Consider the following 72089-nt stretch of genomic DNA (forward strand, 5'->3'; position numbering starts at 1 on the left):
CTCCAATTTTTAATCAACTGTTATCCTGACTTTTCCCTAATGTACTGCTCTAGCCTCTATACCAGGGCTCCCTATTACGTCGATGGCGAGCTACCGGTCGATCGTGGAGGATGTCAGTCGATCGCAAACCAAGCATTAATAAAATAAACCTAAAAATGTGTGATCATCAATCTTTACTATAACGTCACTTTCATCACTTGATTGACGTTCACGGCACTTGAGGGTCTTCTGAGATGTCGCGAGAAACAGTTTTTATTTCAACACTCTCGCGCCGTAACTGCTGTTAAATCTCTAAAGCATGGGTGTCAAACTCTGGCCCGCGGGCCAAATCTGGCCCGCCGTGTAATTTAATTTGGCCCTTGAGGTAATATCAAATTAAGATTAGAGCTGGCCCGCCGGTATTATTCAGTGGCGGTGCCTCTGTAACACCGCATTCACCGCTGATATCATACTTGCCAACCCTCACAATTTTTCCGGGAGACTCCCGAAGTTCAGTGCCGCTCCCGAAAATGGTTAAACAGCTCGCTCCCAATCAAAAGGGACTGGGTTCAAATCCCAGTCAGATCAATCGGTAACTAGGAAAGCTTTTATATCATAGTTTACTGAGACAGGTTCTCAATTAACAATTTCATTGGGGCCCGAAATCTCCCTTTAAGAAGACCAAGGATGGCTGAGTGGTCAAAACAGGTATCTCCCAATCAAAGAGAACTGGGTTTAAATCCTAGTCAGGTTGATCGGTAACTAGGAAAGATCCAGTGGGAGGAGTTAAAAGTCACCCGGGGGGTGTCTTGAAGGCACTGCCTTTAGCGTCCTCTACAGCCTGCCGTCACGTCCGCCTTTCCGCTATAAAAACAACGTGCCAGCACAGTCACATAATACATGCGGCTTTAATACACACAAGTGAATGCAAGGCATAGTTGGTCAACAGCCATACAGGTCACACTGAGGGTGGCCGTATAAACAACTTTAACACCGTTACAAATATGCGCCACACTGTGAACCCACACCAAACAAGAATGACAAACACATTTTGGGAGAACATCCGCACCGTAACAGAACATAAACACAACAGAAGAAATACCCAAAACCCCTTGCAGCACTAACTCTTCCGGGACGCTATAATATACACCCCCGCTACCACCAAACCCCGACCACCCCCAATTTTTATTTAAATTGTATTTGATATGCGGTTAATATTTTTTTTATTATTATTATTATAATTTGAAACTCGATTTTGCATGTCACTAAAGTTATACAAGCCTTGCTTGTTCAATATTCAATGCAAAACTTTTTTGGGTCCCTATTAAAAGGTTAATTTGTTCAACCTTGGCCCGCGGCTTTGTTCGGTTTAAAATGTTGGCCCACTCTGTATTTGAGTTTGACACCCCTGCTCTAAAGACAGACTGCACAGTTGCTGTCTTCAAAATAAAAGCCCTGCTTCATCCTGCCTGCGCTAACAAAATAAGAGTCTCAGAAAGCTAGCGTGCACAAGATAGCAAGCTACGGAGTTTGCCGCCAATGTATTTCTTGCAACATGTATAAAAACGAGTATGGAAGCTGGACAAATAAGATGCCAAAAACTAACCACTTTCATGTGGTTTTGGACAGAAAGGAGGACTTTTTTTCTCCTCCATTCGAAAATGTGGACGTTATCAGCACTACTGTCTGATTCCAGTCAATGCAAGTCATCAGAATCAGGTAATACACCAACTTATATTCTTGTCTTCATGAAAGAAAGGAATTTATATGTGTTAAACATGCTTGTGTTTTCATTAAACACCTTAAACGTGTTAAGAAAAACATCTCTTTCATAAATAATTAAATATAAATGATATATAGGAATGAAGTGATTCCTTTGACTTTGTCCCTTGAAAAGTAGCTCGACTTCAGAAAAAGTGTGGGCACCCCTGCTCTATACTTTCAAATTAAAGGCACTAAAGTACCAACAGGAAGAAAAGCATCACATGATTTCAATAATGAATTGCATTTTGTGTTGTTTCATTTACATATTTGTTGTTTAGATGAAGAAAATTATTTTTGTTTTTTTTTAATGTGTATATTAGGCCTAAAGAGAGTGAGTGAAAAACAATTAAGGAGATGATGGCTCGATGGTAATTATGAATATATATTTTTAATGGACACTTATTTGTTCCAAAAATAGACATGCATCAACATTTTATCAAACATCCCAATTCTCACTTTTAGAAAATATTATCAATTGGGTTCTTATGACCAAAATCTACATGGTTAAAAAAAAAAAAAAAAGTTTTTCTATTTTCTTAACACCATCCCAAAAATTTCCCCTCATTCTTTGAAAATATTCCATATCGTGTTTTTCCGATCAATCCATTTTCTACCACTTGTCCCTCTCAGGGTGGCTGCAGCCTACCCCACCTCAATCTAATAAAAATGAATACTTTTTAATGATGAAAGAAGTCAGTTTTTCTGAATGCATAACAACTTGAATGATTAACAAAGTCCAGGTTGTTAATATTAACCTCATCCAAAATATATTTAAAATATTGCATATTTTGTAGTTTTTCCATCTAAAGAGCATGAACATATATATTGTTGGGTCTGAAGTTGTTGAAAATAATTGAGACAATGAAATACTATTTCAGGTAGGGTAGGGGTGTCCCATCTGCTATTGATATTGGTACAATATTAGCAGAAAAAAAGCAAGTATTGATGATATCGACTTGTCTCTGATATAATGTCCGATACAAGCAGTCCTGCAGTGTGTTTACTTGTGCAAAGCTGAACAACCAGTTAACATCTAAATGTCCAACAAGCACGCAAGGTTGGCCTTTTCTTCTATTTTAGTCAAGCCATTCACAAAAGGCAAACACAGTAGGCGCGAGCAGCTACACAACAAGTAAGCGAACCATAGCACACAAGCTGGACATACTGTGTGTACCAAGTGTCCTTAAAAGCCTATTGAAATGAGATTTTCTTATCTAAACGGGGATAGCAGGTCCATTCTATGTGTCATACTTGATCATTTTGCGATATTTGCTAAAAGGATTTAGTAGGGAACATCGACAACAAAGTTTGCAACTTTTGGTCACTAATAAAAAAGCCTTGCCTGTACCGGAAGTAGCAGACGATGTGCGTGTGATGTCACGGGTTGTGGAGCTCCTCACATCCTCACATTGTTTATAATCATGGCCACCAGCAGCTAATCGGACCGAGAAAGCGACAATTTCCCCATTCATTTGAGCGAGGGTGAAAGATTCTTGGATGAGGATAGTGAGAGTGAAGGACTATAAGAAAAAAATAATAAAAAAGACGAGGGCAGTGGAAGCGATTCAGATGTTATTAGACACATTTACTAGGATAATTATGGAAAATCCCTTATCTGCTTATTGTGTCAATAGTGTTTTAGTGAGATTATGAAGTCATACCTGAAAGTCGGAGGGCCGCGGTGACCACCAGTGTCTCTGAGAGAAGCCAATGGAGGAGCCAAGATCACAGCTGCCTTTTTTGACAGCTGCTGCAGGATGACGCTAACTCTGCACAAGAGCCGATTTAATATCACAATTTTTCTCATCCAAAAACTTGCTGGTTGACATGTGGTATAGAAACATGTTCGCTAAAGCTTCACAACAAACAAAGAAACACCGGCTGTGTTTCGGTTGCTAAAGGCAGCTGCAATCCACCGCTTTCCACCAACAACATTTTGGTTTATAGTCTCCTTATTAATTGAACAAATTGCTAAAGATTCAGCAACACAGATGTCTAAAATAACTGTGTAATTATGCGATGAAAAAAGTCGACTTTTAGCCGTAAGTGGTGCTGGGCTAAAATTTCTGCTACAACCAATAACTTCACAAACACGCGTCATCATTCTGCGACGTTTTTAACAAAAAACTCCACGGGAAATTAAAAATTGTAGTTTAGTAAACTAAAAAGGCCGTATTGGCATGTGTTGCAATGTTAATATTTCATCATTGATATATAAACTATCAGACTGCGTGCTGGGTAGTAGTGGGTTTCAGTAGGCCTTTAGGTCAAGCCATTCCCAAAAGGCAAACACAGTAGGCGCGAGCAGCTACACAACAAGTAAGCGCACCATAGCACATAAGCTAGACATACTGTATGTACCAAGTGTCCTTAATTGAAAAATAAAGCGGTGTAAAACCGCACATTTGTCAACATAAACAAGTATCACATAATAATCGCTTATTACTTACTTAGTCTGCGAGGCATAATCAGATTACCGTATTTTCCAGACCATAGGGCGCACCGGATTATAAGGCGCAGTGCCGATGAATGGTCTATTTTTGATCTTTTTTCATATATAGGGCGCATTAAAGGAGTCATATTATTATTATTTTGTACATGTAAAACACTTCCTTGTGGTCTAAATAACATGTAATGGTGGTTCTTTGGGCAAAATGTTACATAGATTGTGTTTTATAGATCATCTTCAACCAGCTTTCTGACAGTCGCTTCAGGATGCGCCGTTTTGTGGCCGGTCTTATTTACGTGGCTCACCTTCGGCAGCGTCTTCTCCCCGTCTTCTTTGTTGTAGCGGTGTAGCGTGCAAGGACGGCAGCGTCTTCTCCCCGTCATCTTTGTTGTAGCGGTGTAGCGTGCAAGGACGGGAGTGGAAGAAGTGTCAAAAGATGGTGCAAACTGTTTTAATGACATTCAGACTTTACTCAAATAAATACCAGAGCAGTATCTCCTCATCCGGAAACAACACCAAAAATGTGTCCCGTGAAAAACCGTCCGACTGATAACCAAAGTTCCTTGAATGAATAATGCAAACTCACTACACCGGTATGTTTTAGCGCTTTCATGGCGAGTTTACTGACAGATATAAGTAAGAACTTTACAATATATTAGAAATGGCAACAGCAGAGGATGAATGTTCCATAACAAGAAGATAGAGAAAAAGAAGAAGCTTATCGACTACGGTGTGGCCATGGACTACAAACCGGGTGCGCACAATTTTTCAGAATTTATGCAGATCCCAAATACAGATCAGCAGGTACCAAAAGGTAAGAAAAGTTACTTTTGCATAGTAGTGCGAAACAAAACGCCATAGTAATCCTTGTATGTTGAAGCACATCAAACGGTGCAGCCGACACTTATCTCTTATGTATGACTGCCATCTACTGGTCACATTTATTACACCATGTACCAAAAAAAAAATTGCTTCGAGGTGGGTGAGCTCAACCAAACGTATTTCTTACATTAGGTGCGCCGGGTTATACTGTCGAGTTTTGAGGGGGGGAAAGGATTTTTAGTGCGCCTACAGTAGAAAGTACCCAGTAACAAACGTGTCCGCATCATGCGCTTGAATTAGAGAAATAATATGACCACGAGGTGTTCACAAAAAATTACCACCCCACTTCAATTTGAAGACAGCATGGGTCCATTGCAGACTGTAAATGGTAAATAATTGTTCTTTGAGTAATTTTACTTGATCAAACTTTTCCAGCAGTGTTTCTTAAAGGCCTACTGAAACCCACTACTACCGACCACGCAGTCTGATAGTTTATATATCAATGATGAAATATTAACTTTGCAACACATGCCAATACGGCCTTTTTTGTTTACTAAATTACAATTTTTAATTTCCCTCAGAGTTTCTTGTTGAAAACGTCGCGGAATGATGACGCATAGGCGTGACGTCACGTGTTGGAGGGGACATATTAGCGTAGCACCAAACACGGATAAAAGGCGTCTCTGTTCATGGCGTAATTACACAGTATTTTGGACATCTGTGTTGCTGAATCTTTTGCAATTTGTTCATTTAATAATGGAGACTATAAAGAACAATGCTGTTGGTGGAAAGCGGTTAATTGCAGCTGTCTTTAGCACCGACACACATCCGGTGTTTCTTTGTTTGTTGTGAAGCAGAGCGGTCAAGCGAACATGTTTTCTCTACGTCAACCAGCATGTTTTTGGATGGGGAAATTGTGATATATATCTTACCGGAGACCTCAGTGGATTATCCGTCGTCCTGCAGCAGCTGTGAGCTTGGCTCCTCGGCTTCTCTCTGAGACACTGTGTTCACCGCAGCCGTCCGACCTCGAGGTATGTCTTTACAATCTTTAATCTCACTAAAACACTATTGAAACAATAAGCAGATAAAGCAGGGGTAGGGAACCTATGGCTCTAGAGCCAGATGTGGCTCTTTTGATGACTGCACCTGGTTCTCAGATAAATCTTAGCTGACATTGCTTAACACGGTAAGTAATGAATAATTCCGCTGGTAATCACAGTGTCAAAAAAAACGTTCAAAATATAAAATATTCTCATGCATTTTAATCCATTCATCCGGTTTCTACCTCACCTGCTCAAGTAGTCGCATTAATGGTAAGAAGTATTGTATTTATTGTTGGATAGCTTCAGAATAACAATGTTATTAAAACGAATAAGAGACTTATTATACTCTAAAAATGTTAATCTTACTTAAAAATGCACGCATTTAGTTGTAATCAGTCTTAAAAAAATATTATATGGCTCTCACGGAAATACTTTAAAAAATATTTGGCTTGTATGGCTGTCTCAGCCAAAAAGGTTCCCGACCCCTGAGATAAAGGATCTTCCAGAATTATACTAGTAAATGTGTCTAATTACATCTGAAACGCTCACACTGCCGTCGCCCGGAGACGTTGCTTTTTTTTTTTTTTTCTTCTAGTGCTTCACTATCAATATCCTAATCCACAAATCTTTCATCCTCGCTCAAATTAATGGGGAAATTGTCGCTTTCTCGGTCCGAATTGCTCTTACTGCTGGTGGCTCCCATTAAAAACAATGTGAATATGTGAGGAGCCCTGCAACTCGTGACGTCACGCGCACATACTTCTGGTAAAGGCAGGGCTTTTCTATTAGCAACTAAAAGTTGCAATCTTTATCGTCGATGTTCTTTACTAAATCCTTCCAGCAAAAATATGGCAATATTGCGAAATGATCAAGTATGACACATAGAATGGACCTGCTATCCCCGTTTGAATGAGAAAATCTCATTTCAGTAGGCCTTTAACTATAGGCCGCCACACTACAAAATAATAAAAGCGTGTATGAGTCCTGCTGGTCAATATGGGTATCAGCCAGTATGAGTATTCGGAGTGAAACCGTTGTAAAGGGACAAGCACAAAAGTGTTTTGTAAGAAAAACACTTCATATAGCGACACTGTTCGGTATTTTGTCAGGGCACAGGAGGTCGTAGGGCAAGATCTCCTTCTCGTTCCTCGTCCTGATGGCGCTGCTTAGGTCTGCCAGTTTCTTCCTGAACTCCTCCATGGCCGCCCTCACCGGCTTCTCCGTAAAGTGCTGGTCCGGGTAAGATCCCAAGTAGATCTACATTAGGGGTCAACAACAAATTGATGTTTTTTTTTTTTTTGTTTTTTTTTTTGGAGGAGTCCAATGATTATGACCACGGCCCTCCTCACCTCCTTCTCCTGGTACTGTGTGAGCGCCCAGACGGCCCCCAGGTGCCAACTGGAGCGTCCTCTGTCAGGGAGGCTGGCCATGATCAGGGTCATGTTGGACAAACCCTTCCGGTTGGGCGGCGGCTGTCGCATGGTGGACGGCGCGTTGGGGACCCAGGAGTACCAGTTGTACTTCCCCGTGCAGACAGAGTTCATGTTAACACGCTCGCCCTCGGAGAACACGTTTTGTACTCCACATTTAATCACAGTCCTTGAAATAATGCGAGAAAATGCTATATTGCCAAAAGTCTTTGGCCACCTGCCTTGACTCACATATGAACCTTTTGCAGCTATTACAGCTTTATCTCTTCTGGGAAGGCTGTCCACAAGGTTGCGGAGTGTTTTTATTGGTATCCTGGAGCATTCAAAAGTCTGCGGGCTATAGAGCTTTTTCATTTCGGGCTCCAGTACTCTGGAATGCCCTCCCGGTAACAGTTCGAGATGCCACCTCAGTAGAAGCATTTAAGTCTCACCTAAAAACTCATTTGTATACGCTAGCCTTTAAATAGACTCCCTTTTTAGACCAGTTGATCTGCCGTTTCTTTTCTTTTTCTCCTATGTCCCACTCTCCCTTGTGGAGGGGGTCCGGTCCGATCCGGTGGCCATGTACTGCTTGCCTGTGTATCGGCTGGGGACATCTCTGCGCTGCTGATTCGCCTCCGCTTGGGATGGTTTCCTGCTGGCTCCGCTGTGAACGGGACTCTCGCTGCTGTGTTGGATCCGCTTTGGACTGGACTCTCGCGACTGTGTTGGATCCATTATGGATTGAACTTTCACAGTATCATGTTAGACCCGCTCGACATCCATTGCTTTCCTCCTCTCCAAGGTTCTCATAGTCATCATTGTCACCGACGTCCCACTGGGTCATTATTGTCACCGACGTCCCACTGGGTGTGAGTTTTCCTTGCCCTAATGTGGGCCTACCGAGGATGTCGTAGTGGTTTGTGCAGCCCTTTGAGACACTAGAGATTTAGGGCTATATAAGTAAACATTGATTGATTGATTGATTTCACTAGAACTAAGGGGCATACTTGCCAACCCTCCCGGATTTTCCGGGAGACTCCCGAAATTCAGCGCCTCTCCCGAAAAACCAACCACGACAAATTTTCTTCCGAAAATCTCCCGAAATTCAGGCGGAGCTGGAGGCCACGCCCCCTCCACCTCCATGCGGACCTGAGTGACATGTTGACAGCCTGTTTTCACGTCCGCTTTCCCACAATATAATGACGTTATAACAGTTCGAGATGCTACCTCCCTAACTCATTTGTATACTCTAGCCTTTAAATAGACCTCCTTTTTAGACCGGTTGATCTGCCGCTTCTTTTGTTTTTCTCCTCTGTCCCCCCCTCCCCTGTGGAGGGGGTCCGGTCCGATGGCCATGGATGAAGTACGGGCTGTCCAGAGTCGGGACCCAGGATGGACCGCTCGCCTGTGTATCGGTTGGGGACATCTCTACGCTGCTGATCTGACTCCGCTTGGGATCGTTTCCTTGGGACGGGACTCTCGCTGCTGTCTTGGATCCGCTTGAACTGATTTCTCGCGGTTGTGTTGGATCTACTATGCATTGGACTTTCACAGTATCATGTTAGACCCCCTCGACATCCATTGCTTTCGGTCCCCTAGAGAGGGGGTGTTGCCCACATATGTGGTCCTCTCCAAGGTTCTCAAAGTCATCATTGTCACCGACGTCCCACTGGGTGTGAGTTCTCCTTGCCCACTGGGTGTGAGTTTTCCTTGCCCTTATGTGGGTTCTTCCGAGTATGTCGTAGTGGTTTGTGCAGCCCTTTGAGACACTTGTGATTTAGGGCTATATAAATAAACATTGATTGATTGATGATCAAGGGCGAGTTCTTGGTTTCTTACGTGGGTTTATTGTTAGGCAGTTTCATTAACGTCCTCCCAGTGCGGTAACAACACACAACAACAGCAGTCACGTTTTCGTCTACTGTAAAACAGTTCATCTGCCGTAAACAGCAATGTTGTGACACTCTTAAACAGGGCAATACTGGCATCTACTGTACATGCACCACAACACCTCCAGGCAACTTCAACCCTTTACTAATACCGTCCTCCATTCACATCCCATCTCCCCGGATTGTAAATAACCTAATGTAAATAATCTAATGTATTTCTAATGTATATACTTGTTCTTATGCTATCTGAACTCACTATGTTGTTCTCTGCTGGCTGTACATATCCTACTAAGTAAGACCTACACTGTTTCAATGTCCATTTCTCTGTTGATGTAATTGTTGATGACTGAAGTACTGATATCAACCAAAGCTCCTCATCCCACCCCAGGATTTGTAAATAATTCAATGTATATACTATGATGATTAACTTGTGTGATGACTGTGTTATGCTGCATGAAACGATTAACGTGGAACCCGACTTAAACAAGTTGAAAAACTTATTCGGGTGTTACCATTTAGTGGTCGATTGTACGGAATATGTACTGTACTGTGCAATCTACTAATACAAGTTCCAATCAATCAATCAATCAATCATGCACATGTGACAATAACATCTACAACTTTTAGAGAGTGCAGTGCACAACTGCGCACACAACAGTTGAAGTATTATTCAATAAATATATTTATAAAGGATTTTTGAATTGTTGCTATTTTTAGAATATTTAAAAAAAAATCTCATGTACCCCTCGGCATACCTTCAAGTACCCCCAGGGGTACACATACCCCCATTTGAGAACCACTGCTCTAGAGTCCATTGGCAATGTACTTTGCATTGGACTTGGGGATGTATGGCTTAGATGCAGCTGCTCGGCCATGGAAACCCATTCCATGTAGCTCTCTGCGTACTGTACGTGGGCTAATTGGAAGGTCACATGAAGTTTGGAGCTCTGTAGCAACTGACTGTGCAGAAAGTCTTTGCACTATGAGCTTCAGCATCACCTGACCCCTCTCTGTCAGTCTACGTGGCCTAGCACTTGGTGGCTGAGTTGCTGTTGTTCCCAAACTCTTCCATTTTCTTATATTAAAGCTGACAGTTGACTTTGGAATACTAGGAGCGAGGAAATTTCACCACTAGATTTGTTGCACGTATGACAGTTCCACGCTGGAAATCACCGAGCTCCTGAGAGCAGCCCATTCTTTCACAAATGTTTGTAGACACAGTCTCCATGCCTAAGTGCTTGAGTTTATACACCTGTGGCCGGGTCAAGTGATTAGGACACCTGATTCTGATCATTTGGATGGGTGGCCAAATACTTTTGGCAATATAGTGTATGACGCGTTGGTTTCTATGGACGTTTGCAGGATTGACACAACGTCGGTAATAAATTACATACTTGTCCAAAGTTGACCGCTGAATGTTGAGCTGAAGCAGTGAACACGATGACGGTCAAGTACTCAATCAGCTCCGTGCAGGACTTTAGGGACCGGGGGAATTCTGCACAGAATGAAAGTGTGGTCAACAGATGAACCAGAACACTTTACACACGTTACAGTATTTCGAAGGAAGTACGGTTTTGTTGCAGCTGGAACAGAGTACTTTGTATACATTACAGCAGTGTTTCTTTACCATAAAATATACATTTCTCAGCTGTGATTGTATGGGCTCGGTTGTAATACTCTTTTCCACCACTTGTGGCAGTAATGACAATAACAAACAAACAGAAGAAGTCTTAAGCTAAAGTCATAGAGAAGTTTCTTAACGTATGAATAAAGGTGTAAAGCTGTATTTTTATTTTCACTTGAATGAACATTTATAAAAAAATATTGTTTTACCCTTAACATTTCTTAAGAAACATATATTATTTATTATTCAATTAGAATGTATTTATTTTAGCACTGTGTATTTTTTTTTTAATTAGTCCCTTCATTTTTAGTATATTTAATTGGTTTTTATTTTTGTAATTAGCCTTACCTAAGCCTTGATTATAACATTTGTGATTAACACACGCTTTCATATCAGTTGACAAGGTTAAACCTGTTAAATTGTAAGTAGGTTAGATATAATTAAATATTAAGAACACCTGCATTACAGTATTTCAAAGCAAGGAGAGTTGTTTTAAAATGATCAAATGTGCTCAGTCAATAAATGGTGAAATTATCCTGGATATACCTGTCTGTCTATCTGTGTTGGCCCTGTGATGAGGTGGCGACTTGTCCAGGGTGTACCCCGCCTTCCGCCCGATTGTAGCTGAGATAGGCGCCAGCACCCCCCGCGACCCCAAAAGGGAATAAGCGGTAGAAAATGGATGGATGGATGGATGCCGGAATTATTTTTTATTGTGTTGGGGATTTGTTGACACAATGGAAAACTGGACGTTTTCCAACATCCATCCATCCATCTTCTACCGCTTATTCCCTTTTAGGGTGGCGGGGGGCGCTGGCACCTATCTCAGCTACAATCGGGCATAAGGCGGGGTACACCCTGGACAAGTCGCCACCTCATCGCAGGGCCGTTTTCCAACATGACGAGTGGATCATGTCGGAATTTGTCTGTTTCTCGATGAACCGCAGCTCACCTGTGTGTGTGTGTGTGTGTGTGTGTGTGTGTGTGTGTGTGTGTGTGTGTGTGTGTGTGTGTGTGTGTGTGTGTGTGTGTTTGTGTGTCACTATCACCACCAAGAATGTAGGTCAGGGATTTGCAAAGTGGGTAAAATTGTGCCCGCTAAATAGTAAAGGGAAGTGTATTATGTATTCATAATGACCTCTTTCAAGCTGCACAATTATTGATAGCATGTTAGCAAGGCTACACTGAAAAAAAGTATGATTTAACTCTAAAAAAAAACAACAAAAAACAGCAGCTCAGTTGCCAAGAATGTATTGTAAAATCATCAGTGGTATTATTTTTGCATTGACAATAATGCACTGCAAAACAGGGAATGTAGATTTTACGGTTAAAAAAAGTAACCGCTTAGTCGCCAGAATTTGCGGTAAAAATACTGGGTTCAGTTTTTCAGTGTATTAGTAATGCACCGTAAAAAAAATGGCCATTGATTTTCCAGTTAAAAACTAGCAGCTCGGTCACCAGAACGGTGATACAGTTTGAATTTACAGTACCGTATTTCCTTGAATTGCCGCCAGGGCGCTAATTAATTTAAAACCTCTTCTCACTCCTGCGCTTACCAAAGGCATGCGGTAAAAATAAGCATGCGCTAATTATTTTAAAACCCCTTCTCACTCCGGCACTTACCAAAGGTATGCAGTAAAAAAATTTACTGTGATGTAAGCTTGAAGCTTAAATCCTACTGAATAGCTCCTAATGCGATTTCAAATTACCGGTATTGAAATCAGCCTCCTCCATTTTGAAAATGATGACAGGGGAAGTGTCACTCGTGACGTCACGAGTTTGACCAGGCGGTAATACTAAGCATGCGCTAATTATTTTGGGAAGAGAGTTTGACAAGGCAGTAATTCAAGGCAGGCGCATACTATATGCCCTGCGGCAATTCAAGGAAATACGGTAATTTTCTTTTAAAAGAAAACGTAAATGTTACCGTAATCATAAAAACTATTGATTTTTTTTAAATGTTATACAGGCTAACTAGTTGGGTTTGAATTTGAGACCCCTGCTCTACAGTCCTGTGGAAAAAGGTCACCTTGGTCGCCACGTCCTATAATAAAAACCTAAACGCTTCAAAATTTAGCATCCTCCTTATGTCAAATCTGTCTGGGTAAAGTTTGAAAGCAATCAGACAAAATATCTGGGAGGAACTGGTTACAGAACAAAATTAAAGTTAAAGTACCAATGATTGTCACACACACACTAGGTGTGGTGAAATTTGTCCTCTGCATTTGACCCATCCCCTTGATCACCCTCTGGGAGGTGAGGTGAGCAGTGAGCAGCTGCGGTGCCACGCCTGGGAATCATTTTTGGTGATTTAACGCCCAATTCCAACATTTGATGCTGAGTGCCAAAAAAGGAATGTAATGGATCCCATTTTTATAGTCTTTGGTATGACTGGGCCGGGATTTGAACTCACAACTTACGGATCTCAGGGCGGACACTCTAACCCAGGGGTCACCAACGCGGTGCCCGCGGGCACCAAGTCGCCCGTAAGGACCAGATGAGTCGCTCGCTGGCCTGTTCTAAAAAGAGCTCAAATAGCAGCACTTACCAGTGAGCTGCCTCTATTTTTTAAATTGTATTTATTTACTAGCAAGCTAGTCTTGCTTTGCGCGGCATTTTTAATTCTAAGAGAGACAAAACTCAAATAGAATTTGAAAATCCTTGAAAATATTTTAAAGACTTGGTCTTTACTTGTTTAAATAAATTCATTTATTTTTTTTACTTTGCTTCTTATAACTTTCAGAAAGACAATTTTAAAGAAAAAATACAACCTTAAAAATGATTTTTTAAGGATTTTTAAACACATATACCTTTTTTCCTTTTAAATTCCTTCCTCTTCTTTCTAGACAATTCAATCAATGTTCAAGTAAATTTATTTTTTTTATTGTAAAGAATAATACAAATTTTAAATTAAATTTTTAATTTTAGCTTCTGTTTTTCGACTAATAATATTTGTGAAATATTTCTTCAAACTTATTATGATTAAAATTTGAAAAAAATTATTCTGGCAAATCTAGAAAAATATTTAGAATCAAATTTAAATCTTATTTCAAATTCTCTTGAATTTCTTTTAAATTTTTGTTCTGGAAAATCTAGAAGAAATAATGATTTGTCTTTGTTAGAAATATAGCTTGGCGTTATTTGTTGTATATTCTAACAAAATGCAGATTGGATTTTAACCTATTCAAAACATGTCATCAAAATTCTGAAATTAATCTTAATCAGGAAAAATTACTAATGATGTTCCATAAATTCTTTTTTCAAAAAGATTTGAATTAGCTAGTTTTTCTCTTCTTTTTTTTTGGTTGAATTTTGAATTTTAAAGAGTCGAAATTGAAGATAAACTATGTTTCAAAATTTAATTTTTCATTTTTTTCCTGTTTTCTCCTCTTTTAAACCGTTGAATTAAGTATTTTTTTCATCATTTATTCTCTACAAAAAACCTTACGTAAAAGGAAAAAAAATGTACGACGGAATGACAGACAGAAATACCCATTTTTTTTTTATATATATATAGATTTATTTATCAAAGGTAAATTGAGCAAATTGGCTATTTCTGGCAATTTATTTAAGTGTGTATCAAACTGGTAGCCCTTCGCATTAATCCGTACCCAAGAAGTAGCTCTTGGTTTCAAAAAGGTTGGTGAATTAGTGAATTATATTTATATAGCGCTTTTCTCTAGTGACTCAAAGCGCTTTACATAGTGAAACCCAATATCTAAGTTACATTTAAACCAGTGTGGGTGGCACTGGGAGCAGGTGGGTAAAGTGTCTTGCCCAAGGACACAACGGCAGTGACCAGGATGACGAAAGCGGGAATCGAACCTGCAACCCTCAAGTTGCTGGCACGGCCGCTCTACCAACCGAGCTATACCACTAACCACTAAGCCACTGCTTAGGTAGCTAAGACATGATTTGTCTTTGTGTGTGTACCCTACCTAAAAGTGAAGGATCTTGAACTTTACTATCAATATTCAAATGTTGTTTCTATGTTATTGCGGTAATATTAGTAGCAATAGCAAAAATCTGACTCTACTTGAAGGAAACCCACCACAGTGACTGAAGTCCTTCATTCCAAAGTCGCAAACATCCTGAACAAAGGCTTGGATTTCCTGGTCCGTCCGAACGTTCTCATCACTGGTGTAGTAAATATTAACCACATCGGAGACAAAACTAGCGTAACAAAAAGGAGGAGACCAATCAGTTCTTGTTGAGCAGTACGGATCAATACTGTCACCTCACCCCTTAATGGCCTCCCACACCTGGTAGCCGTCATCCCTGTAGAAGTAGGATGGCAAATTCTTGTCATCCATTCCACGAGCTTTGATCATGTCAGGGAAGCAGAGTGACCGGAAGGTCAGCGTCTTTATCACCTTCTGAATCAGCTGCACATGACCTCCTCCCCCGATGGAGTTTGCCTTGATTAAACAAAAAGTGGTTTAGACTTTGCATGAACATGTCGACTTTTGAGAAACGTACTGCAGACTTCTCACAGTTGAGGATGTCCACCAGTTGTTCTTTTGTCTGACCCCTCAGTCCGTCTACCCTCAATTTGCTAAAACATGAGTCAGCATCATTCTTTGTCCGAGGCACTTTTTTGACTCCTCCGGAATCTTAAATGCTTCTTAGTCTTAGAAGTCTTCCAAGACTCACAGGCTGAGTGTGAACCCTGATTCTCAGTCTGCCCTCACATTTTCAGAACTTGAGCCTGCCTGAGTCTTCAATCCTTGAGCTCCATGAGTGCACTATATGCGATCACCTCCTTTCTGATGTGTGAATGTATAGATGTGTATCCTGGGATTCGAATTAGGATTTAGCATTCAGGTTGCTACCCAGACCTCAGAGCCCCTGCTTTTGATTATCAAAAGTCTCAGAGGTCTGACAGTCAAAGCCTGCAGGGAAACCTCCATAGCTTGAGCCTACTCTTGAATGGAGTAAGCTTGACACCCAACCTTACATGCCCCTAAAGCTGACCAACACGCCGGATTGTAGTTAGCTGGAGGCGTGTCTTAATGAAATTAAACAATGGATGTCCGCTAACTTTTTGCAACTCAACGCCAAAAAAACGGAAATGCTGATTATCGGTCCTGCTAGACACCGAACTCTATTTAATAATACAACTTTAACATTTGACAACCAAACAATTAAACTAGGCGACTCGGTAAAGAATCTGGGTATTATCTTCAACCCAACTCTCTCCTTTGAGTCACACATTAAGAATGTTACTAAAACGGCCTTCTTTTATCGCTGTGATATCGCTAAAATTCGCTCCATTTTGTCCACTAGTGACGCCGAGATCATTATCCATGCGTTTGTTACGTCTCGTCTCGATTACTGTAACGTATTATTTTCGGGTCTCCCCATGTCTAGCATTAAAAGATTACAGTTGGTACAAAATGCGGCTGCTAGACTTTTGACAAGAACAAGAAAGTTTGATCACATTACGCCTGTACTGGCTCACCTGCACTGGCTTCCTGTGCACTTAAGATGTGACTTTAAGGTTTTACTACTTACGTATAAAATACTAAACGGTCTAGCTCCATCCTATCTTGCCGATTGTATTGTACCATATGTCCTGGCAAGAAATCTGTGTTCAAAGGACTATTAGCCCCAAAAAAGTCGGCGGGCTATAGAGCGTTTTCCGTTTGGGCTGCAGTACTCTGGAATGCCCTCCCGGCAACAGTTCGAGATGCTACCTCAGTAGAAGCATTTAAGTCTCAACCTTAAAACTGATTTGTATACTCTAGCCTTTAAATAGACCTCCTTTTAAGAACAGTTGATCTGCCGTTTCTTTTCTTTTTCTCCTCTGTCCCCCTCTCCCTTGTGGAGGGGGTCTGGTACGGTGGCCATGGATGAAGTACTGGCTGTCCAGAGTCGGGACCCAGAAGGGACCGCTCGTCCAGAGTCGGGACCCAGGATGGACCGCTTGCCTGTGTATCGGTTTGGGACGCCTCCGCGCTGCTGATCCGCCTCTGCTTGGGATGGTTTCCTGCTGGCTCCACTTTGGACGGGACTCTCGCTACTGTGTTGGATCCACATTGGACTGGACTCTCACGGTTGTGTTGGATCCACTATGGATTGAACTTTCACACTATCATGTTTTGACCCGCTCGACATCCATTACTTTCGTTCCCCGGAGGGGGGGTTTCCCACATATGCGGTCCTCTCCAAGGTTTGTCAGAGTCATCATTGTCACTGTCACCGACGTCCCACTGGGGTGAGTTTTTCTTGCCCTTATGTGGGCTCTACCGAGGATGTTGTTGTGGTTTGTGCAGCCCTTTGAGACACTGGTGATTTAGGACTGTATAAATAAACATTGATTGATTGAGTGTCCAGAGCCCAAACCTGTACCCCAAATCTATTGCGCCTGCCTCGGATTCTTCAGTAATTAAGTGCCTGTCCTTGGTCGAGTACAACACGGGTTGTGGGCTGCCCTCGGATCCTCAGAGTCTTTAGCTTCATCGTCAAATTGGTAGTATGCCTCACATGTTTAGAACCTGAACCTGCCTATTAATCTTCAGTCCCTGTCTGGTTCACTAATGTAGATGTCAGTCAGTCCCCTCTGGTGGACTCCAGTCACTGTTAGTCTACATTAGAGACCACCTGCTTTAATTACACACCACATCTAAGGAGTTTTACTCACCTTATCGAAGAGACCATGGTCACAGATGAGGGCCTCTCTTGCCTTGGTGTTGATAGCGATAGTGAAACGGATGTGAGGAATGAGTAACTGTGAAGGAGCGTCAATGAGTCCAGCTTTCTATGTACCCCTCGTCATTGCAAATATCACCTTAAAGACAGGGTGGACTGCAGGGAGATGCCTGAACACGGCGATGGCAAACATCTCTGAGATCAGATGTGTTCTCAGCAGGTGTGTGACCGTCTGGTGGTGCTGAAAGTCTGACGAGCGAACCCACATCTTGGCCAGAAGCCAGTCGTACTCGCCATCTGTGGGCAGGAAGATGGGGCAGTCTTCGCCTGGAGTCTGACCCAACTGGAAGGAAAAGAGGAGGTAGTGATACACTAAAGTGATCTAAGACTTGCTGATGTTTGATCACAGCACACCTGAATGGCGATGGGCAGGATCTTGTTCTGTGGGTTCTTGTAGAGAAGACAAATGGGAGCTGCGATGTACTGGCGGGTTTGTGGATCTGTACAGTTGGGTTTGATGCCATCTAACACTTCGTAGTCCACTATGAAGATGTTACCTGCCTGGAAACACAACATGCATTAACCTTTCAAGGGGAGTTTAAACTGCCATATTATAAATAATTAGCTGAAAGCTAAAATTCCTTACAACAAATGTAAAACTACAGTCATCCCTTGCTACATTTTTTTATAATAAAACAAAACAACCCAAAAACAAAAATAATTAAAGGCATACTGAAACCCACTACTACCGACCACGCAGTCTGATAGTTTATATATCAATGATGAAATATTAACATTGCAACACATGCCAATATGGCCGGTTTAGTTTACTAAATTACAATTTTAAATTTCCCGCGGAGTTTCTTGTTGAAAACGTCGCGGAATGACGACGCGTATGATGACGTCTCGAGTTGGAGGGGACATATTAGCGCAGCACCACTTGCGGCTAAAAATCATCTCTTTTCATCGTTCAATTACAAAGTATTTTGGACATCCGTGTTGCTGAATCTTTTGCAATTTGTTCAATTAATAATGGAGAAGTCAAAGTAGAACGATGGAGGTGGGAAGCTTTAGCCTTTAGCCACACAAACACACGGTGATTCCTTGTTTAAAATTCCCGGAGGTGAAGCTTTACTATGGATCAGAGCGGTCAAGCGAACATGGATCCCGTCCACTTGTCAACCGACAGGTTTCGGTGAGAAAATTGTGGTAAAAAGTCGGCTCTTGCCGGAGATCTGCGGAGCTTGCGCCGTCCATGCAGCTGCCGTGACTTCCCTCAGACACTGGTGTCAACACACCCGTGGACACACCCCTGTGACTATCAGGTACTATTTAACTCACTAAACACTAGCAACACAATAGAAAGATAAGGGATTCCCCAGAATTATCCCAGTAAATGTGTCCAAAAACATCTGAATCGCTCCCAATGCAATCGCCTTTTTTTTCTAAATGTATTTTTTTTTTTTTTTAATTCTAGTCCTTCGCTATCAATATCCTTAGCCACAAATCTTTCATCCTCGCTCAAATTAATGGGGAAATTGTCGTTTTCTCGGTCCAAATAACTCTTGCTGTTGGAGGCTCCCATTAAAAACAATGTGAGGATGTGAGGTAAAATTGTGGTAAAAAGTCGCCTCTTACCGGAAATCTCCGGAGCTTGCGCCGTGCATGCAGCTGCCATGACTTCACTCAGAGACTCTGGCATCAACACACCCGTGGACACACCCTTCCGACTATCAGGTACTATTTAACTTACTAAAACACTAGCAACACAATAGAAAGATAAGAGATTCCCCAGAATTATCCTAGTAAATGTGTCTAAAAACATCTGAATTGCTCCCAATGCAATCGCCTTTTTTTTCTAACTTTATTTATTTATTTATTTTTTAATTCTAGTCCTTCGCTATCAATATCCTTAGCCACAAATCTTTCATCCTCGCTCAAATTAATGGGGAAATTTTCGTTTTCTCGGTCCAAATAACTCTTGCTGTTGGAGGCTCCGATTAAAAACAATGTGAGGATGTGAGGAGCCCTCACACCGGTAATGTCATCGTCTGCTACTTCCGGCAAAGGCAAGGCTTTTTTATTAGCGACCAAAAGTTGCGAACTTTATCGTGGATGTTCTCTACTAAATCCTTTCAGCAAAAATATGGCAATATCGCAAAATGATCAAGTATGACACATAGAATGGACCTGCTATCCCCGTTTAAATAAGAAAATCTCATTTCAGTAGGCCTTTAAAGAATAAAAGTTTTAGGCCTAAATAAAAGCTTGGGTATATAAGTTATCATTATATTAGCATCATACAGCATATCGTTACAGTAATCATATATGAAAAACTGTACATCTGTGTGCTGTCTGTGCCTTACAATGAAGTATTTTAGTAAATAAAACCCCAGGAGACAAAATCATTTGTCTTCCCGGCGGTCAACCGCACCAGATCCAAGGATTTAGAGAAAGGAAGTGTGAGCAGAACCCAGGAAGGAGCCTACTCATTGGCTGACGCAATATACAGCAAAGCACCTGGATGTTGCGAACTTGTTTGCCGTAAAGCAATGGTCCCCAACCTTTTTGTATCCGCAGACCGGTGAACGCTTAGTAATTTAAATAAAATATTTTTTTTTCTTTGCCATGAAAAAGGGACGTTTTTGTCATGAAAAAGGGAGGTTTTTGTGATTGGTGCACTAATTGTAAGCGTTATATTATGTTTTTTTACGTTGATTTAATTAAAAAATTATAAAAATGAATAAAAAATTATTCTGCGGCCCGGTGGTTGGGGACCACTGCCGTAAAGCATGGATGCCGGACACCCATCTGGAAAGATCGCAATACCTGCGCTTGCCTTAACAACATATTCTGCTAAAAAAAAAAAAGAAAAATCAGAGGAAGAGAAGAAAGACGCTGTACATCAGTGCTGTCCAAACGTTTTGACTGGGGGGCCCACATTGGGTAAAAGAAATTTGGCCCGGGGCCTCAAGCCGACGGCCTGCAAATCAACCATATATATATATATATATATATATATATATATATATATACATATATATATATATATATATATATATATATATATATATATATATATATATGTATATATATTTATATATGTATGTATATGTATGTATATATTTATATGTATGTATGTATATTACCATAAACATTTATAAATTACACCCATTTAAATCCATTCCAAAGGAAAACACTCTCTCTCCACTTATTGATGTTTGACTTTTAGTTGTTTGATATTCCTGATTGATTACAAAGGTAGGTAGAAGTTGAACTTTCGCATACTCTTAATATTCAATTATAATGATTATTAACTACATATCTATTGTTGTAATATGTAAACAAACACACACACACACACACCTATATCTATATATATGTATATATATAATGGATTTAAATGGGTGTGATTTCACATTTTTAATGGGAATGGGACATTTTTTCTGATATTGTCCACAAAGTTCAGTGAGCAGGTTGTGTTATTTGCGACAAGTGTGTTGACTTTTTGTGTTGGTTGATTTTTTTTATGCACTATGACTAGGAAAGGTTGTTTGGAATGAGTCATTTAAGTTAATGATGTGCTTGGGATGTCAAGAAAGTACACATCATGGTCACAAAACCGAGTCTCTCACATTATCCACAAGATGGTAACAATTTGCCACCTGTCAGATACCTGGGCAATTAAATTTAATATAGGCTCCAGCACCCCCCGTGACCCCAAAAAGGACAAGTGGTAGAAATGGATGGATGGATGAATGCAAAGACAGGTTGCTTATTGATATCGAACTTGTGCCCTCGTCTTGCGGGCCAAACTGAAGATGCCAGCAGGCCGCCCATCAGCCGGGGTTTATACAACCCTGCTGTATTTACATATAACATCAAAGAAGAGCCTGATTGATTGATTGATTGATTGATTGAAACTTTTATTAGAAGATTGCACAGTTCAGTACATATTTCGTACAATTGACCACTAAATGGTAACACCCGAATACGTTTTTTAATTTGTTTAAGTCAGGGTCCACGTTAATCAATTCATGGCCAAAACTCTAATAAATATTGGTCCGGTGCAATTAAGATGGAGGGCATTGCAGGCGACGAGGTGGCGACTTGTCCAGGGTGTACGCCGCCTTCTGCCCGATTGTAGCTGAGATAGGCAACAGCGCCCCCAATGATCCCAAAGGGAATAAGCCATGGGTGTCAAACTCTGGCCCGCGGGCCAAATTTGGCCCACCGTGTAATTTCATTTGGCCCTTGAGGCAATATCTAATTAACATTAGAGCTGGCCTGCCGGTATTATTCAACGGTGGTGCCGCTGTAACACCGCGTTCACCGCTAATACTCATACTTGCCAACCCTCCCAATTTTCCCGGGAGTCTCCCAAAGGGCAGTGTCCTTCCCAAAAAATCTCCCGGAACAACCATTCTTCCGAATTTCTCCCGATTTCCACCCGGGCAAATATATTGGGGGCGGGGCTTAAGAGCATTGCCTTTAGCGTTCTCTACAACCTGTCGTCAAGTCCGCTTTTCCTCCACACAAACAGCGTGCCGGTCCAGTCACATAATATTTAAGGCTTTTGCACACACATAAGTGAATGCAATGCATACTTGGTCAACAGCCATACATGTCACACTGAGGGTGGCCGTGTAAACAAGTTTAACACTGTTACAAATATGCGCCACACTGTGAACCCACACAAACAAGAATGACAAACACATTTCGGGAGAACATCTGCACCGTAACACAACAGAACAAATACCCAGAATCCCTTGCAGCACTAACTCTTCTGGGACGCTACAATATACACCAGGGGTGCCCATTACGTCGATTGCGATCGACTGGTCGATCTCGGAGGGTGTGTCAGTCGATCTCAAGCCAGGCATTAAAAAATAGACATAAAAATGAGCAATCATCAATCATACCAAGACTTCACTTTCGTCAGTTGTTTGACATTCTCGGCACCCGAGGATCTTGTGAGATGATGCTGGCTGCTGCGAGCTCATATTTAAGAAAAAAAGAATTAACAGGGCGGACGCAGAGAAACACATTTTATTTCTAGAGACTCCGTACCTACTGTCAAAACTCTAAAGACCGACTGCACAGTTCCTGTCTTCACCATAAAAGACCTGTTTCATCCTGGCTGTGCTAACAAAATAAGAGTCTCAGAAAGCTAGCGTGCACAAGCTAGCAAGCTACGGAGTTTGATGCCAATGTATTTCTCCCCCGCCCTCAGCGACCGCTTTCTCACTTGCTTGCCCACCCGCACAGTCACTGACGTCACTCACCTGCTGCCAGACATTAAAGGGCCACACACATATGCTACTCTCATAACAAAGTGTTTAAAAACGAGTATGCAAGTTGGACAAATGAGATGCCAAATCCAACCACTTTCATGTGGTATTGGACAGAAAGGAGGACTTTTTTTTTTTTCCTCCATTTGAAAATGCGGACGTTATCAGCACCACTGTCTAATTCCAATCAATGCAAGTCATCAGAATCAGGTAATACACCAACTTATATTCTTGTTTTCATGAAAGAAAGGAATCTATGTGTGTTAAACATGCTTGTATTATCATTAAACACCATTAACTTGTTAACAAAAATGTCTCTTTGATAAATAAATAAATATAAATTATAAATAGGAATGAGGTAGATCTCCTCGACTTGGTCAATTGAAAAGTAGCTCGCCTGCAGAAAAAGTGTGAGCGCCCCTGATATACACCCCTGCTACCACCAAATCCTGACTCCCTAGCTTGTTCAATATTCAATGAAAAACTTGTTTGGGTCCCTATTAAAAGGTTAATTTGCTCAACCTTGGCCCACGGCTTTGTTCAGTTTTGAATTTTGGCCCACTCTGTATTTGAGTTTGACACCCCTGGAATAAGCGGTAGGAAATGGATGGATGGCTGGCATTGCAGGCAAGTTTTGGACTGACATTGGCTGTTTTTCTCACAGATAATCTAATGCGCCATTTTCCGATCGTTTGTGTTTGTACATTTGCGTGGAGACGTATGTCACCAACAAAATACGAACTCGGGGATCCTTCAATGCAACTTCAGACTGTCATCAACCTGTGCACGTTCTGTACGACGCGTGTGCGCAATTACGTGCACTTCCAGAGACGAAGGGACTATCAGCGAGGTACACAGATTGGGGGGCTGGATTTACAGTTAGAATTCCGCCCGGTGACACAGGATTCAAGCACCCCAGTTTTAAGTGTTAAATTAAGTTGTATTTATGCATGATGTATTACAGTGAAGTATTTGTCTTATTTTTTGGTGAGCGATAATGATATTCACCAAGCAAGACTTACATTTCCAGGGTAAGGGGGAACCTTGAAACAACAACAGTTGGCTAACCTCAGCGTTAACTTCACCGCGTCAATCACAAGTTGTCCAACATTTGGAAAAACTACTTTTTGACGGACTTCATCTTCAACTCCTGCCTCATCAATAACACGTCCCCACATTGGTGAGACTCTCTGTGATCAATGTCAAAAATGAACAGTGGGACTTCGCATTAGACATTTGGGCGCGGCACTTCAGGCTAATAAGGTTCAGCTGTCAACAGCTGTGCCAGCAAAGTGAAGATGAGCTCTTTCGATTCAAGATGCACTTTATCTCTGACATCGGTAACATAGCTTTGGCGTGAGTGATGTGGTATGACAAAACAGACGCACATTGCTAACAAGATGGAACAAGAAACAACAAACCTAATGATCGTAGCTGAAAATGTCAAGTTGACCCAAGTTTTTGTTTGAGCACGAGCCTGTGGTTTCAGAACATGAAAGCCTAATTCTAACGTAGATGAATAATCTACAAAGTATTTCCACGTTGTGGCCAGGTTGTACGGTGACGGCCATAGCAGTGCTGCTTGGAAGATCCCCTGGGCTACCTGTAAGTACTTGTAGGAGCCTAAATGCTGTTTAAGTTCATTTACATTTTATGGAAGGTGCTTTATGTTTATTCAGCCATCCATCCATCCATCCATCCATCTTCTTCCGCTTATCCGAGGTCGGGTCGCGGGGGGAACAGCCTAAGCAGGGAAACCCAGACTTCCCTCTCCCCAGCCACTTCGTCTAGCTCTTCCCGGGGGATCCCGAGGCGTTCCCAGGCCAGCCGGGAGACATAGTCTTCCCAACATGTCCTTGGTCTTCCCCGTGGCCTCCTACCGGTTGGACGTGCCCTAAACACCTCCCTAGGGAGGCTTTCGGGTGGCATCCTGAACAGATTCCCAAACCACCTCATCTGGCTCCTCTCGATGTGAAGGAGCAGCGGCTTTACTTTGAGTTCCTCCCGGATGGCAGAGCTTCTCACCCTATCTCTAAGGGAGAGCCCCGCCACACGGCGGAGGAAACTCATTTCGGCCGCTTGTACCCGTGATCTTATCCTTTCGGTCATGACCCAAAGCTCATGACCATAGGTGAGGATGGGAACGTAGATCGACCGGTAAATTGAGAGCTTTGCCTTCCGGCTCAGCTCCTTCTTCACCACAACAGATCGGTACAACGTCCGCATTACTGAAGACGCCGCACCGATCCGCCTGTCGATCTCACGATCCACTCTTCCCTCACTCGTGAACAAGACTCCTAGGTACTTGAACTCCTCCACTTGGGGCAGGGTCTCCTCCCTAACCCGGAGATGGCATTCCACCCTTTTCCGGGCAAGAACCATGGACTCGGACTTGGAGGTGCTGATTCTCATTCCGGTCGCTTCACACTCGGCTGCGAACCGATCCAGCGAGAGCTGAAGATCCCGGTCAGATGAAGCCATCAGGACCACATCGTCTGCAAAAAGCAGAGACCTAATCCTGCGGCCACCAAACCGGAACCCCTCAACGCCTTGACTGCGCCTAGAAATTCTGTCCATAAAAGTTATGAACAGAATCGGTGACAAAGGACAGCCTTGGCGAGTCCAACCCTCACTGGAAATGTGTTTGACTTACTGCCGGCAATGCAGACCAAGCTCTGGCACTGATCGTACAGGGAGCGGACCGCCACAATAAGACAGTCCGATACCCCATACTCTCTGAGCACTCCCCACAGGACTTCCCGAGGGACACGGTCGAATACCTTCTCCAAGTCCACGAAGCACATGTTGACTGGTTGGGCAAACTCCCATGGACCCTCAAGAACCCTGCCGAGAGTCTAGTTTATTCAGCCAAAAGGGGACCATTTACTTTATTTGCATGATAAGAAAATTGATATATTGAAAGCTTAGAGTAATTATATAAAGCTCACTTTAATTGTAATTATTACATTTGTCAAAATGATTTAATGACGTAACTGTTTTAAGTGCATATATGGCGGAAGGATCTGTGTGGTAAGGTGTTTTTTGGACGCAAGGTGTCATGGGTAATTGCTGTCAGGTGCGGTGGAATCGAGCCACACAGTTTTTTGACCTCACTCATACTTATTCTCATTCATACTTTTTCCAACTCGTACTGCAACAACTCTCTTTATTTTGTCAGTCATTTGTTCCCACATCGTGACTGTTTTATGTTTTGAATTATTAAGATCACAAGTAAACCATACAAACCAAGAAGAACGTCTGGAGTTTTGTTTTGTTGTTGCCGCAGTGATAGTAGGGGAGCGTAAAGCTTAAGGCTACTTTAGGAATCTACAGTACTGAAATCCACAGTAGAACACACTGAAGGTTACTATATTGAAACTTGTGTAAAGGTGACTATGGATGTTATTTCATGTTTTTAAACATATTTTTAAACGGTATTGTTATGCTCTAACTGTAAAAATATGGTATTATTAATACAAATCTTACTTCACGGAAATGTGTTTACCACGGTCATGTCCGCTACCCTGCGATAAACGAGGGACGACTGTATTAACTAAAAGTAAAACATATTTTTGAGGCTGTTGCTCGTGTTGTTGTCACGCCCACGGGATCGGGTTTTTGTTTTTTGTCATGTTTGGTTTTATTTTTTGTACATTCAGTTCTTGCTTTTTCACTTCCTTGTTTTCTTTGTTTCCATAGCAACTCATTGATTTTTCACCTTGCCCTCATGTCACGCCCCGACCTCAGTTCTCACACCTGCTGGTAATTATTTAAGCCACAGTTGCCAAGTGTTCAGCATGGCAACTTCATAAACCTCAACTGTCTTCATGCCATGCCATTGCTGTATGATCACTCTGTCCATGTCACAGTAAGTTTTTTGTTATTCATGCCATTGTGCAAGTGTTTTTTTTTATGTTCATAGTTTGTAGCCTTTATGCTAGTCTTTTGTTTTTCATTAGTCAAGTTTGTTCTCCGCCATTGTGCGCAACATTTGTTTGCCTTTTTTTAGTTGTACAGTATTTTTTAATAAATAATATGTACTCACATTCTTGCCTGGCTCGTGCCAATTTCCCCTTGCATCGAGGAAACAATCCTAGTCCAAGTCCATGCCTGACAGTTGTATACTTTTTGGCCGTGTGATGGGTGATGAGCCAAGAAGACGCCAACGAAGAATCGTCGAACAAAAAGATTTTTTTTTTTCAGCAAGCCACAGGCTGGAGCTCGCCAGAGACGAGGAAGACAATGTCATTGGCGTGGGCGGAGTCAGAGACGAGGAAGACGATGTCGTTGGCGTAGGCAGCGCCAGAGACGAGGAAGACGATGTTGTCGGCGTGGGCGGAGCCAGAGACGAGGAAGATTATGTCGTCGGCGTGGGCGGGGCCAAAGACGGGGACGATGATGTCGTCGGTGTGGGTGGAGCTAGAGACGAGGAAGACAATGTCGGCGTGGGCGGAGCCAGAGAAGAGAAAGACTCGTCGGCGTGGGCAGAGCCAGAGAAGATGAAGACGATGTCGTCGGCGTCAGCGGAGCCAGAGAAGTTGAAGACGATGTCGTCGGCGTGGGCGGAGCCAGAGACGAGGAAGACGATGTCGTCGGCGTGGGCACAGCCAGAGAGCCAGAGATGAGGAAGACGACGTCGTCGGCGTGGGCAGAGCCAAAGACAAGGAAGACGATGACGTCGGTGTGGGCGGAGCCAGAGATGAGGAAGACGACGTCGTCGGCGGAGCCATAGACGAGGAAGGCTATGTCGTCGGCGTGGGCGGAGCCAGAGATGAGGAAGACGACGTCGTTGGCGGAGCCATAGACGAGGAAGACTATGTCGTCGGCGTGGGCTGAGTCACAGGAGCAGGCGGCTCGTCTGCCGGCGTGGGCGGGATCAAAGGAACAAGCAGCCAGTCTGTCGGCGTGGGGGGAGTCAAAGGACCAAGCGGCTCGTCTGCCGGCATAGGCGGAGTCACAGGAGCAGGCGGCTCGTCTGCCGGCGTGGGCGGAGCCACAGAAGCAGGCGGCTCATATGCCAGCCTGGGCGGCGCAGGTTTGATGTCTACTGGGGTGGATGTTGGCATCCACAGGCCCCCCGGAGTAGATGGCGGCGTCCACAGGTCCACCTGGGATAAAAGTAGCGGTGCCTCTCCAGCTCCACAACTACTCATAGCCCCCCCTTCAAGGGACGGATCCAAGATGTCCACACATAGGCCCACAGAAGACAGGGATGGGTGGGAGGGAGCTTGAAACGCGGCCAAAGTTCTCGATTCGGCCAACAGCGCAAGAATCCTGTCAAGCCTCTTTGCCATAGAAATCTTTGCAGGGTTCGTATTTGGCTGGAGTATTCTGTCAGGTAAAGGTGGTGACGAACCCCAAGATGCAGAGATGGCAGGCTTGGTGCAGGAAAGCATGATTTTAATGTCCAAAAAATGCAGGGAAAACACAAACCAGGAACCAGGAGACAGGAAAACAGGTGAACTGGAAACAGCGAACAGGAACCAGCAAACCGGAAACAAGAAAACCGGAGACAGCAACCAGCATACAGGTAATAACATACAATACTCCAGCACTGACTGGAGGGCAAGGAAGTTATAAATAACAGCAGACTGATTGACGCCAGGTGTGGCCAGCTGCCAATCAGCCGCGCCTTAGGGGAAACAAGCAGGAAACAAAACACGCAGAAGAAAAACCAAAACATAACCAAACTGTCAGTGTCAAGCCTGACAACTGCATCGGTCAGCAGCTAAATTAGGAGCTTTTGTTTGCTTACTTACTACTAAAAGACAACTTGTCTTGGATGTTTACTATTTTATTTAAGGACAAAATTGCAATAAGAAACATATGTTTAATGTACCGTAAGATTTTTTGTTAAAATAAAGCCAATAATGAAGTGAAGTGGATTATATTTATATAGCGCTTTTTCTCAAGTGACTCAAAGCGCTTTACATAGTGACACCCAATACCTAAGTTACATTTAAACCAGTGTGGGTGGCACTGGGAGCAGGTGGGTAAAGTGTCTTGCCCAAGGACACAACGGCAGTAACTAGGATGGCACAAGCGGGAATCGAACCTGCAACTTTCAAATTGCTGGCACGGACACTCTACCAACCGAGCTATTCCGCCTCTGCATTTTTTCCGAGGTCCGGATTATTTATTATCGAAATAATTTTGGTACCGGTACCCAAATATTACACTAGTAGGTACCAACATCACTGGGTCGATATTTTGTCATCTTTATGGAGTGACATTTTTGTTTAGTAACTTCTAGTTTCTTCCGACAAAGAAAAAAACAAAACGCTGCTTTTGGTCCAGCTGTGCTCCTGGTCGCCAAAACTCGGTGATATCATTCTATTTTGTGTACATCCAAATCTTTTATAGCCTTTCTTTAACACATTTTATAGTCTTATTGAATTTAATTAGCATTTGTTCTCTTTGTTTCACAGCTTTATTTTTAGCTAACTAGCTGCTAAGCTAGCGTAGCTGGACTAGCCCAGGTCCGAAGGCTTTGCTCCGAAGTCAGCAAGAACTCCACTCGGTGAAGGGAAAAACGTGAGTATGGCTTCGTGTATTTCTTGCACCCTTCTCATGGAGAAGTTGTCCCTGCTGGAAGGACGTTTCCTCCACTAAGAAGAGAGTAACTTCATAACTTTAGATACCGTGGCCACGCTTGATAGCTTTAGCTGTATTGAGCTAACTAGCCCAGTTTGTAGCAGTCCTAAAAGTCCCTCAAGCTACGGTGAGAAAGCTGACACCCATAACAGATTTAGCCCGATAGGTAGTCCTACACCACAGTGTACCAGCCATAGACATCTTCTAAGGCAGGGGTCACCAACGTGGTGCCCAATGGCACCAGGTAGCCCATAAGGACCAGATGAGTTGCCCGCTGGCCTGTTCTAAAAATAGCTCAAATAGCAGCACTTACCAGTGCGCTGCCTCTATTTTTAAAATGTTATTTATTTACTAGCAAGCTGGTCTCGCTTTGCTCGACATTTTTAATTCTAAGAGAGAAAAAACTCAAATAGAATTTGAAAATCCAAGAAAATATTTTAAAGACTTGGTCTTCACTTGTTTAAATAAATTCATCTTTTTTTTTTTACTTAGCTTCTTATAACTTTCAGAAAGACAATTTAAGAGAAAAAATACAACTATAAAAATGATTTTAGGATTTTTAAACACATATACCTTTTTACCTTTTAAATTCCTTCCTCCTCTTTCCTGACAATTTAAATCATCCATCCATCCATCCATCTTCTTCCGCTTATCCGAGGTCGGGTCGCGGGGGCAACAGCCTAAGCAGAGAAACCCAGACTTCCCTCTCCCCAGCCACTTCGTCTAGCTCTTCCCGGGGGATCCCGAGGCGTTCCCAGGCCAGCCGGGAGACATAGTCTTCCCAACGTGTTCTGGGTCTTCCCCGTGGAAGGCGTTCGGGTGGCATCCTGACCAGATGCCCGAACCACCTCATCTGGCTCCTCTCGATGTGAAGGAGCAGCGGCTTTACTTTGAGTTCCTCCCGGATGGCAGAGCTTCTCACCCTATCTCTAAGGGAGAGCCCCGCCACACGGCGGAGGAAAATCATTCCGGCCGCTTGTACCCGTGATCTTATCCTTTCGGTCATGACCCAAAGCTCATGACCATAGGTGAGGATGGGAACGTAGATGGACCGGTAAATTGAGAGCTTTGCCTTCCGGCTCAGCTCCTTCTTCACCACAACGGATCGGTACAACGTCCGCATTACTGAAGACGCCGCACCGATCCGCCTGTCGATCTCACGATCCACTCTTCCCCCACTCGTGAACAAGACTCCTAGGTACTTGAACTCCTCCACTTGGGGCAGGGTCTCCTCCCCAACCCGGAGATGGCATTCCACCCTTTTCCGGGCGAGAACCAAGGACTCGGACTTGGAGGTGCTGATTCTCATTCCGGAATAATAAATACATTTTAATTTAATTCTTCATTTTAGCTTCTGTTTTTTCGACAAAAAATATTTGTGAAATATTTCTTCAAACTTATTATGATTAAAATTCAAAAACATTATTCTGGCAAATCTAGAAAATCTGTAGAATCAAATTTAAATCTTATTTCAAAGTCTTTTGAATTTCTTTTAAAATGTTTGTTCTGGAAAATCTAGAAGACATGATTTGTATTTGTTAGAAATATAGCTTGGTCCAATTTGTTATATATTATAACAAAGTGATGATTGGATTTTAACCTATTTAAAACATGTCATTAAAATTCTAAAATTAATCTTAATCAGGAAAAATTACTAATAATGTTCCATAAATTATTTTTCCAATTTTTTCAAAAACATTCGAATTAGCTAGTTTTTCTCTTCATTTTTTATAGGTTGAATTTGAATTTTAAAGAGTCGAAATTAAAGATAAACTACATTTCAAAATTTAATTTTCTTTTTTTTTCGTGTTTTCTCCAATTTAAACCGTTCAATTAAGTGTTTTTTTCATCATTTATTCTCTACAAAAAAAACTTCCGTAAAAATAAAAAAAATGTACGACGGAATGACACAGAAATACCCATTTTTTTAATATATATGTATAGATTTATTTATTAAAGGTAAATTGAGCATATTAGCTATTTCTGGCAATTTATTGAAGTGTGTATCAAATTGGTATCCCTTCGCATTAATCAGTACCCATGAAGTAGCTCTTGGTTTCAAAAAGGTTGGTTCTAAGGGTACGCAGCATCGACTGACGAGACGCGGGGCCGCCATCTTGGAGTGGTGATCCGCTCCACTCGGTGCAATTTATTTGGGAGGAGTAATGAACTGTCACCGTGTTTAATTCATTTTACTTCACTGAATACCACTGATTTTCACACGTTATTTGTCATAGCTATGATAAAGGACACATGTTATGGCATTTTTTTATTATTATTCATAGTTTGCTTTACAGTAATATAATATTATTTTATGCCATAAGTGACCAGACGTCCGAGATCAAAACTGGGAATATAATCAAAGAGAAGGGGGGAAAACAGTCAGCTATTTTTAAGTTGAAAAACAATATGATTAGGTTATATATACATGCATATATCCTACATCAGGGGTCACCAACCTTTTTGAAACCAAAAATGACTTCTTGGGTACTGATAATGCGAAGGGCTACCAGTTTGATACATATTTAAATAAATTGCCAGAAATAGCCAATTTGCTCAATTTACCTTTAATAAATAAATCAATATATATATAAAAAAAATGGGTATTTCTGTCTGTCATTCCGTCATACATTTTTTTTCCTTTTTGTAGGTTTTTTGTAGAGAATAAATGATGGAAAAAACACTTAATTGGATGGTTTAAATGAGGAGAAAACAGGAAAAAAATGAAAATTTAATTTTGAAAAATAGTTTATCTACAATTTCGACTCTTTAAAATTCAAAATTCAACCGAAAAAAAAGAAGAGAAAAACTAGCTAATTCAAATCTTTTTGAAAAAAATTCAAAAAATAATTCAGGGAACATCATTAGTAATTTTTCCTGATTAAGATTAATTTTAGAATTTTGATGACATGTTTTAAATATGTTAAAATCCAATCTGCACTTTGTTAGACTATATAACAAATTGGACCAAGCTATATTTCTAACAAAGACAAATCATTATTTCTTCTAGATTTTTTAGAACAAAAAATGTTAAATAAATTCAAAAGAAATAAGATTTTGAATTTGATTCTACAGATTTTCTAGATTTGCCAGAATAGTTGTTTTGAATTTTAATCATAATAAGTTTGAAAAAAAATTCACAAATATTCTTCGTCGAAAAAACAGCAGCTATAATGAAGAATTAAATTAAAATGTATTTATTATTCTTTACAATAAAAAAATAAATTTACTTGAACATTGATGAGGAAGGAATTTAAAAGGTAAAAAGGTATATGTGTTTAAAAATCCTAAAATAATTTTTAAGGTTGTATTTTTTCCTCTAAAATTATCTTTCTGAAAGTTATAAGAAGCAAAGTAAAAAAATAAATGAATTTATTTACAAGTGAAGACCAAGTCTTTAAAATATTTTCTTGGATTTTCAAATTCTATTTGAGTTTTTTCTCTCTTAGAATTAAAAATGTCGAGCAAAGCGAGACCAGTTTGCTAGTAAATAAAAAAAATAAAAAAAATAGAGGCAGCTCACTGGTAAGTGCTGCTATTTGAGCTATTTTTAGAACGGACCTGCGGGCTACTCATCTGGTCCTTACAGGCTACCTGTAAGGCTACCTGGTACGTTAATGTTAAATCTTACTTGTGAAAAGTAATCCCCCGATTCCAATTTTCAATAGTCAGCACATTTGAGCAGGAAAACGCATGAACACCAGCCCGGCATTTTTGTTTTCTACCTGTCATCTGTCAGTTTAGGCTGCTCGCCGGCTCCTCATCACCACTTCAAGATGGCGGCCGAATTTCTCGCGTCACAGCAGCCAATGCTGGGTCTCCTTATAAGATGTCTGTGGTACCATCCACCACACCGCGATGCAAATTGGGGCAGAAATTCGGGGTCCATGGCACGATCGCGTTAAATACAATATTGCTTTATATTGGGCCACGTTTTATCCAACTGGGAGTGTAAATAAGGCCTCACTTTTAAAGGCCTACTGAAATGAGATTTTCTTATTTAAACGGGGATAGCAGGTCCATTCTATGTGTCATACTTGATCATTTCGCGATATTGCCATATTTTTGCTGAAAGGATTTAGTAGAAAACATCCACGATAAAGTTCGCAACTTTTGGTCGCTAATAAAAAAAAGCTTTGCCTTTACCGGAAGTAGCAGACGATGACGTCACCGGTGTGAAGGCTCTTCACATACTCACATTGTTTTTAATGGGAGCCTCCAACAAAAACAGCTATTCGGACCGAGAAAATGACAATTTCCCCATTAAATTGAGCGAGGATGAAAGATTCGTGGATGAGGAAATTTAGAGTGAAGGACTAGGAAAAAAAATTAGAATAAATAAATAAAGTAAAAAAAAAAAAAGGTGATTGCATTGGGAGTGATTCAGATGTTTTTAGACACTTTTACTAGGATAATTCTGGGACATCCCTTATCTTTCTATTGTATTGCTAGGGTTTTAGTGAGTTAAATAGTACCTGATAGTTGACGCCAGTCTCTGAGAGAAGTCACAAAGCTGCAGCAGGACAGAAGCTTCGCTGATCTCCGGTCAGAGGCGACTTTCTACCACAATTCTTCTCACCGAAAACTGCCGGTTGACAAGTGGTCGGGAACCATGTTCGCTTGACCGCTCTGATCCATCGTAAAGCTTCACCTCCGGGAATTTTAAACAAGGAAACACCGTGTGTTTGTGTGGCTAAAGGCTAAAGCTTCCCACCTCCATATTTCTACTTTGACTTCTCCATTATTGATTGAACAAATTGCAAAAGATTCAGCAACACAGATGTCTAAACTACTGTGTAATTGCGCGATGAAAAGAGACAACTTTTAGCCGCAAGTGGTGCTGGGCTAATATGTCCCCTCCAACCAAAAACGTCATCATTCCGCGACGTTTTCAACAGGAAACTCTGTGTTGCAATGTTAATATTTCATCATTGATATATAAACTATCAGACTGCGTGGTCGGTAGTAGTGGGTTTCAGTAGGCTTTAATAGTCTTCTCCAGTGCAGTTATTCCACGGCATCACTGTCAAGACACTTAGCAAAAAACGACGGTGCACCTACCTGTACTTCCTGTTCCAAAGTCAAATTCCTCTTGAGGCTGGGAGCAACCATCTCATTGGTAACAGGAAACTTGTCAGGAACTTTGGTGCACTTTTGGATCATCACGGGATTGCAGCCGTTCAGGAATTGATAGCTAAAAATGTAATCATCCTTCCAGTGCTCCATCACATACTCTGCATAACGAACAAGCAGTATCAGTTAAATGGTGACGTGTGTTTTGAGATGGTCTGCTGTGCTAATGTGTCACATCTAATCCTCTGCTGTGTTTATACAAAACCCAAAACCAGAGAAGTTGGCACGTTGTGTAAAATCGTAAATAAAAACAGACTACAATAATTTGCCGATCCTTTTCAACCTATATTCAATTGAAATGACTGCAAAGACAATATACTTAACATTCGAAACCGAGCAACTTTATTTTTTGCAAATATTAGCTCAATTGGAATTTGATGCCTGCAACATGTTTCAAAAAAGCTTGTGCAAGTGGCAAAAAAGACTGAGAAAGTTGAGGAATGCTCATCAAACACTTATTTGGAACATCCCACAGGTGAACAGTCTAATTGGGAACAGATGGGTGCCATTGGGTATATAATCAGCTTCCATGAAATGCTCAGTCATTCACAAACAAGGATGGGGCAAGGGTCACCACTTTGTGAACAAATACATGAGAAAATTATCAAACTATTTAAGAACAACAATTCTCAACGAGCTATTGCAAGGCATATAGGGATTTCACCATCTACGGTCCATAATATCATCAAAAGGTTCATAGAATCTGGAGATATTACTGCACGCAAGTGGCAAAGCCCGTGCACGACCTTCGATCCCTCAGGCGGTACTGCATTAAAACTCTACATCAGTGTGTAAAAGATATTGCCACATGGGCTCAGAAACGCTTCAGTAAACCACTCTCAGTAACTACAGTTGGTCACTACATCTGTAAGTGCAAGTTAAAACTCTACTATGTAAAGCGAAAGCCGCTTATCAACAACACCCAGAAACGCTTCGTTGGGCCCGAGCTCATCAAGATGGATGATGCAAAGTGGAAAAGTGTTCTGTGGTCTGACGAGTTCACATTTCAAATTGTTTTCAGAAACTGCGGACGTTGTGTCCTACGTACAAAGAGGAAAAGAACCATCCGGACTGTTATAGGCGTTATTAGACTCTTATAAGTTCAAAAGCCAGCATCTGAGATGGTATGGGGGTGTATTAGTGCCCAAGGCATGGGTAACTTACACATCTGTGAAGGCACCAGTCATGCTGAAAGGTACATACAGATATCGGAGCAACATATGTTGTCATCCAAGTAATGTCTTTTTCATGGACGCCCCTGCTTATTTCCGCTACACAATGTCAAGCCACATTCTGCACGTGTTACAACAGCGTGGCTTTGTAGTAAAAGAGTGCGGGTACTAGACTGGCCTGCCTGTAATCCAGGCATGTCTCCCATTGAAAATGTGTGGCGTATTATGAAGCGTAAAATACGACAACGGAGTACATCAAGCTGTACATCAAGCGAGAATGGGAAAGAATTCCACCTCAGTTCCCAAAATTTTACTGAGTGTTGTTAAAAGGAAAGACCATGTAACACAGTGGTAAAAATGCCCCTTTGCCAACTTTTTTGCAATGTGCTAAATCTTAAATGAATGGTTATTTTCAACAATAATATGTTTCTCAGTTCAAACATTAAATATCTTGTCTTTGCAGTCTATTTAATTGAATATAATTGAAAAGGATTTGCAAATCATTGTATCTATATTTACGGTAAGGTATAGGATGGCTAGTATACCACACATATGATAGTGTATGCTATGCGATGGTATGTTATCATACTAATGCTATTCTATGCCGTGTTATCGTATATTATGGAATCAAAGTAGAGTAGTACCTCAACTTACAAGCTTAATACTGAAAGTGCAAAAATTACCCAGCATGGAAATTAACGAGTAAATTAATATAACTATCACTATGTGAATACTGTGCACGCGGGCCTAAGTTATCACACATATTGTAGGATACTTTGAAATAACAGCTTACAGTTCATTTACCAAATATTTTATTTTATGTGAACTATTATTTACAATTACACAGTCTTGATGAGATAAGAGTTTAGCGATTTGAGGGTCCATCTTTTGCCCATTAAGGTGTTTTTCGACCTCTAGTGTACCGTGAGATACTGTTTGGTGCGCCGTGGGAAATTGTGTAATTTCAGCTAATTGGTCATAAAAATATTTTTTGCAAACCTATAATTAAAATCCGCAGAAAATGCTCTTCCATATCAGTAGGTAGCTAATTGCCTTGTAAGCGTACTTTGAGACAAGATAATTAATGATGCATGGATGGTTATGGTTGAAGTCATATCGAACAATTGCGTCAGGTATTTGATAACTCGTGATAAATTTGATATTATATTGTCAATATAGGCCAGGGGGTCGGGAACCTTTTTGGCTGAGAGAGCCAAAAAGCCAAATATTTTAAAATGTATTTCCGTAAGAGCCATATAATATTTTTTTTTCACACTGAACACAACTAAACACGTGCTTTTTTTAAGTAAGACCAACATTTCTAGAGTATAATAGGTCTCTTATTCATTGTAATAACATTGTTATTATGAAGCTAAATGTGGAGGGGGCGTGGCCCGCGGGCCTGCAGCGAACTAGGGTGTTCCAGGACCGGCCTCGAAATCAGCGAGAGCTGTGTAGATGGCCCACCTGAGCCTTGTTATCTAATCACCTGTCGCTCTGTTATAAGCAGCAGCCAGGAGGAGAGACGGGGTTGGGGCTGGAGCCAGAGCGCGAGCGAGAACGAAAGACAAAAAGACAATTGCTGGAAAGCAACTGAGAGACTTATTGAAAAATAAAACAATAGTGTAACCCTGAAACGGGCTCTCATGTCGGTGCTTGGTGGTCTGAAGAACCCCCAGGAGGTCAAGCCCCACACTAACCAATAATAAATAACTTCTTAACGCAACGTCTTGAACAGGTGCGGTAGTAAACGGATGGATGGACTAAAAATGCATGAGAATGTTTTATGTTTTGAACATTATTTTTAACACTTATTACAAGTGGAAATATTCATTACTTCTCATGTTAAGCAATGTCAGCTCAGATTTATCCGAGAGCCAGATGCAGTCATCAAAAGAGCCACATCTGGCTCGTGAGCCATTGGTTCCCTACCCCTGATATAGGCTATTCAGTTTATTTTTTTAAATTTTTTGCTGGTGGTTTGCCCCTGCATTTTTTAAATGAAAAAAAAGTGCCTTGGCTCAAAAAAGGATGAAAAACACTGACTTAAAGTATGTATTTCTAATCGAGCTCTTTAAGCTCAACCAATCACAGCTTTTGAAATGACTCATCAACCACATCTTCTCACGAAGATAGGAGTTTCTGTCCATTCCTTGCTCAGAGTTCCCTGAGAATGATCTGGAATCACTCCTAAGCTGAGACTCCTTGCTATGATGTTTCAAATTAAACTGGGAGCTCTCTGAGAGGATTCCCAGAATCTTTAGGAGTACCCGCCCAGATGTTCTTGAAAGGTCTTACAGGGTTCGCTGTGACATTTTCCACGTCTACTAAGGGCGGGAATGCTTGTAACTTAAAGGCCTACTGAAACGAGATTTTCTTATTTAAACGGGGATAGCAGGTCCGTTCTATGTGTCATACTTGATCATTCCGCGATATTGACATATTTTTGCTGAAAGGATTTAGTAGAGAACATCGACGATAAAGTTCGCTACTTTAGGTCGCTAATAGAAAAGCTTGCCTTTACTGGAAGTAGCAGACGATGACTTCACCCGTTGATGGCTCCTCACATTCTCACATTGTTTTTAATGGGAGCCTCCAACAAAAATAATTATTCGGACCGAGAAAATGACAATTTCCCCATTAATTTGAGCGAGGATGAAAGATTTGTGTTTGAGGATATTGATAGCGATGGACTAGAAAAAAAAAAAAATACGCAATTGCATTGGGACGAATTCAGATAGTTTCAGACACATTTACTAGGATAATTCTGGGAAATCCCTTATCTTTCTATTGTGTTGCTAGTGTTTTAGTGAGTTTAATAGTACCTGATAGTCGGAGGTGTGTGTCCACGGGTGTCCTGATGCCAATGTCTCAGGGGAGTCGACGGCAGCTTTATGAACGGCACAAGCTCAGCTGATCTCCGGTAAGAGCCGACTTTTTACCACAATTTTCTCACCGAAAACTGCTGGTTGACATTTGGTCGGGATCCATGTTCGCTTGACCGCTCTATTCCATAGTAAAGCTTCACCTCCGGGAATTTTAAACAAGGAATCACCGTGTGTTTGTGTGGCTAAAGGCTAAAGCTTCCCAACTCCATCTTTCTACGTTGACTTCTCCATTATTAATTGAACAAATTGCAAAAGATTCAGCAACACAGATGTCCAAAATACTGTGTAATTATGCGGTTAAACCAGACGACTTTTAGCTGTGTGTGTGCGCAGCGCTAATATTTCCTTACAGTCCGTGACGTCCCGCGTACACATCATCATTCCGCGACGTTTTCAACAAGAAACTCCCGGGAAATTTGAAATTGCAATTTAGTAAACTAAAAAGGCCGTATCGGCATGTGTTGCAATGTTAATATTTCATCATTGACTTATAAACTATCAGACTGCGGGGTCGGTAGTAGTGGGTTTCAGTAGGCCTTTAAATACTTGCTTGCAACTTAAAAATACTCTTGTCTCAAAACACTCTTAAATTGGGGCACTCTTAAGTTGTTGAGGTACCACTGTACGCTATTATACAACATCATGAGAGGTATATGCAGACCTGAAGTTGGGTTTTTGATTGTACAAAAGATCTTCTCAATTTCAGCCAAGCTGCTCCACGAGGACTGGAACAAGTTCATGAAGTGGTTCACACACAGGTTCCCCATTCTGTAAAACCCGTGTTGTATCAGAGTTTGAGCTGGAAGCTGCTGTTAGAGGCAGTACTTACGCTTTTGCATAGTTCAATGCAAAGTCCCCTTCTTTGTCGCTCTCAAACTGGATGTCTCGAGGCAAATTCTTTTGTCTGTTTGCATCTATGCTCCTCGGAAAGCCCGGCTGCCACTCCATCCATCTGCAAGTTACAATTTGTGACAGAGCGCAGATGCAGCCTTCCTCGGGGCACGTTATATCCTTACCTGTAGATTTTGCGCCTCATTTCCAGCTCGTTTTGCCTGTGCTTCTTAAGGAGACTTATCTTATCATCCTGAGGCAGGAAAGCTAAACACAGTATAAATGCATAATGCAATGAATAGAATCGGCACTGTAGTTTGGGATTATGATCGATATCTACCTCGTCCTTCCCGCAGAGTCACTTCCTTGCCATCCAGCAGCCATCGGTAGCAGGGGAACTCCACAATTTCTCCGTCTGGGGTCTTCACGGAGACGTACCTGCAGTACCAGTCATCCAGCACCAAGTGCTTCTTCTTCTCCAGCTTCACCAACATAAGCTCACCCAGGTTCTCTTGCACCTCCACTGGGTAGGACTGCACCTACAAATCATACACAAGTTTTGTTTACATTCAATACAGGAGCTTGGTTAATAAAAATCTCTCTTGAGTTTGTTAGTTTAGTCGTTTACAGTAATGTACAACTGGACTGAGAGATGTTTTTAGGAGTTTTGCAGTGAAATCAGGCGGAAAGCACACCATTAGACCCTTTTCCACCAAAAGTTCAGGAACTATTAGTTTCTGGATCTAGAGCAGGGGTGCCCATTACGTCGATCGCGAGCTACCAGTCGACCGCGGGGGGTGTGTCAGTCGATCTCGAGCCAGGCTTTTAAAAAAAATAGACCTAAAAATTAGTGATCATCAATCTTCACCAAGACGTCACTTAAATGACATTCACGGTACCGGAGGGTCTTGTGAGATGACGCTGGCTGCTGCAAGATCATTATTAATAAAATATGACCGAGAGGAAGTGCGAGAAACACTTTTTATTTCAACAGACTCTCGCGCCGTACCTTCCGTCAAAACTCTAAAGGCCGACTGCACATTTCCTATCTTCACAATAAAAGCCCTGCTTCATGCTGCCTGCGCTAACTAAATACAGAGTCTCGGAAAACTGGCGTGCACAAGCGATCCCTCAGAAAGCTGGCGTGCACATCACTTGTGCACGCCAGCTTTTCGAAACTCTTATTTTGTTAGCGCAGGCAGCATGAAGCAGGGCTTTTATTGTGAAGATAGGAAATGTGCAGTCGGCCTTTAGAGTTTTGACGGAAGGGACGGCGCGAAAGTCTGTTGAAATAAAAAGTGTTTCTCGCCTTCCTCTCTGTCATTTTTTCATAACAATGAACTGGCAGCAGCCAGCGTCATCTCACAAGACCCTCGGGTGCCGTGAATGTCAATCAAGCAAGCTACGGAATTTGCCGCCAATGTATTTCTTGTAAAGTGTATGGAAGCTGGATGAATTAGATGCCAAAAAACAACCACTTTCATGTGGTATTGTACAGAAAGGACAACTTTTTTTGTCCTCCATTTGAAAATGTGGGCGTTATCATCATTACTGTCTGATTCCAATCAATGCAAGTCATCAGAATCAGGTAGTACACCAACTTATATTCTTGTCTTCGTGAAAGAAAGACATCTATATGTGTTACACATACTTGTATTATCATTAAACACATTTAACTTGTTTACAAAAATGTCTCTTTCATAAATAAATAAATATAAATGATATATATAAATGAGGTAGATCCCCTAAAGTTGGTCTATTGAAAAGTAGCTCGCCTGCAGAAAAAGTGTGGGCACCCCTGATCTAAAGGTTCCTGTAGAAGTGTGTGGTTTGTGTTTCCACCGCGTTTCACAGTTCATAGTAGTTTATACAAAGTATGCTGATGACGTATGGAGGAGTGGTTTAGAATATTTAAATTCTGATACCAGGTAAATAAACAAACAATATTAGGTCACGGTAATTTTGTTAAAAAGTAGGTAATTGAAATACAGAGCAATCATAAACAAAAAGACATGATTTATTTTAAAAAAAAGTGTACTGAATTGTTCATTAAAAATTCAGGCTTTTGTCCGCAACGTTCAACAGTCTGAAAGTCGTTCTCTCTGTAAATGATGAATTCATGAGGGTCAGGTAAATCATCTTGGTCCATTTCATCTGTAAATAACAATATATAAAATATATATATATACGGCACAAGCTCAGCTGATATCCGGTAAGTGGCGACTTTTTACCACAATTTTCACACCGAAAACTGCTGGTTGACATTTGGTCAGGATCCATGTTCGCTTTACCGCTCTGATCCTTAGTAAAGCTTCACCTCCGGGAATTTTAAACAAGGAATCACCGTGTGTTTGTGTGGCTAAAGGCTAAAGCTTCCCACCTCCATCTTTCTACTTTGACTTCTTCGTTATTAATTGAGCAAATTGCAAAAGATTCAGCACCACAGATGTCCAAAATACCGTATAATTATGCGGTTAAAGCAGATGACTTTTTGCTGTGTGTGTGCGAAGCGCTAATATTTCCTTACAGTCCGTGACGTCACGCGTGCACGTCATCATTCCGCGACGTTTTCAACAAGAAACTCTCGGGAAATTTGAAATTGCAATTTAGTAAACTAAAAAGGCCGTATTGGCATGTGTTGCAATGTTAATATTTCATCATTGATATATAAACTATCAGACTGTGCGGTCGGTAGTAGTGGGTTTCAGTAGGCCTTTAAATACTTGCTTACAACTTAAAAATACCCAAGCAACAGCTCTTGTCTCAAAACACTCTTAAATTGGGGCACTCTTAAGTTGTATATATCATATAAATAATGATAAATGGGTTGTACTTGTATAGCGCTTTTCTACCTTCAAGGTACTCAAAGCGCTTTGACACTACTTCCACATTTACCCATTCACACACACATTCACACACTGATGGAGGGAGCTGCCATGCAAGGCGCCAACCAGCACCCATCAGGAGCAAGGGTGAAGTGTCTTGCTCAGGACACAACGCACGTGACGAGGTTGGTTCTAGGTGGGAATTGAACCAGTGACCCTCAGGTTGCACACGGCCACTCTTCCAATGCGCCACGCTGTCCCTGGCGTGGCGCATTGGGATATATAATATATATAATTGGGATATATATATATATAATATATAATATAAATATTGGGATATATTATATATATATATAATATATATATATACATATATAATATATAAATAATAAATGTCAGTCTTTATCTCACGTAGATGACATGAACACATCGGCTTTAGCGTTAACTTGTTAGCATTAGCATTCAATTCACTCTGTTTGAGGCTAATAACTACGCAAATGGAGTTTCACTGACTATTTGTACAACAGGTAATAAAGTAAATAGTTAACATTTGATGTCGTTCCACTCGTGTTCTGCCTCCTTTTTTCTACATTTATCCGACAAAGTCAGAGTAGTAAGCCGCTGAGGTCGCCGCTTCGAGTCTTGCTTAGTACTCCACCGTAAATACATTTAAAAGAGTCCATCCACTTTTCGTATGAAAATACATTTTGTAAAAACTAAGAAACAACAATACACTGCATATTCTGTAGTTTAAAGACTACGACTGAGTAAAAACACTTGAAAATAGTTCCACTGATTATCAATCAAAGTTGACTTATATAGCCCTAAATCACAAGTGTCTCAAATGGCTGCTCAAGCCACAAATAAATCCTCGGCTCGGATCCCACCCTGGGCGACCGGTGCAATGGACGTCAAGTGGATCTAGCACAGGGGTCGGCAACCCTCGGCTCCGGAGACGCATGCGGCTCTTTGGCAACTCATGCGGCTCAGCTGCACAATCGCCAACCCCCCAGATTGTTGCGGGGAGATTCCGGAATTCAATGCCTCTCCCCGACGTCAACGTTCTCCAATTTGCACTCGGACTACAATATTAACGGCGTGCCATGATAACATTACTCTTAACGTCCTCTTGAACGTCATCGCGCCCGCCATTCACAGAATGCTATTTGCGTTCTCTTGAACGTCATCAAACCCGCCATTCACGGAATGCTATTTGCGTGCCGACCGAACACATGGAATTCGCTGCTTATCGGCACATTTATGAGATTGCAAGGCATACTGGGTGACACAGAGCACACTGACGGTTGTGATATAAACAACTTTAACACCCCTACTAATATGCGCCACATTGTGAACCCACACAAAAGAAGAATGACAAACACATTTCGGAGAAAATCCTTGCAGTAACACAACATAAACGCAACACAACAAATACCCAGAATTCTTTGCATCCATGACACTTCCTGACTATGTTATATACCCCCGCGAGCACCAAATCCCCCCCCCCCCCGCGTGGTTGAGGTGCAAAACATGGATGCAAAGGATTCTGGGTATTTGTTGTGTTGCGTTTATGTTGTGTTACTGTGAGGATTTTCTCCCGAAATGTGTTTGTCATTCTTCTTTTGTGTGGGTTCACAATGTGGCGCATATTAGTAGGAGTGTTAAAGTTGTTTTATATGACAACCGTCAGTGTACTCTGTGTAACGCAGTATGCCTTCCAGTCGTGTGCGTGCATCAACGGAAGCCTCTCACAACGTGTTGCTGGACGAGCAAGCAGTTTGTACATGTTGTAGTAGGTGTTTAATGCAATGGCTTCATGGCATGCCCTTATTCTTGTCATCTGGGTGACCACCAGCAGATATTGGCGAGAATAGTTGTGGCTCCCATTGTCTTCCTCATTTTGTGAAACGGGTCGAAAGGTTGCGAGCCCTGATCTAGCATAATATTGTGAGGGTCCAGTCCATAGTGGATCCAACACAATAGTGAGAGTCCAGTCCATAGTGGGGCTAGCAAGAGATAATTTTGAGCGGAGACAGGTCAGCAGCGTAGGGACGTCCCCAACTGAAGCACAGATGAGTGGTCCACCCTAGGTCCCGACTTTGGACAGCTAGCGCATTTTTTGTGGTCACCGAATCTGTGCCTCCCCTCCTCCACAAAGGAGAGGGGGGCAGGGCAGAAAAGAAACAGCAGATCAACTGGTCTAAAAGGGGAGGTCTATTTAAAGGCTAGAATATACAAATGAGTTTTAAAATGGGACTTAAATGCTTCTACTGAGGTAGCAGCTCTAACTCTGACCGGGAGGCATAGAAAACACTCTATAGCCTGCAGACTTTTTTTGGGCTCTGGGAATCATTAATAAGCCGGAGTTCTTTGAACTCACATTTCTTGCCGGGACATATGATACAAAACAGTCAGCAAGATAGGATGGAGCTAGACCGTGTAGTATTTTATACGTAAGTAGTAAAACCTTAAAGTCACATCTTAAGTGCACAGGAAGCCAGTTTACTTGTTCTTGTCAAAAGTCTGGCAGCCGCATTTTGTACCAACTGTAATCTTTTAATGCTAGACATAGGGAGACCCGAAAATAATACATTAAAGTAATCGAGACGAGACGTAACGAACGCATGAATAATGATCTCAGCGTCGCTAGTGGACAAAATGGAACAAATGTTAGCGATATTACAGAGATGAAAAAGGCCGTTTTAGTAACACTCCTAATGTGTGACTCAAAGGAGAGACTTGGGTTGAAGATAATACCCAGATTCTTTACCGAGTCGCCTTGTGTAATTGTTTGGTTGTCAAATGTTAAGGTGGTATTATTAAATAGGTGTCGGTGTCTAGCACAGGGGTCGGCAACCCGCGGCTCCGGAGCCGCATGCGGCTCTTTGAACACTCTAATGTGGCTCAGCTGCATAATTGCCGACCTGTTTTCTCCGGAAGATTTCTGGAGTTTAGTGCCTCTCCCAGAAATCACCCGGGTCAGACAATCTCTGATTTTCACCCGGTCTATAATATTGAGGGCGTGCCGCAATGGCAATGCCTTTAAGGTCCTCTAAAACATGTCATCGCGCCCGCTTTTACGCCTTGCTATCCGCGTGCCAGCCGGTCACATGTAGTATGCAGCCTCTATTGATAAACGAAAGCGACTGCAAGGCATACTTTGTCAACAGCAATACAGGTTACACTGAGAGTTGTGATATAAACAACTTAAACACTCTTACTAATATGTGCCACACTGTGAACCCACACCAAACAAAACACAAACACATTTCGGGAGAACATCCGCATTGTAACACAACATAACAAATACCCAGAATCCCATGCATCCCTAACTATTACGGGCTACATTATATAATTTGCAGCATAGGAACCAGATAACTTCAGAGTTCTTTGTTCTGTGCCTTGTTGCCTTTGGAGAGTCACTTACCGCTCCCCTCTCCAAGTCATTGTGCAGAGCTTTATCCAGCAGAGTCCTCTTGCTGCACCGCTCAATGGCCACCAGTGTTATGTAGACGTAATTGTCCGTCCCTGCAAAGCGTTGCTCCCCAGTGCTAATGGTCACCGTGTACGTCGGCATCTCTGCTGGTATTCAGGATCAAAACAAAAATGAACCAGCTGAAAAAGGCGATGCAGGGCATGTTCAGGCTTCTCCTCACGCCACAGGAAACCGCAGTGGCACTCCCTATAAATTATGTCCTCTTCAGATTATTAGACACAGGAAATCCGTCTTTATCACTCCAAACAGACACTCCTAACTTTTGAGTGACACGGCAGCTATGACGTGTGTTTGCAGTGTCTTTCTTAAATTTTGGCATTATTGGCTTTATTTCAACAACAAATGTTACGGTACATTAAACACAATTATTATTGCAATCTGTCACACGGCGGTGAGGGAAGTCGTTTCTTGGTTTTTCCGTCTTGTGATTTACGTGTTTTATTTTGAAAAGCTACCCTTTTGTTTCAGACCACGGGCCCTTCCTCTTGTGTCACCAGTCTGACGTCATCCCTGATTCCTGGTTGTTTCCACCTGTTCCCCATCACCCCCACATCCTATTTAAACTCACTTCTCCGTTTGTCCTTCGCCAGATCGTCTCGTCTATCGTGCCTTTCTAGCGTCCATGTCCATGTCCTTGATTAGCTCCTTGTCTTGCTCCTGTTTTCCTAGTTACCCTAGTTTTTGCTGTAATTTTGAGTTTACTTTTTCCTCCTTCGAGCGTCCTTGGTTATCCTTTGTCCTCCTAATTGGTGAGTTTTTGTTTTTCCAAATTTCGAATTTATTGCCTCATTGATTGAGTGATTTTTTGTTCTTTATAGTTAGTGTTTATATATAGGTCGTTTTGGTGTTTTTTCCTCCTGTTGGAGCGCTTTTCGTTTATTCTTAATATTCTTTTTTTGTTAGAATTTCCATCCATTCATCCATCTTCTTCCGCTTATCCGAGGTTGGGTCGCGGGGGCAACAGCCTAAGCAGGAAAACCCAGACTTCCCTCTCCCCAGCCACTTCGTCTAGCTCTTCCCGGGGGATCCCGAGGCGTTCCCAGGCCAGCCGGGAGACATAGTCTTCCCAACGTGTCCTGGGTCTTCCCCGTGGCCTCCTACCGGTTGGACGTGCCCTAAACACCTCCCTAGGGAGGCGTTCGGGTGGCATCCTGACCAGATGCCCGAACCACCTCATCTGGCTCCTCTCGATGTGAAGGAGCAGCTGCTTTACTTTGAGTTCCTCCCGGATGGCAGAGCTTCTCACCCTATCTCTAAGGGAGAGCCCCGCCACACGGCGGAGGAAACTCATTTCGGCCGCTTGTACCCGTGATCTTATCCTTTCGGTCATGACCCAAAGCTCATGACCATAGGTGAGGATGGGAACATGGATCGACCGGTAAATTGAGAGCTTTGCCTTCCGGCTCAGCTCCTTCTTCACCACAACGGATCGGTACAACGTCCGCATTACTGTTAGAATTTCCTTAGATTAGTATTCCTCCTTATTTTTGTGGAGTGATTTTAAGTTAATTGTTTATCCTCGGAATTATTTTTCCGCGTGTTGATTATTCTTGTGAAAAACCTTTTTGCATTGGAGGTAAAAAGTTGTTTCAAAATAAAAGCTCTATTTTTTTTTTTAACTTCTTCTCTGCATCTGGGTCCTCTCCTTACTCCGAGTCGTAACACAATCGAAGAACAATTTTGGCCTTAAATAAAATAGTGAACATACATGACAACTTGTCTTTTAGTCGTAAGTAAACAAACAAAGGCTCCTAGTTTGTCTGCTGATGTACGTAAGATATTGCTTCATTTATCGTTTTATTATTTGGTCAAAATTATTAATGAGCTGAAATAATTGATTATTAATTCACTTGTTCATTTACAGCTTTTTTCCCAGAGCTGTCACCATGTTGAACTCTAACTTATAATAATAATAATTCACCCCTATACAATATCCTGCTCTAATACCCTTCGAGTGCAATATTGATGTTTATTACTTCGGTCCTCTTGTCTTGTTCTGTATATTGTACAGTATATTGTATTAATATAGTGTTTTGTATATTGTACAGCAGTGGTTCTCAAATGGAGGTACGCTTACCCCTGGGGGTACTTGAAGGTATGCCAAGGGATACGTGAGATTTTTTAAAAATATTCTAAAAATAGCAACAATTCAAAAATCCTTTATAAATACATTTATTGAATAGTACGTCAACAAAATATGAATGTAAGTTCATGAACTGTGAAAAAAAAATGCAACAATATAATATTCAGTGATGACAGCTAGATTTTTTGAGGACATGTTCCATAAATATTGATGTTAAAGATTTAATTGTTTGTGAAGAAATGTTTAAAATTAAGTTCATGAATCCAGATGGATCTCTATTACAATCCCCAAAGAGGGCACTTTAAGTTGATGATTACTTCTATGTGTAGAAATCTTTCTTTATAATTGAATCACTTGTTTATATTTCAACAAGTTTTTAGTTATTCTTATATCTTTTTTCCCCAAATATTTGAAGAAAGACCACTACAAACGAGCAATATTTTGCACTGCGATACAATTTAACAAGTCAGAAACTGATGACATAGTGCTGTATTTTACTTCTTTATCTCTTTTTTTTCAACCAAAAATGCTTTGCTCTGATTAGGGGTTTCTTGAATTAAAAAAAGTTTACAGGGGGTACATCACTGAAAAAAAGGTTGAGAACCACTGTTGTACAGGATTGCTTGTTATTTTTATTGGACAGTAGTCTGTTTATTTCATTTGTTAGTTTTTCCTTTATTACCTCTTGTGTTATTTATTTTACCCCATATTTGTTCCCACAACCGCACCTTAAGTCGGAGTCTTTAATCTCGTTATATGCAAATATAATGACAATAAAGTCTATTCTATTCTTAATATCCGCTTATTTTCCGTTTCAACATGTTCTATCTACACTTCTGTTCAAATGTAATAATCAGTTATTCTTCTGTTGTTTGGATACTTTACATTAGTTTTGGATGATACCAAAAATTTAAGTATCGATCCGATACCAAGTCGTTAAAGGACCATACATTGGTCATATTTAAAGTCCTCATGTGTCCAGGGACATATTTACTGAGTTTAAAAACAATATGAATTTTAAAAAAAAGGAAAAACGATTTTGTGACGACAAAAAATATAGATGTATCGATCTAGATACGCTCTTGTACTTGGTATCATTACAGTGGATGTCAGGTGTAGATCCACCCATGTTTACATTCAGGCGCGCTTGTTTTTGATAGTGGTGAGCTATTGTAGCCTCCTACGGTGTGTTGTGAAGCATGTTTAGCTATTCCTCGTCCTCCAGGGATGATACTTGTAAGAAAATCACTTTATTTGTCGCCTTGGGGGCGAGGATTATTGATTTAGATGTAGCTAAAACACTGCTAACATGGATGAAGCCAGTACTTCATCCATGGTCATCGGACCGGACCCCCTCCACAAGGGAGGGGGGGACATAGGAGAAAGAAAAGAAGCGGCAGATCAACTGGTCTAAAAAGGAGGTCTATTTAAAGGCTAGAGTATACAGATGAGTTTTAAGGTGAGACTTAAATGCTTCTACTGAGGTAGCATCTCGAACTGTTACCGGGAGGGCATTCCAGAGTACTGGAGCCCGAACGGAAAACGCTCTATAGCCCGCAGACTTTTTTTGGGCTCTAGGAATCACTAATAAACCGGAGTCTTTTGAACGCAGATTTCTTGCCGGGACATATGGTACAATACAATCGGCAAGATAGGCTGGAGCTAGACCGTGTAGTATTTTATACGTAAGTAGTAAAACCTTAAAGTCACATCTTAAGTGCACAGGAAGCCAGTGCAGGTGAGCCAGTACAGGCGTAATGTGATCAAACTTTCTAGCAGCCGCATTTTGTACCAACTGTAATCTTTTAATGCTAGACATGGGGAGACCCGAAAATAATACGTTACAGTAATCGAGACGAGACGTAACAAACGCATGGATAATGATCTCGGCGTCTTTAGTGGACGAAATGGAGCGAATTTTAGCGATATTACGGAGATGAAAGAAGGCCGTTTTAGTAACGCTTTTAATGTGTGACTCAAAGGAGAGAGTTGGGTCGAAGATAATACCCAGATTTTTTACCGAGTCACCTTGTTTTATTATTTGGTTGTCAAATGTTAAAGTTGTATTATTAAATAGAGGTCGGTGTCTAGCAGGACCGATAATCAGCATTTCCGTTTTTTTGGCGTTAAGTTGCAAAAAGTTAGCGGACATGCATTGTTTAATTTCATTAAGACACGCTTCCAACTGACTACAGTCCGGCGTGTTGGTCAGCTTTAGGGGCATGTAGAGTTGGGTGTCATCAGCATAGCAGTGAAAGCTAATACCGTATTTGCGTATGACGTCACCCAGCGGCAGCATGTAGATGCTGAAGAGTACAGGGCCAAGGACCGAACCCTGGGGAACTCCACACGTTACCTTAACGTAGTCCGAGGTCACATTGTTATGGGAGACGCACTGCATCCTATCAGTAAGATAAGAGTTAAACCAAGACAGGGCTGAGTCTGACATAGCAATTCGTGTTTTGATACGCTCTAATAAAATATTATGATCGACGGTGTCGAAAGCAGCGCTAAGATCGAAGAGCAGCAACATAGATGACGCATCAGAGTCCATCGTTAGCAATAGATCATTGGTCAATTTTGCGAGGGCTGTCTCAGTCGAGTGATTTGCCCTGAAACCGGATTGAAAGGTTTCACATAGATTGTTAAACGCTAAGTGTTCATTTAGCTGCTCTGCAACAATTTTTTCAAGGATTTTTGAAATAAAGGGAAGGTGAGTTTACCATGAGGTCAGTTTTCACACCAAAATGCATCCGTTCTCCCTTTTTTGTCTACACACAGTGTCTGCTTGTAAGTACTCCATGATTGTGCGCTACCGAACATGCTCCTCTGCTCGTAAACCCAGAAATGTCATGACGTTGCCCGTTAAAAAAAATAAGAAAATAAATTGGGAACTGCTTTTCAAACAGACTATAGTACCATTTTTTATTCATTAGAACCGCGATATTATACTAGTACCGGTGTAAAGTGCAACCCTATTACAGACGGGCAACCCTATTACAGACGGGCGGTTTAGCTCGGTTGGTAGAGTGGCCGTGCCAGCAACTTGAGGGTTGCAGGTTCGATTCCCGCTTCCGTCATCCTAGTCACTGCCGTTGTGTCCTTGGGCAAGAGACTTTACCCACCTGCTCCCAGTGCCACCCACACTGGTTTGAATGTAACTTAGGTAATGGGTTTCACTATGTAAAGCGCTTTGAGTCACTAGAGAAAAAGCGCTATGTAAATATAATTCATTTCACTTCACAGACAGCTTCTATTACTAATTTTTCCCTTCAGTCCCCTGATTCCCAAGCCCAATCAGCTACTATCACTGCAAATGTAACTAAATGACTCAACCAGTGCAGTGCAGTGCAGTGTCAATGCATCTGGTGAGTGTGCATTACACTCACTAATGAAGTGAATTCTATTTTATATAGCGCCTTTCTCTCGTGATTCAAAGCTAATGTGTCACCCATCCATCACTACTTAATCATTATATAGAGCCATTGAATAGTTTTCACGTTAATAGTGTTTCAGATTGCACGAGAATGTGAAATTTGATGAAATGAAATCATTTATTAAGTATGATTTATTAAATGAAATCATTTATTAAGTACAATACACAACACAATACACAACTCCACCAATGTTGTAATATAAGTGAGAAGCAAAGTGCTCAGTCAGCAATAATAGCGCTGATGGGTTCATTGTAAACAGCACGGCAAGTGTAACCCACATGGTGCAACAACATTCTAAAATGCATGCAGAGGTAGATAAAGCGGATGGATGCCCACTCGTGAGACTTCAATTCAACCGTGGGAAAGTCCATAACACATTTTTTAAATCACACATAGAAAAACTTTTTTTATGTTTTTTTAGAACAAGTACTGTTTCTCCCAAAAAGTTAAGAAATGCTTGATCCTGACCTCTTTCAGCGCTTTTTATGAATTTATTTGAAAAAAAAAAACTGTATATCACTGTGCCTTATGTGTTATTACTGGTTGTGGCAACCTAGTTATTGCACTTTAAATGTAAAGGCAAACTGTCCATATTTGTTTATTTGCAGATTTTCTCAATTGTTTATATATATATATACATATATATATATATATATATATATATATATATATATATATATATATATACATATATACATATATATATATATATGTATATATATATATATATATATACTGCGTGGCGCAGTGGGAGAGTGGCCGTGCGCCACCCGAGGGTCACTGGTTCAAATCCCACCTAGAACCAACCTCGTCACGTCCGTTGTGTCCTGAGCAAGACACTTCACCCTTGCTCCTGATGGGTGCTGGTTGGCGCCTTGCATGGCAGCTCCCTCCATCAGTGTGTGAATGTGTGTGTGAATGGGTAAATGTGGAAGTAGTGTCAAAGCGCTTTGAGTACCTTGAAGGTAGAAAAGCGCTATACAAGTACAACCCATTTATCATTTATTTATCATATATGTATATATATATATATATATATATATATATATATATATATATATATATATATATACATATATATATATATTAAATAAAATAAATAAATGGCGCAGTGGGGAGAGTGGCCGTGCGCAACCCGAGCGTCCCTGGTTCAATTCCCACCTAGTACCAACCTCGTCACGTCCGTTGTGTCCTGAGCAAGACACTTCACCCTTGCTCCTGATGGGTGCTGGTTGGCGCCTTGCATGGCAGCTCCCTCCATCAGTGTGTGAATGTGTGTGTGAATGGGTAAATGTGGAAGTAGTGTCAAAGCGCTTTGAGTACCTTGAAGGTAGAAAAGCGCTATACAAGTACAACCCATTTATCATTTATATATATATATATATATATATATATATATATATATATATATATATATGTTAGGGGTGTAACATTACACAAAAATTTTGGTTCGGTACGTACCTCGGTTTGGAGGTTACAGTTCGGTTAATTTTCGGTACAGTAAGAAAACAACAAAATATTAATTTTTGGGTTATTTATTTACCAAATTTGCAAAATATTCCACAAAAAATATTTTTCTTAGTGGAATGTTTGATGTGAAGTAATGGGAAACTTGGATAGGTCAATAATTCATAATAACATGGATTTTTGATTCATTATTATGTTTTGAGCAATGACAGTTTGAAAGAAGAAAACACAGCTTTGTTTTATTAGTCAACATTGCAACTTTTTCTAAATTACATTTAACCTTTAAGCTTTTTTATTTCCCTTTTGTTATGTTTTTGTTTATTTTAATAGTATGTGCTGTGGGCCTTTAAAACATTAGCTGTGGGCACCCCTGCTATAGATAATAAAAACAAAAATCTGATAAATCTCTGGGTAAAAAGCAGAGCCTGGTGACGCATGCGCGTTTATCACAACTCTCTCGCTCTCTCTGTCTCTGCCCCTCCCTCACGAATGCTGCTGCGTGCACAATTTGTTTTGTTTTTAACCCCTTCTTAACCCAGAACATACATTGAAAATACACGCAACCCTAACTTAAAATGCTGGATATTTGAGGCATTTAAGAAACTCCACCCGGACAGTCCTGCAAAGGAGAACATATCAGCTGAAAAGAGAAGGTATGGTCAGTCTATCGTCTACCGGTCGCTGCTAGCATGCCGTGTGTTGTGTCTCGGTGTGCATTGTTTACACAACGTGCGGTACAGTACTTAAAACTCGTTCGATAAACCTCCGAACCAGACCAAAACCCCCGTACCGAAACGGTTCAACCCCCTTGGCCTCAGTCTGCACCCCCACTCCAGGGCCTAGGCTAAGACCGATTTTTTAAATTTTATTTTAATCTTCTATTCCCCCCCCCTTGTTTACCTGTATGTCATCTTTTTTGTAAGGGGCGCTGGAAGCCGGCAGACCCGTCAGCGATCCTGTTCTGTCTCCCTGTAATGTTTGTCTAAACTTGAATGGGATTGTGCTGAAAATTTTAATTTTCCTGAAGGAACTCTCCTGACGGAATAAATAAACTACTATCTAATCTAATCTAATCTAATCTAGAAAGAAAAAAAAAAGGCGAATGCAGTGGGAGCGATTTAGATGTTATTAGACACATTTACTCGGATAATTCTGGAAAATCCCTTATCTGCCTATTGTGTTGCTAGTGTTTTAGTGAGATTAAATAGCACCTGAAAGTCGGAGGGGTGTGGCCACGGGTGTGTTGACCGCCAGAGTCTCTGAGGGAAGTCACGCAGCTGCAGCAGGACGGAAGCTCCGCCGATGTCTCCGGTAAGAGCCAACTTATTACCACAATTTTCTCACCGAAAACTGCCGGTTGACATGTAGTCGGGATCCATGTCCGCTCGACCGCTCTGATCCATAGTAAAGCTTTACCTTCGGTAATTTTAAACAAGTGTGTTTGTGCGGCTAAAGGCTAAAAGCTTCCCACCTCCATCTTTCTACTTTGACTTCTCCGTTATTAATTGAACAAATTGCAAAAGATTCAGCAACACAGATGTCCAGATTACTGTGTAATTATGCAGACTACTTATAGCTTGGATCGGGCTGGAAAATAATGTCCGCTACAACCCGAGACGTCAAACGCACGCGTCATCATACCGTGATGTTTTCAACACGACACTTTGCGGGAAATTTAAAATTGCAATTTAGTAAACTAAAAAGGCCGTATTGGCATGTGTTGCAATGTTAATATTTCATCATTGATATATAAACTATCAGACTGCGAGGTCGGTAGTAGTGGGTTTCTGTAGGCCTTTAAAAGGAAGTGGCTAATTGCCATCAAACAAGGCGTACCTAATGAAGTGACATTCAGGACTATCTCAGTGCAGACTGTTTGTAAACGAGCACGCGTGAACAAAAACAGTTTCAAACGTCGATTGCAGCTTTGTCGTGTTGTGTGCACGGACCGACCACCCGTCGCCGTCCTTCCAGCAGAAACGCCAACACACTAATCCAGCGCTGCCCGAGCGGCCTCCGCCGCCTCACATTTTCCAAGTGTATAAAGTAAGTAGTTGTTCCCATGGCGATGGCATCAAACTGCTCGGTGAGTAGCCACGCCTCCCACAGGAGCGTGATGGCGTTCATGACCACCATGGACGTCACCCAGAACTCCTCCCCGAGATAGGTGAGCCACCACGAGAGGCCGCGACTGCTTCCGGGCATCTCGTGGTGAAGGTAACTCGCCGCCGTGGCGATGAATAGGAGGTGGGCGCTCACCATGGAGAGGATGAAGAAGAGGAAGAGGCGGTGATTACCCCGGCCGACGCAGCGGTTGAGGAAAAGGCAGTGGTGGTCGTAGTCTTTAATGCAGGCGTTGCACAGCTTGCAGTGCTTGGTGTGGTCGGGCTGGAACAGCTGGAAAAAGAGACGTGGTCAGGTCTTATCGCAAGGTTCAAGGTGCTTTTATTATTGTCTATTCTATAAGAACTGAAAATACGTTTTCTGCACAGTCCCACTAAGAGTAGACGGACATTACAGGGAGACAAGAACGGGTCAGACATTTACGGAGCCCCTTAAAGGGAAACATTATCACCAGACCTATGTCTCCGTCATATCGCTAAAATTCGCTCCATTTTGTCAACTAAAGACGCACAGATCATTATCCATGCGTTTGTTACGTCTCGTCTCGATTACTGTAACGTATTATTTTCGGGTCTCCCCATGTCTAGCATTAAAAGATTACAGTTGGTACAAAATGCGGCTGCTAGACATTTGACGAGAACAAGAAATTTTGATCATATTACGCCTGCACTGGCTCACCTGCACTGGCTTCCTGTGCACTTAAGATGTGACTTTAAGGTTTTACTACTTACGTATAAAATACTACACGGTCTAGCTCCATCCTATCTTGCAGATTGTATTGTACCATATGTCCCGGCAAGAAATATGTGTTCAAAGGACTATTAGTGATTCCCAGAGCCCAAAAAAAGTCTGCAGGCTATAGAGCGTTTTCCGTTCGGGCTCCAGTACTCTGGAATGCCCTCCAAGATGCTACCTCAGTAGAAGCATTTAAGTCTCACCTTAAAACTCATTTGTATACTCTAGCCAGACCCCCTTTTTAGACCAGTTGATCTGCCGTTTCTTTTCTTTTTCTCCTCTGTCCCCCTCTCCCTTGTGGAGGGGGTCTGGTCCGGTGGCCATGGATGAAGTACTGGCTGTCCAGAGTCGGGACCCAGGATGGACCGCTTGGTTGTGTTTCGGTTGGGGACGTCTCTGCGCTGCTGATCCGCCTCCGCTTGGGATGGTTTCCTGCTGGCTCCACTTTGGACGGGACTCTCGCTACTGTGTTGGATCCACATTGGACTGGACTCTCACAGTTGTGTTGGATCCATTATGGATTGAACTTTCACAGTATCATGTTAGACCCGCTCGACATCCATTGCTTTCGTTCCCCGGAGGGGGGGTTTCCCACATATGCGGTCCTCTCCAAGGTTTGTCATAGTCATCATTGTCACTGTCAACGACTTTAAGGTTTTACTACTTACGTATAAAATACTACACGGTCTAGCTCCATCCTATCTTGCCGATTGTATTGTACCATATGTCCCGGCAAGAAATCTGCGTTCAATGGACTCCGGCTTATTAGTGTTTTCTAAAGCTCAAAAAAAGTCTGCGGGCTATAGAGTGTTTTCTGTTCGGGCTCCAGTACTCTGGAATGCCCTCCCGGTAACAGTTCGAGATGCTACCTCAGTAGAAGCATTAAAGGCTCACCTTAAAACTTGTTTGTATACTCTAGCCTTTAAATAGACCTCCTTTTTAGACCAGTTGATCTGCCGCTTCTTTTCTTTTTCTCTTCTGTCTCCCCCTCCCTTGTGGAGGGGGTCCGGTTCGATGACCATGGATGAAGTACTGGCTGTCCAGAGTCGGGACCCAGGATGGACCGCTCGTCGGGACCCAGGATGGACCGCTCGCCTGTGTATCGGTTGGAGACATCTCTACGATGCTGATCCGACTCCGCTTGGGATAGTTTCCTGTGGACGGGACTCTCGCTGCTGTCTTGGATCTGCTTTGAACTGAACTCTCGCGGCTCTGTTGGATCCATTATGGATTGAACTTTCACAGTATCATGTTAGACCCGCTCGACATCCATTGCTTTCGGTCCCCTAGAGGGGGGGTGTTGCCCACATTTGAGGTCCTCTCCAAGGTTCTCATAGTCATCATTGTCACTGGCGTCCCACTGGGTGTGAGTTCTCCTTGCCCTTATGTGAGTTCTTCCGAGGATGTCGTAGTCGTAGTGGTTTGTACAGTCCTTTGAGACATTTGTGATTTAGTGCTATATAAATAAACATTGATTGATTGATATGTAAGCGTCAAAATATACATTGATGTTGCAGAAAAAGGACCATATGTTTTTTTTAACCAATTTCCGAACTCTAAAAGGGTGAATTCGGCGATTGAAACGCCTTTTCAATTGTTCGCTGTCGGAGCAATGACCTTTCACCCGTGACGTCACAACGGGAAGCAATCCGCCATTTTCTCAAACACATTACAGACACCAAGTCAAATCAGCTCTGTTATTTTCCGTTTTTTAGACTGTTTTTCGTACCTTGGAGACATCATGCCTCGTCGGTGTGTTGTCAGAGGGGGTAACAACACGAACAGGGATGGATTCAAGTTGACTTACGCGGAGTGTGCTAATCAGACATATCAATTGTCACGGCATGCTAATCGATGCTAACATGCTATTTAGGCTAGCTGTATGTACATATTGCATCGTTATGCCTCATTTGTAGCTATATTTGCATCCAGCCTTTCCCTCCACCCACATTTAATGCCAAACAAACACATACCAATCGACAAATTCAAGTTGCACCAGTGGTCAAAAGATGCGAAAGTCCTTTGTTTGTTATGCACTCTTTACCAACGATAGCGATGCTACGACAGAGATGTGTGGATATCCGGCGACACAAAAAGCAGATGCATTTCCAACGATAAAGTCAACAAAATCACAAAGGTGAGTTTTGTTGATGTTATTGACTTATGTGCTAATCAGACATATTTGCGCACGGCATGACTGCAAGCTAATCGATGCTAACATGCTATTTAGGCTAGCTGTATGTACATATTGCAACGTTTTGCCTCATTTGTAGCTATATTTGCATCCAGCCTTTCCCTTCACCCACATTTAATGCCAAACAAACACATACCAATCGACGGATTCAAGTTGCACCAGTGGTCAAAAGATGCGAAAATCTCTCGTTTGTTATGCACACTCTACCAACGATAGCGATGCTACGACAGAGATGTGTAGATATCCGGCGACACAAAAAGCAGATGCATTTCCAACGATAAAGTTGTTATTGACTTATGTGCTAATCAGACATATTTGTGCACGGCATGACTGCAAGCTAATCGATGCTAACATGCTATTTAGGTTAGCTGTATGTACATATTGCATCGTTATGCCTCATTTGTAGCTATATTTACATCCAGCCTTTCCCTCCACCCACATTTAATGCCAAACAAACACATACCAATCGACGGATTCAAGTTGCACCAGTGGTCAAAAAATGCAATCGTTGGTTAGGAGGCGATCGCCGAATTCGTCCTCGTTGCCTTTGTCTGTTGCGATACGGCTCAATAGCTTCAGTTTCTTCTTCAATTTCGTTTTCGCTATCCGCCTCCACACTCCAACCATCCGTTTCAATACATGCGTAATCTGTTGAATCGCTCAAGTCGCTGAAATCTGAGTCTGAATCCGAGCTAATGTCGCTATATTTTTCTGTTTGATCCGCCATGTTTGTTTGTATTGGCTTCACGCAGTGACGTCACAGAAAAATGGACGGGTGGATATAGCGATGGTGAAAATCAGGCACTTTGAAGCAGTTTTTCGGGATATTGCGTGATGGGTTAAATTTAGAAAAAAACTTTGAAAAATAAAATAAGCCACTGGGAACTGATTTTTGTTGGTTTTAACCCTTCTGAAATTGTGATAATGTTCCCCTTTAAAAAAGGGAGGAAACAGGTGATAAGGGGGAAGAGTGAAAAAGTATTCAGTCAAAGGCTGGACTCCCGGGAGAGGGTCCAGACTGAGGCCAAGGAAAAAAAAAAACCATAGAACACATAAACATGTTACATGTAATCACAAAACGTGCAACCGGGGGGAGGGAGTGGGGGCCATGGAGGCCGGCTGCAGCTAATTTAGAGAACAGCGCCGAGAAAGAGGCTTAAAAAAAATATAGACAGGACAAGATAAAGAGAGCAAGCAGCCAAGACATAAAGCACTACCACCAGTCTCCAGTAGGACGTCTTACCTCACAGTAGGGACAGAACCTGCGAGGGCTCTGGTTATTCTCCACCAGGTCAGCAACACAAGAGAACCGGGGATCTGCTTCTGTTTTATCCAAAGACCCGGGGTCCTGACTCAGAACCTTGCAGAACAAAGCCAGGACGAGGCAGAAGTGGACCATAGACACCTGGACCAGGACACCGGTCGGCTGAGAACTTTCATTCGGTTAAGGCTGACTGTTTTCACTCTTCACATATGGCTGATGCTGTTACCATGGGAACAGATCGTGTCTTGTTAACCTGGTGCAACACTGTGGCTCTAAGTCATGGGTGTCAAACTCTGGCACGGCGGGCCAAATTTGGCCCGCCGTGTAATTTAATTTGGCCCTTCAGGAAATATCAAATTAACATTAGAGCTGGCCCACCGCTGTAACACCACATTCACCGCTAATACTCATACTCGTCAACCCTCACAATTTTACCGGGAGACTCCCGAAGTTCAGTGACCCTTCCGAATTTCTCCCGATTTCCACCCGGACAATAATATTGGGGGCAGGCCGTAAAAGCACTGCTTTTGGCGTTCTCTACATGTCGCCACGTCTGCTTTTCTTCCATAAAAATAGCGTGCCAGCCCACTCACATAATATATGCGGCTCATACACACAAACAAGTGCATACTTGGTCAACAGCCATACATGTCACACTGAGGGTGGCCGTATAAACAAAGATAACACTGTTACAAATATGCGCCACACTGTGAACCCACAGCAAACAAGAATGACAAACACATTTCGGGAGAACATCCGCACCGTAACACAACATAAACACAACCGGACAAATATCCAGAACCCTTTAGATCACTAACTCTTCCGGGACGCTACAATATACACCCCCGCTACCACCAAACCCATTAACGCAACTTCTTGAACAGGTGCGGTAAAAAACAGATGGATGGATTAAAAATGCATGAGAATGTTTTATATTTTGAACATTATTTTTAACACTGTGATTACAAGTAGAATTATTCATTACTTATCGTGTTAAGCAACGTCAGCTCAGATATATCTGAGAGCCAGATGCAGTCATCAAAAGAGCCACATCTGGCTCTAGAGCCATAGGTTCCCTACCCCTGGTATAGGCGATCACAGCCCCTCCCTCACGAATGTTGGTGGGTGCGCACCAGCAGCAGACGGTACCGAAAAAAACGGGGGAAAAAAACGTCTCCCTCACTGTGTCCGCGCACGGCGGCCATCTTTATAATGGTTTTCAGCGCAGCGGTTCTTTGAAGGCTGATCAAATCAAAACCGTAGCAGTAATTAAAACTCTTTCATCAACTTTTAATCAGAAGGGTTCAATCTCTCTCTTGTGGTAGCTTGAAGCCGACACGATAAACGCGCTCAGAGGAGATCATGTTTGAAAAAAGGTGACCGGTTTTTACAAACGTTTTGTTTTGAAGGGGGAATTGCAAACTTCCTGTTGATTTTTGCTGGGGGGTGTCAATATATGAAATGAAGGTCTAAGTGAGACCTACACAGAGGTTTTTGTTTCAGGTCGCTACGACATTCCTATTGAAAGTTACAGGCAGTTTTGTGTGTGTTTTCTTCCTAGGGGTGGCTAGAGCGCAAGTTTTAGTTTTGGGGTTGGATTTGTGTTTATTAAATCGCAATGTTCGCCAGTCCTGATGTGTGTGTCAAATTTGGTGAGTTTTGAAGCATGTTAAGGGGGTCAAATTACAGCTCAAAGCTGCGGAATGATAATAAAGAAAGAATAAAACGCCAGAAATATGATAGGGTCCTCTGTCCCGAAGGGACATTCGGTCCCTAATTAGTTAACCTCAATGAACCCAAAAATTCCTTAAAAATGCACTTTTCTTGGTTGAAAAAAAGAGAGCTTTTGCTCAATATGTTGAAAAATATTCTTAAATGAAGTAAATGCTAGTGCCGTTATCTTGACATAATAATATGCGCTCGGCATTATGATTTTTTTTTTTCATTCTTGAAGTAAGCAATGATTACTTTGAAAAAGTAGTTTTATACTTTGCATCAGTTGATATTCTAGTTTCAAGCATGTTTTACTGAATATAGGTCATAACATCTCAGCTACAAGCTGTAATATCTTACTGAGATCATTTAGGACCAAAACCCTTAAAACAAGTAAAACACTCTAACATCAAATCTGCTTAGTGAGAAGAATTATCTTTTCAGACAGAAAAAAAAGCTAATATCAGCCTTATTTGAGATATTTAATCATACTTAGATTTCAGTTTTTGCAGTGCGGATAACGTCTAAAACAGGGGTGCCCACACTTTTTCTGCAGGCGAGCTACTTTTCAATTGACCAACTCGAGGGGATCTACCTCATTTATATATATCATTTATATTTATTTATTTATGAAAGAGACATTTTTGTAAACAAGTTAAATGTGTTTAATGATAATACAAGCATGTGTAACACATATAGATGTCGTTCTTTCACGAAGACAAGAATATAAGTTGGTGTATTACCTGATTCTGATGACTTGCATTGATTGGAATCAGACAGTAATGATGATAACGCCCACATTTTCAAATGGAGGAGAAAAAAAGTTGTCCTTTCTGTACAATACCACATGAAAGTGGTTGTTTGTTGGCATCTAATTCATCCAGCTTCCATACACTTTACAAGAAAAACATTGGCGGCAAATTCCGTAGCTTGCTTGATTGACATTCACGGCACCCGAGGGTCTTGTGAGATGACGCTGGCTGCTGCCAGTTCATTATTATGAAAAAATGACAGAGAGGAAGGCGAGAAACACTTTTTATTTCAACAGACTTTCGCGCCGTCCCTTCCGTCAAAACTCTAAAGGCCGACTGCACATTTCCTATCTTCACAATAAAAGCCCTGCTTCATGCTGCCTGCGCTAACAAAATAAGAGTCTCGGAAAGCTGGCGTGCACAAGTGATGTGCACGCCAGCTTTCTGAGGGATCGCTTGTGCACGCCAGTTTTCCGAGACTCTGTATTTAGTTAGCGCAGGCAGCATGAAGCAGGGCTTTTATTGTGAAGATAGGAAATGTGCAGTCGGCCTTTAGAGTTTTGACGGAAGGTACGGCACGAGAGTCTGTTGAAATAAAAAGTGTTTCCCGCCTTCCTCTCGGTCATATTTTAATAATAATGATCTTGCAGCAGCCAGCGTCATCTCACAAGACCCTCCGGTACCGTGAATGTCATTTAAGTGACGTCTTGGTGAAGATTGATGATCACTAATTTTTAGGTCTATTTTTTTTAAAAGCCTGGCTGGAGATCGACTGACACACCCCCCGTGGTCGACTGGTAGCTCGCGATCGACGCAATGGGCACCCCTGGTCTAAAAGATTTAAAGGCCTACTGAAATGAGATTTTCTTATTCAAACGGGGATAGCAGGTCCATTCTATGTGTCATACTTGATCATTTCGCGATATTGCCATATTTTTGCTGAAAGGATTTAGTAGAGAACATCCACGATAAAGTTCCCAACTTTTGGTCGCTGATAAAAAAGCCTTGCAATTACCGGAAGTAGAAAACGATGTGCGCGTGACGTCACCGGTGTGAGGGCTCCTCACATCCTCACATGATGGCGGCATAGCTTGGTTGGTAGAGCGGCCGTGCCAGCAACTTGAGGGTTGCAGGTTCGATTCCCGCTTCCGCCATCCTAGTCACTGCCGTTGTGTCCTTGGACGAGACACTTTACCCACCTGCTCCCAGTGCCACCCACACTGGTTTAAATGTAACTTAGATATTGGGTTTCACCATGTAAAGCGCTTTGAGTCACTAGAGAAAAGCGCTATATAAATATAATTCACTTCACTTCACATTGTTTATAATGTGAGCCACCAGCAGTAAGAGCTATTTGGACCGAGAAAGCGACGATTTCCCCATTAATTTGAGCGATTTGTGGATGAGGAAAGTTGGAGTGAGGCACTAAAAAAAAAAAAGCGACGGCTTCGGGCGGCGGCAGTGGGAGCGATTCAGATGTAATTAGACACATTTACTAGGATAATTCTGGAAAATCCCTTATCTGCTTATTGTGTTAATAGTATTTTAGTGAGATTCTAAAAGTCATACCTGAAAGTCGAATGGCTGCGGTGAACACGCCAGTGTCTCTGAGAGGAGCCATGATCACAGCTGCCTTTTCGACAGCTGCTGCAGGAGGTCCCATAATCCACTGAAGTCTCCGGTAAGAGCTGACTTAATATCACAATTTTCCCATCCAAAAACTTGCTGGTTGACGTAGAAAAACATGTTCGCTTGACCGCTCTTTGTTAAAATTTCACAACAAAGTGTTTCGGTGCTAAAGGCAGCTGCAATCCACCGCTTTCCACCAACAGCATTCTTCTTTGACGTCTCCATTATTAATTGAATAAATTGCAAAAGATTCAGCAACACAGACGTTTAAATTACTGTGTAATTATGCGATGAAAAGAGACGGCTTTTAGCCGTAAGTGGTGCTGGGCTAAAATGTCCGCTCAAACAATACACGTCATCATTTTGCGACGTTTTCAACAAGAAACTCTGCGGGAAATTTAAAATTGTAATTTAGTAAACTAAAAAGGCCGTATTGGCATGTGTTGCAATGTTAATATTTCATCATTGATATATAAACTATCAGACTGCGTGGTCGGTAGTAGTGGGTTTCAGTAGGCCTTTAACGACTAATCTAGATAATTTTGGGAAACAAATATCAAAATTTGACCGACATTTTTGAGCTGAAAGTGGAAAAAAAAGGATATTAGCTGTTATTTTCCAATAAAAGCAAAGCAGGGAATGAAGCAGTCCGGCCGTGAGTGTTCCCAAGTAAATGGGGTTGGGTAACCTGGAAGGGAGATGAAGACGTAACAAGCCGCGAAATATACTGATAAAGTTATCATGCCATGGAAACGTGACGCTTTTCCAAACCTTTGATAGGTGGCCATGCGGTGGTATTGTGTGAAGATGCTTCTGGCCAGCCAGGGGAAGAGTACGCTGCAAAGGAGACCGCCGTAACCTCCCATCATGGCCGCTATCAGCAGGATGACGGTTCCGCTCAGGCCGGGGAAAAACAGCGTCCAGTAGTACAAAGCTAGAGTCGGAGGGGGGGAAAAAAACCCAACACAAATAGACAAACATGAACGTATACATTTAGTGTACACAACATGATGACCATTTTTTACCATCAGACTCTTTGGGCTTGTGGTAGATTGGCACGTTCATGTACTGACTCAGTAGTTTGCTGAGCTGTTTGTGCCTACAAAATAAAAGCACATATAGAGAGGCACGTTCATGTACTGACTCGGTAGTTTGCTGAGCTGTTTATGCCTACAAAATAAAAGCACATATAGAGTGGCACGTTCATGTACTGACTCAGTAGTTTGCTGAGCTGTTTATGCCTACAAAATAAAAGCATATATAAAGTGGCACGTTCATGTACTGACTCAGTAGTTTGCTGAGCTGTTTATGCCTACAAAATAAAAGCACATATAGAGTGGCACGTTCATGTACTGACTCAGTAGTTTGCTGAGCTGTTTGTGCCTACAAAATAAAAGCACATATAGAGAGGCACGTTCATGTACTGACTCGGTAGTTTGCTGAGCTGTTTATGCCTACAAAATAAAAGCACATATAGAGTGGCACGTTCATGTACTGACTCAGTAGTTTGCTGAGCTGTTTATGCCTACAAAATAAAAGCATATATAAAGTGGCACGTTCATGTACTGACTCAGTAGTTTGCTGAGCTGTTTGTGCCTACAAAATAAAAGCACATATAGAGTGGCACGTTCATGTACTGACTCAGTAGATGGCTGAGCTGTTTATGCCTACAAAATAAAAGCACATATAGAGTGGCACGTTCATGTACTGACTCAGTAGTTTGCTGAGCTGTTTATGCCTACAAAATAAAAGCACATATAGAGTGGCACGTTCATGTACTGACTCAGTAGTTTGCTGAGCTGTTTATGCCTACAAAATAAAAGCACATACAGAGTGGCACGTTCATGTACTGACTCAGTAGTTTGCTGAGCTGTTTATGCCTACAAAATAAAAGCACATATAGAGAGGCACGTTCATGTACTGACTCAGTAGTTTGCTGAGCTGTTTATGCCTACAAAATAAAAGCATATATAAAGTGGCACGTTCATGTACTGACTCAGTAGTTTAGTGAGCTGTTTATGCCTACAAAATAAAAGCACATATAGAGTGGTACGTTTATGTACTGACTCAGTAGTTTGCTGAGCTGTTTATGCCTACAAAATAAAAGCACATATAGAGTGGCACGTTCATGTACTGACTCGGTAGTTTGGCGAGCTGTTTATGCCTACAAAATAAAAGCACATATAGAGAGTGGCACGTTCATGTACTGACTCAGTAGTTTGCTGAGCTGTTTATGCCTACAAAATAAAAGCACATATAGAGTGGTACGTTCATGTACTGACTGAGTAGTTTGCTGAGCTGTTTATGCCTACAAAATAAAAGCATATATAAAGTGGCACGTTCATGTACTGACTCAGTAGTTTGGTGAGCTGTTTATGCCTACAAAATAAAAGCACATATAGAGTGGCACGTTCATGTACTGACTCAGTAGTTTGCTGAGCTGTTTATGCCTACAAAATAAAAGCACATATAGAGTGGCACGTTCATGTACTGAATCAGTAGTTTGGCGACCTGTTTATGCCTACAAAATAAAAGCACATATAGAGTGGCACGTTCATGTATTGACTCAGTAGTTTGCTGAGCTGTTTATGCCTACAAAATAAAAGCACATATAGAGTGGCACGTTCATGTACTGACTCAGTAGTTTGTTGAGCTGTTTATGCCTACAAAATAAAAGCACATATAGAGTGGCACGTTCATGTACTGAATCAGTAGTTTGGCGACCTGTTTATGCCTACAAAATAAAAGCACATATAGAGGGGCACGTTCATGTACTGACTCTGTAGTTTGGTGAGCTGTTTATGCCTACAAAATAAAAGCACATATAGAGTGGCACGTTCATGTACTGACTCAGTAGTTTGCTGAGCTGTTTATGCCTACAAAATAAAAGCACATATAGAGTGGCATGTTCATGTACTGACTCAGTAGTTTGCTGAGCTGTTTATGCCTATAAAATAAAAGCACATATAGAGTGGCACGTTCATGTACTGACTCTGTAGTTTGCTGAGCTATTTATGCCTACAAAATAAAAGCACATATAGAGAGGCACGTTCATGTACTGACTCTGTAGTTTGCTGAGCTGTTAATGCCTACAAAATAAAAGCACATATAGAGAGGCACGTTCATGTACTGACTCAGTAGTTTGCTGAGCTGTTTATGCCTACAAAATAAGAGCATATATAGAGTGGCACGTTCATGTACTGACTCAGTAGTTTGCTAAGCTGTTTATGCCAACAAAATAAAAGCACATATAGAGTGGCACGTTCATGTACTGACTCAGTAGTTTGCTGAGCTGTTTATGCCTACAAAATAAAAGCACATATAGAGTGGCACGTTCATGTACTGACTCAGTAGTTTGCTGAGCTGTTTATGCCTACAAAATAAAAGCACATATAAAGTGGCACGTTCATGTACTGACTCAGTAGTTTGCTGAGCTGTTAATGCCTACAAAATAAAAGCACATATAGAGTGGCACGTTCATGTACTAACTCAGTAGTTTGCTGAGCTGTTTATGCCTGCAAAATAAAAGCATATATAAAGTGGCACGTTCATGTACTGACTTGGTAGTTTGCTGAGCTGTTTATGCCTACAAAATAAGAGCACATATAGAGTGGCACGTTCATGTACTGACTCAGTAGTTTGGTGAGCTGTTTATGCCTACAAAATAAAAGCACATATAGAGTGGCACGTTCATGTACTGACTCGGTAGTTTGCTGAGCTGTTTATGCCTACAAAATAAAAGCACATATAGAGTGGCACGTTCATGTACTGACTAAGTAGTTTGCTGAGCTGTTTATGCCTACAAAATAAAAGCACATATAGAGAGGCACGTTCATGTACTGACTCAGTAGTTTGCTGAGCTGTTTATGCCTACAAAATAAAAGCATATATAAAGTGGCACGTTCATGTACTGACTCAGTGGTTTGGTGAGCTGTTTATGCCTACAAAATAAAAGCACATATAGAGTGGCACGTTCATGTACTGACTCGGTAGTTTGGTGAGCTGTTTATGCCTACAAAATAAAAGCACATATATAGAGTGGCACGTTCATGTACTGACTCAGTAGTTTGGTGAGCTATTTATGCCAACAAAATAAAAGCACATATAGAGTAGCACGTTCATGTCATGACTTAGTAGTTTGCTGAGCTGTTTATGCCTACAAAATAAAAGCATATATAAAGTGGCACGTTCATGTACTGACTCAGTAGTTTGGTGAGCTGTTTATGCCTACAAAATAAAAGCACATACAGAGTAGCACGTTCATGTCATGACTTGGTAGTTTGCTGAGCTGTTTATGCCTACAAAATAAAAGCACATATAGAGTGGCACGTTCATGTATTGACTCGGTAATTTGCTGAGCTGTTTATGCCTACAAAATAAAAGCACATATAGGGTGGCACATTCATGTACTGACTCTGTAGTTTGCTGAGCTGTTTATGCCTACAAAATAAAAGCATATATAAAGTGGCACGTTCATGTACTGACTCAGTGGTTTGGTGAGCTGTTTATGCCTACAAAATAAAAGCACATATAGAGTGGCACGTTCATGTACTGACTCGGTAGTTTGGTGAGCTGATGATGCCTAAGATGGTTAAAGGAGCAGCCACTGTAAAGTTCAGTAATACTTTCATGCAGCTTTTGTATTAGATCTTTATGAGAGGATGAAATTTATCAACATTACTTACAAAACTCAAAACCAGTGAAGTTGGCACGTTGTGTAAATCTTAAATAAAAACAGAATACAATGATTTGTAAATCCTTTTCAACTTATATTCAATTGAATAGGCTGCAAAGACAAGATATTTAACGTTCGAACTGGAAAACTTTATTATTTGCAAATATTAGCTCATTTGGAATTTGATGCATGCGGCATGTTTCAAAAAAGCTGGCGCTAGTGGCAAAAAAGACTGAGAAAGTTGAGGGATACTCATCCAACTCTTATTTGGAACATCACACGGATGAACAGGCTAATTAAGAACAGGTGGGTGCCATGATTGGGTGTAAAAGCAGCTTCCATGAAATAGCAGTCATTCACAAACAAGAATGGGGCGAGGGTCAACACTTTGTGAAAAAAAAACGTGAGCAAATTGTCAAAGTTTAAGAACAATATTTCTAAACAAGCTATTGCAAGGAATTTAGGGATTTCACCATGTACTGTCCGTAATATCATCAAAAGGTTCAGAGACTCTGGAGAAATCACTCCACTTAAGCGTAGATATTACAGACCTTCGATCCCTCAGGCGGTACTGCATCAAAAAGCGACAGCCGCGTGTAAAGGATATCACCACATGGGCTCAGGAAAACTTCCAAAAACCACTGTCAGTAACTACAGTTGGTCACTAAATCTGTAAGTGCAAGTTAAAACTCTACTATGCAAAGCGAAAGCCATTTATCAACAACACCCAGAAATGCCGCAGGCTTCGCTGGGCCCGAGCTCATCTAGGATGGACTGAGGCAAAGTGGAAAAGTGTTCTGTGGTCTGATGAGTACACATTTCAAATAGTTGTTGGAAACTGTGGACGTTGTGTCCTCTGGAACAAAGAGGAAAAAAAACATCCGGATTCTTATAGGCGCGAAGTTCAAAAGCCATCGTCTGTGATGGTATGGGTAACTTACACATCTGTGAAGGCACCATTAATGCTGAAAGGTACATACAGGTTTTGGAGCAACAAATATTGCCATTCAAGCAACGTTATCATGGACGCCCCTGCTTATTTCAGCAAGACAAAGCCAAGCCACGTGTTACAACATAGTAAAAGAGTGCGGGTACTAGACTGGCTGGCCTGTAGTCCAGACCTGTATCCCATTGAATATATGTGGCGCAATATGAAGCCTAAAAAACCTGAACAACTTAAGCTGTACATCAAGCAAGAATGGAAAATAATTCCACCTGAAAAGCTTCAAAAATGGGTTTCCTCAGTTCCAAAATGTTTACTGAGTGTTGTTAAAAGGAAAGGATAGTAATGCAGTGGTAAAATGCCCCTGTGACAACTTTTTTGCTATGTGTTGCTACCATGAAATTCCAAGTTAGTGATTATTTGCAACAAAAAAAAATAGTTTTTCAGTTGGAACATTAAATATCTTGTCTTTGCAGTCTATTCAATTGAATATAAGTTGAAAGGGATTTGCTAATCATTGTATTCTGTTTTTATTTATGAATTACACGTGCCAACTGGTTTTGTACACTGAAAAAAATATTTTTTAAATGAGTTGGGAATTGACCAACGTATATATTTTTTCGTATTCACCTAAATGTTTTCCCCTGCCTGCTGAGGTCCAGTGGCGTCAGTCCGTTGAAGTTTTTCTCATGAAGCACCCTGCACCCAGCTTTCTGCAGTAGCAACCAGCACACCTCCACGCCGCCTCGCTCTGCTGCGACGTGGAGAGCCGTCCATCCCTGCTGGTCCACGTCATCCGCAGCACAGCGCTGATACACACAAAAAAAACCCCAAAAAAACACTATAGTCTAAAATTAATTTACATTTTTAGTTGATTTTTTTTGTTTATTAAATTTCAACCTCTAGAGTAATATGTCGATGACAAACATTAGCATTTTTCATGTTTTTTTTTTTTACAAAGACACTGCACAAATGTAGCCATATATTTTCAAAGTTATAATAACAATTACAATTTTGGATGTAAATCTTGAAACAAATATTGAATTATTACAAAAAAAATACAAAAAAATATTCAAAATTACTTATCACACACATACAAATTCTGTTTTAATCAACATTTGCAAAGGTTAGAAATATTTTGCGGGCAAAAGCTGTGTATTTACCCCACTATGAAAAATATGATCAGTGAGATTATTGTTTAAATTCAACCCTCTTTCAAATGAAAATGGTTAAATAAATTTTTATCCTTTATATCTTTGACATTCTTTTGCAATTTCCTTAAATTTTCCAATACAAAAAACAATTGAAAAAATATTGAAAAACAACTTATTTTAATGTAATTTTTGAGAGAATTATTAAATAACACAGTTGTTTTAATACTGAAAAAAATATTACATTATCATAAAAATATGACATTTTTAAAAAAAAGATACAAATTATGTTTTAGTGAATATTTAAATACATTTTGGCAAAAACTGTATTCAAAATATTCTGAAAAATGTGTTCAGTGAGATTTATGTGTTTAAATTGAGCTAAATTTCAAATAAAATGCCAAACATCCATCCATTTTCTACTGCTTCTCCCTTTTGGAGTCGCTAGGGCCTATCTCAGCTGCATTCGGGCGGAATGCGGAGTACACCCTGGACAAGTCGCCACCTCATCGCAGAAAATGCCCAATATGAATTTTATTAATTATATCTTCTTCTTACCTATTTTCAAAACGTTACAATTACAAATGTATATTATTTAAAACATTGAAAACAATAATTATATAAAGATATGGGAGATTTTGTCAAAAAAAAATGTAAAAAATATTTTAAAACAAAGAAAATTATATAAAATGATTACAAAATATTATTACCTTTTTTCAAATTTACGTATCAAACACATTCAAATTTAATTTTACTCACTATTCGTGGAGAATAAATACATCTGGGTAAAAAGCAGTGTATTTACTCCTCTTTGGATAAAAATATAATTCAAATTACTGTGTTTGAATTCAACCATCTTCTAATGAAAATGGCGAATTTACTTTTCTTTAATAAATAATATATTTGTATTGTATTTTGCTTTACCTATTATCAACACTTAAAAACAAATCAATAAAATATTATTTGATAAAATATTAGAAATATTATTAAATCGTCCAAAAAATTTTAAAAATATTGAAAAAAATATGAAATTATATAACAATATCATTACATTACTTTTTTAAATATCCATCCATCCATTTTCTACCGCTTATTCCCTTTTGGGGACACGGGGGGCGCTGACGCCTATCTCAGCTATATAAAACACTGAAAATATATTAAAAAACGCAAGCAATATAAAATTACATTATCTTCTAAATTACTTATTAAACCTATACACATTATGTTTTACCAGATAGTGTATTTGTGGAGGGTATAATTATATTTTTGGCAAAACCTGTGTAGTTACCCCACTCTAAAAATATGATCAGTGTATCGTTTGAATTCAGCCATCTTTCAAATGAAAACGGCAAATGTGTATATTTTAATATTTATATCTTCTACCATACAAAGTCATTTTGTTGACCTATTTAAATTTTGGGGGAATAAAACAACATGAACATTTTCACAAACATTGAAAAACATATTAAATTATTATAAAAACATTACAATATTTTCAAAATTATTCTAAAACACTATAAAAAAAAATATATATATATATTAAAACCAATATTAAATTATTACGAAAAAACTACATCCATCCATTTTCTACCGCTTATTCCCTTTTGAGGTCGCGGGGGGCGCTGGCGCCTATCTCAGCTACAATCGGGCGGAAGGCGGGGTACACCCTGGACAAGTCGCCACCTCATCGCAGGGTCAACACAGATAGACAGACAACATCCATCCATCCATCCATTTTCTACCGCTTATTCCCTTTTGAGGTCGCGGGGGGCGCTGGCGCCTATCTCAGCTACAATCGGGCGGAAGGCGGGGTACACCCTGGACAAGTCGCCACCTCATCGCAGGGTCAACACAGATAGACAGACAACATCCATCCATCCATTTTCTACCGCTTATTCCCTTTTGAGGTCGCGGGGGGCGCTGGCGCCTATCTCAGCTACAGTCGGGCGGAAGGCGGGGTACACCCTGGACAAGTCGCCACCTCATCGCAGGGCCAACACAGATAGACAGACAACATTCACACTCACATTCACACACTAGGGCCAATTTAGTGTTG

General features: G+C 41.3%; 2 protein-coding genes across 3 annotated transcripts in view; both read right to left on the minus strand.

The window, feature by feature from the left end:
- Positions 1-2111: 2111 nt before the first annotated feature.
- LOC133558988 (polyunsaturated fatty acid 5-lipoxygenase-like) lies at positions 2112-46054 on the minus strand. 2 transcript variants are annotated; one of them, XM_061910247.1, is made up of 14 exons: positions 45798-46053; positions 39886-40084; positions 39731-39812; positions 39544-39666; positions 39376-39482; positions 34583-34755; positions 18051-18197; positions 17776-17979; positions 17629-17715; positions 15228-15403; positions 15037-15158; positions 10756-10856; positions 7410-7580; positions 4588-7317 (listed from the first exon to the last, which is right to left on the minus strand). In XM_061910247.1, exons 1-14 carry the CDS (start codon positions 45945-45947, stop codon positions 7138-7140), a joined length of 2022 nt encoding a protein of 673 aa, XP_061766231.1. In that variant the 5' UTR covers positions 45948-46053; the 3' UTR covers positions 4588-7137. The 2 variants fall into 2 exon arrangements, with proteins under 2 accessions (XP_061766232.1, XP_061766231.1); XM_061910248.1 differs by lacking the exons at positions 4588-7317; positions 7410-7580 and adding an exon at positions 2112-4575 and having other exon boundaries at positions 45798-46054.
- Positions 46055-52516: 6462 nt separating this feature from the next.
- Positions 52517-72089, minus strand: part of si:ch211-223a10.1 (uncharacterized) — a 25744-nt gene continuing 6171 nt past the window's right edge. The window contains exons 5-10 of the mRNA XM_061910249.1: positions 69513-69691; positions 64290-64363; positions 64036-64198; positions 63870-63952; positions 59150-59340; positions 52517-55250 (exon numbers count right to left, since the gene is read on the minus strand). Of these exons, the coding sequence (XP_061766233.1) occupies positions 54762-55250; positions 59150-59340; positions 63870-63952; positions 64036-64198; positions 64290-64363; positions 69513-69691 (1179 nt within the window). The 3' untranslated portion in view covers positions 52517-54761. The remainder of the gene's footprint in view (positions 55251-59149; positions 59341-63869; positions 63953-64035; positions 64199-64289; positions 64364-69512; positions 69692-72089) is intronic.

This window comes from Nerophis ophidion, linkage group LG09 (genome assembly GCF_033978795.1).
Source record: "Nerophis ophidion isolate RoL-2023_Sa linkage group LG09, RoL_Noph_v1.0, whole genome shotgun sequence".
In the NCBI taxonomy this organism is placed as follows: domain Eukaryota; kingdom Metazoa; phylum Chordata; class Actinopteri; order Syngnathiformes; family Syngnathidae; genus Nerophis; species Nerophis ophidion.

Excerpts from the sequence above, each read along its gene's own strand:
- LOC133558988 (XM_061910247.1), bottom strand. The coding sequence starts at position 45,947 with ATGCCGACGTACACGGTGACCATTAGCACTGGGGAGCAACGCTTTGCA. Across the intron at positions 18,198-34,582 it reads CTTTGGAACAGGAAGTACAG|GCAGGTAACATCTTCATAGT; the intron begins GTAGGTGCACCG and ends TTGTGTTTCCAG. Across the intron at positions 15,159-15,227 it reads GTGTGGGAGGCCATTAAGGG|TTTTGTCTCCGATGTGGTTA; the intron begins GTGAGGTGACAG and ends TTGTTACGCTAG.